Source organism: Homarus americanus, unplaced genomic scaffold (genome assembly GCF_018991925.1).
Source record: "Homarus americanus isolate GMGI-L3 unplaced genomic scaffold, GMGI_Hamer_2.0 scaffold13381, whole genome shotgun sequence".
Taxonomy (NCBI): domain Eukaryota; kingdom Metazoa; phylum Arthropoda; class Malacostraca; order Decapoda; family Nephropidae; genus Homarus; species Homarus americanus.
The window spans coordinates 337,348-409,436 of NW_024739802.1; the positions used below are offsets into that span (position 1 = coordinate 337,348).

At 40.0% G+C, this 72,089-nt stretch overlaps 2 protein-coding genes across 2 annotated transcripts in view; one reads left to right on the plus strand and one right to left on the minus strand.

Annotated features, from left to right (window-relative positions):
- LOC121874996 overlaps nt 1–2,396 on the plus strand; it is a 37,408-nt gene extending 35,012 nt beyond the window's left edge. The window contains exon 4 of the mRNA XM_042379352.1: nt 1,012–2,396. Within this exon, the coding sequence (XP_042235286.1) occupies nt 1,012–1,474 (463 nt within the window). The 3' untranslated portion in view covers nt 1,475–2,396. The remainder of the gene's footprint in view (nt 1–1,011) is intronic.
- A 10,877-nt stretch (nt 2,397–13,273) lies between these two features.
- LOC121874997 (integrator complex subunit 3-like) lies at nt 13,274–45,814 on the minus strand. Its single transcript, XM_042379354.1, has 14 exons — nt 45,627–45,814; nt 39,977–40,141; nt 38,856–39,124; nt 38,519–38,666; nt 37,860–37,983; nt 36,919–37,064; nt 34,217–34,448; nt 31,652–31,731; nt 30,148–30,746; nt 23,834–23,983; nt 20,690–21,177; nt 18,605–18,791; nt 17,670–18,147; nt 13,274–14,256 (listed from the first exon to the last, which is right to left on the minus strand). Exons 1-14 carry the CDS (start codon nt 45,699–45,701, stop codon nt 14,188–14,190), a joined length of 3,210 nt encoding a protein of 1,069 aa, XP_042235288.1. The 5' UTR covers nt 45,702–45,814; the 3' UTR covers nt 13,274–14,187.
- Nucleotides 45,815–72,089: the final 26,275 nt, after the last annotated feature.

Below are 72,089 nucleotides of genomic sequence, written 5' to 3' on the forward strand. Positions count from 1 at the left end.
TTTTGTCAATGATAGATTCCAAGTTCATTGTCTAATTGGTGGTTTCTTCTTACCTATCAGTTGCTCATAGTTCTTGTCTGTCAAGTGGTTATGTCTACCAAATAAGGTCAGGATAGGTTACTTTATGTTGGGTTAGAATATGTTAGCTTTGGGTAAGTAGGGTGAGTTTAGGTTAGGCTGGCTTAGGTTTGGATATTATAGGATAGATTGGGTTAAGTATGGTTAGGTTAAGTTGTGTATGGTTGTTTTAGGTTAGTTTACATGATTAGATTAGGTTGGTTGGGCTAGGTTGGTTAGGGCTTTTTAGTACTGAGGTTCATTTAAATCATTATCCAAAAATAAAGCAAAGATAAAATTAAAATAATACCCCGGAGAGACTCTGATTATTGTTGTGACATTTTTTCATGTTTTTCCTGCTTAAATTTCCTGCCATTTCGTGATATCTCTCGTTTATGATAGCTGAGAAGGTTGTGTTCCAAATACATTACACATTACGAACTAATACTGTACATGCAGAGATTTCATAACACACATGGTTACTACACATTAATTTTAAATGAGCTGTTGCAAATAATCAGACACGAGGAACCCCAGCACTTAATAAACTACCATTCTGATCTTAGTGTTCCTGATCAGAGGTAAAACATACACGGACACAGTTTGTTGAGTCGACAGACAACGATAACTTGAGGAAACCTAAAATAAAACTAGCTTACAGGACAACAAATTATATATATATATATATATATATATATATATATATATATATATATATATATATATATATATATATATATATATATATATATATATTGATTGTAGGTAAACGATACAGTACTGTATACATAGAAAGGTCAAGTATACAAACTCTGTATCAACGTAATTAAATAATTCAGTGTAAGTTAGGGGATATATTCAGCCATTTACTCTTAAACTTATTAGTTTTGGACAACACGTTATGAGTTTTGTTTACATTTACAGATAACTATATATTTTTCTCTTTTTTACCAGATATGAGGACATTGCCGCTGGGATTATCAACCTCACTACATTTTCTGTCGCAACATCAAGTAGTATAGATCCAAACACCAGTGATTCAATTACTGTTATATCTGAGGCAGCACCTGCTGTAGACGCTTCGTCAGTCCCCCGCGTTGGAATAGACAGCTTACCTCAAGTGTTCCAGCCAAAGACCATCACCATAGATGTTACTGTTAACTCGGTAGAACAAGTAGAAAGCAACTACAAGGATGAGAGAAGACCTGAAGTAGAGGAGGATAGAAGTAATGAGATGGAAGAAGAAAGAAAACAACAAACACAAAGTGAAAGAATTCAAGAAACCGAAGATATTAAGGAAGAAACTGATGGTGATAAAATCCTACACACAAAATATATTAGCCAGTGTGACAAAAACACTTCCATTAGACAAGACTCACAGGTAGCCTTAGGCAGTATGAATGAGTCTGAGTTATGATAATTTATTTTTTAATTAAGGAGATTTGTGCCATGTCACTGACGCTTTTTACATGATGAAAAGCTTTTATCTGTGTTAAATACCTCCAATGTATTTTTGAGTAAACTCACCATACATTTATAGGACAACACACTGTAAATATACGGTGACTCTCGAGTACTGTCAAGCAAGCATAGAAAAACTAGTCTTATGTGATTTGGATTTTAATGGAGAAAGGATTAATCCATCATTAGAATATATGACAAGTGTACAAAACACATTGGTTATCAGTGTATCGGCTAAAGTATTTATGTTCATATTTGTCTGATCTGTTGTATTGTACCTGTAAAGTATGATGTGTTAAACTTATTATTCTTTTTTATGTTATGTTTTCTTTGCCCTATTAAGGTGTCTAGCGACACTGGTGGCTTGTGATACTGTTTAAGAAACATAAATACAGTAATTATAATCTTGAGAATACTGTAGTTCTTGATGAAGGCAAGATAACTCTACCCTGGCCTATAATATATTTAAATTAATATTAATTTGGGTTTGTTAAGTTGTCAAGTGTGTGGAAATTAATTGCAATACACATAAAGTTTATCTTTTCTTACATTTATACAATTACTGTAGTTTGGTTCAAATGTAACAACAAACCCAAGTTGTTGTTTTCCCCATAAGGTCCTGTAAATGCCAAGCATTCATTGATACAACTCAAGATGCATTTTGTACATTAAAATACTGTATGTGTAAATATGGGCTTCAATGGTTGATTAATAATTATCTCAAACTGCAACACCTGGGTAGGGGACACATCATCCCCGGGATAATAAGTATTAAGGACTGTGCCTACACATCTCTGTAGGTTGTGATACTCGCACTAGGTTAAGGATTTTGCTCTATTTGTGATATTCATTTTATAATAAAATAAATAATTTTTTAATCTTACTTTTATAATCCCAATATTTGTATGTAGTTGAGGCCTTTTTTGTCAGAAAACTTTCTCTGTTGGAAAGCAAAGTACTGTAAGAGGTGGAATATACTTAACAATGACAAAATAAAACGTACACGAATTGATTAATTGGTTTAATTATAATGGGTTAAATTATTTTAAGGGTTATTAATTGTCACCAATTATTCGAATTTATATATTTTAAACTCAGATCCTTAATCAGCATCACCAAAACTACCTTAGGTGAAATTTCGAAGTTCAATAAATGACTCCAAAGCTCGAGTATAACTTGAAAATACATAAAAATTACAGAACAAATGCACGCAAGTCAAAGACTAAGAGCTACTAATAGTGTGAACAAGTTTAAAAACATCTATGAAAAAGCCAGGTAAGTTCATAACTTCACTATTTCCTAAGGTTTTAAGACTGATTTTGACTTGGATATCTACATCACCTGAGTCATTGAAAATGTAGTGGGGGATTGGTGATAGCTCACACGAGAAAACTATTACTGTACTCTTTGTACTCTTTGAGTAAATTAATTTGGTATCAAAGACCTTGCATTTTCCTACATGACAGGCATCCTGAAAATCATTATATAACGTGAAACCATTTCTAATTTATTTCCTGCCTGTGCAGTCACCAAAAGCATGAACAAAAATCAATCTTTATTCCCTCGAATAACAGAACACTGCAAACAGGGTTATTGAAAGCCTTGGTCCCTTTACTGTCGGCGACGTTAAGGGAGAGGTCGGCTTCAGAGTCAGTGGGTTAAGTAACGATCGTAATAGCTAAGGTGAAGCGCATGGTCGTTGTTCCACCCTACACCAAAGCAATGATAAAGTGTGGTGCGGCTGTACAGGCACCAGGTGAGCAGCACCTAGTAGAACCACTGCGTCCCGAGGGGGCTGCTGTGGTGCCTGCTCGTTGCTGTGTCACCGGGTCTACCAGTGGTGACGTGTTCCTACGGGTGGCCAACGCGACGAGCACACAGGAACTACTTCACGAAGGAGAGATACTAGGTGTGTTTGAACCGGGGATCGAGGTATCTAGCCCGAAGTCACCGACGGCAATAGGCCATGGGAAAGGAGACCCGTTGGCTGACATAACAATAGGACAAGAATTGACAGAGGAGCAGTGGGAGGATATTAAGTGGATCCTTCAGGAATTTCAGGGCGTCTTCGATGTTGGAGGGCCATTACCATTAGTAAGGGTTGGAGTAGAGCACTCTATCAGAGTAGACCCTCGGGCTCTACCGTTGACATCACGGCCGCGGAGGCTTTCCCCACGGGCTGAGGCTGAGGTACGTAAAGAGATAGACAAGCTTCGGGAGATGGGTGTCATAAGAAAGTCCTGCAATCCTTGGGCTGCGCCCATAGCTTGTGCCCACGGCCGGATTCAGGAGTGGGCAAAGTAGGCAGCTGCCCAGGGGCCTCCACAATCTGGGGGCCTCCACATGTTACATCTGACCTTGGACTTAAAGAAGCCTATATATGCATTCTTGGACAGAACCATTATTTGAGTAGAGGTTTATCTGATTAATAATGCAAAGAATCATCTCTCTGTAATAATTAATAATATATTTTTTCTGTGAAGTCTCTTGAAAATTTTTGACATTTGCGGTAGTAGCTATATCAGGACTGGTCGACTTGAAACCACATGAATGACTCCAGTCATGTCTCACTGTTGTGTGTATGTGTGTGTTGGGAATTTGTACACTATCAATAAATATACAGTTAATTAAAAATTTCTCAATGTTCTAATTTCCTCAATATAACTGCATATGGCTTCAAAATTCTCCAAAGAAGAGTTCAAATTTCAACATTTTCCCGGGGGGCTTACAGCGCCCCCCGGAACTCCCAGATGTTTAGGCTCGCTTCACTCGCCACCCCACCCTCTTGGGTAGTTATAATGAGGTGGGCCTCCATAAAGAGGCTGCCCATGGGCTTCCACAGGTCTAAATCCGGTACTGCTTGTGCCCGACGTCAGGATGGAAGCCTACGTTTGGCGATCGACTACAGGGGCGTTAACAGCGTGTCTCAACCGGCAACACTTCATCCTATTCCCATAATTGAAGATCTTCTTGACAGACTAGGGGCAGCCCGATTCTTCTCAGTAGGGATACCATCAGTTGCCCCTGAACGAGGATGACAGTGCGGTGTAAGCATTTGTAGTGCCGTGAGGACACTATGAGTGGGATGGCAGGACACCATTTGGACTGAAGGGCGCTGGATACTCGTTTCAGAGCATGATGTCCACCAAACTGGGGGAGAACAACTAGACCGGACGCCCTATGTACTGCGGGCAGTACTGGGGAAGATAAAGGATACTGGGCGCGCCTTGGCACCAGGAAAATGCAGGTTCGGTGTCTGTAGAGTGGAATATCTCGGTGCGGTGGTCAGCAACGGGATGTTGAGTATGAGTGAACAGGGGGTGAGACAACTGCGGACGATCCCAAGACCATCTACAGTGCTTCAGCTGAGGAGGGCTCTTGGTGCATTTTCTTACATCCAACGTTGGTTGCCGGGTGAGGCGGAGATCGCTAAGCCTCTGTAAGAAGCACTAGATCGAGACCCATACCGGAAGCAGCACTGAACTAAGAGGATGTGTAGATTCTTTGACGCCCTCAAGACACAGGTGGCAAATGCTGCGGCACTAAACCTTCCGGATTACAAAAAACGCTTTGTGCTGGTGACTGATGCAAATGATGTCGGGACGGGAGCCATGCTAGCGAACAGATCTGGTGACGAAAAGTTACCCCCGATTGCATTCTTTCACCATTGTTACGAGTTGGGGATTTAGAATATAGTTATACGTCTACCCAGATCCCAACAGGTAACAAAAAAAAAAAAACAAAGACAATCGGACTATAAAAGGGTAGACAAAGGATGCGAGTTTTCGTTGTGTATAATAAAGTACCATAAATCCCTAAACAAAATATTCAGCTTATAAATTACCCTTAACCAAACTTAACCTAAACATTAACAGTATATACATATTAATACAACATAAACAATTTTGAAGCAAGTGGACGTGGGGGAGGCAATACAAGATTACAAATACTTAAGTGAGGAGCTGAGATGGCTGACGAGTAAGGCTGAGTATTGTAGAAGACGGTAGGTAGTCACTGTCCATAGGTTTAGAGGATAGATGATCCTGTGGTCACTTCCCAGAGCCAAGTGCTCTCTCCTCGAATTGGAGCTCACAAAGAAGACTTGGAGGAAGTGACGCAACAACCAGGATATGGAGAAGGGAAACCCCGGAGTGTTAACTAAGACGAGTCATACTCGTGTCTCGTCCCTAGATGGCGTTGCTCGTGGTGATGGGTAGGTAGATCAAGACAATAGATGGCGTGGTTCGTAGTGCTGGGTGGAGGGGTTCGTAACACCATACATTGACCACAGCTGAATAGCGCTTCTCAGCGACGGAGAAAGAGCTGTTGGTGGTGGTGACAGCGGTGAAGAGATTCAGGATGTATCTGTCAGCCTCTCAGTTCGACCTGATTACGGATCATCGCGCCCTTCGCTGGCTCAACTCGCTCGGCATAAGTGGGGAACGGGGCAGGAGGGGGAGGTGGATGGATCTCCTGCAGCAATTCGACATCTATCTTATACACAAGGCAGGTCGCAGTCCGACGATGTCCATGGCGGATTATCTCTCACGAATCGTAACTGATGTTGGACAAATGAGGACAACCTCAGCAGGTGCAATTAACGCTACTACGCATCTCGCTAACACCTTCTGGGACATGCCGACCTTCATCAAGGAACAACTGGACGACGAAGAAATAGTTGTCATGGTCAAAATCCTTGGGGGTAATGCGGGGAACAGTTTAGCTCCGGAGGTGCTCTGTTAGATACAACACGGTGGACGTCGAAGCAGAGTGCATCCATGGAGTTAAGGAAATATAGATTCCAGTGGTCCCAGAAACGTTGTGGGTACAGGCCCTGCGGCTGGTGCATGATGCTCCCCTGAGTGGCCACATGGGACAGAATCGCGCCTGGGAGAGGGCAACGAACAGCTTTTGGTGCCCGGGGATGAATAATGATGTAGCGGCACACACCAGTAAGTATCAGGCATGTAGGACGAACAAAAGAGCTAAAGTGACAGGGAGAGCACCGTTGCAATACACGGAAATTTCTGACTACACAAATGATCTAGTGCAAGTGGACTTCGTGGGACCGTTTCCTGTTTCTGGCAAGCATCAATTTCGGTACAGGACGTACTGACGCGCTATATTGTGATGGTGTCCACGTGTGATGCTACATTAGACACTGCAGCCAGGACTCTTTGATCGTTGGGTGTGCACATTCGGAGTGCTTCAGTCACTCTCATCGGACCGGGGGCCTCATTCTATGTCTGAGATGTTCCAAGCAGTATATCGGGTGACGGGCAATCATCAGAAACTTGGAACGCCCGATCATCCCCGCAGCCAGGCCCAGGTGGAGAGACAAAATCAGTTGATGGACAACCTGCGGTGACGCGGTGTCTATGTGATAACAACATCGATTTGTGGCCGGAGATGGTGCCGCATCTGCAATTTAGCACAATACATCAAGGAATACAACAACAGGATATACTCAGCACAAATTGGTGTATGGTGCTCCTGCAAGATGTCCGGAACAGGTGGTGTCGGAAAAGACATCATGTGATGATCCTGACTTCTGTCCACCAGACCTGAGTAATGCGGAGGTAGCTGGTCGTTTGGTACGGGAGAAGTTGGGAAGCATCGAAAAAGCACTACGTTCGGCAAAAGAGAGGGTAGCAGTGGCGCAAGAAAAGAGGAACAAGAAATATTGCAGTCGAGAGGAGCGTTCTGTGTCGTCGACCTGGCGCGGCTCAAAATATCACCAGTTGATTGGCACAAGAAAGGGGGTAAGAAGATGGCCCCTATCAGTCACACTGCTACCGCGTCCTCACAGTTTCTAAATGGGGATGATGATGTTCGCTTTCTTTGTCCTGACGCTCCTACTCGCCTCCCCCATAGTTTCCTTGATGTTGACTTATTATTGAACGGTCATACCTCCTTTCATCCTACCGACTGCATCGTGTCTGCTCTGTATAGTGACCATCTTGCCGTTACTACCCATCTCGGGCTCTCCTTCTCTGCCCCTACGTCAGCTCCTTATCGATCCCCTCGCCTTCGTCTCACACAAGATGCTGTTCCTTCTTTTATCCAATACCTTTCTACCTGGACGGATTCCTGTTGTCCCTCAGTCCCTTGACTCTTAAAGCGCTGATTTTGTTGATGCCGTGTATGACTCTGTCAATCGCGCTGCCCCTCCAGGCCCTCCCCCATCACCCCAGAAGTGCCACCAACTACTGGTATCGTATCCCTGCCATGAGACATATCCGGCAGGTAACCCGTGATCTCCACTCTGCCATACGGAGGTCTCGCTCTCCAGAGGACTGGGAAGACTTAAAAAACTGGTGCTCCTTTGCAACTCAGGAGCGTCGTCGGATTCGAGGCGGACTGGCTATCCTTCACAGGGTCTCTATCGTTCCAGTCGTCACCCACTTATGTATGGAATCGGATTAATGCTATACGGGGTACTCGACGGAGGCCTCCTCCCCACCCTGACCTCGCCTCCCTTACCTGCTCTTTAATGGAGGACTAGGCACGAGCTTCCTCCTCTGAGGCACTTCCAGATCCGATGCAGGAGGCAGTGCAGGCTCGCATCGATGCGTCTGAGCCTGTTGTTCGTGCTGCTCTTACCTCCCCTGCCCCCACTGATCATCCCATCACACAGTTCGAGCTTGACAGTGCTCGTCGCTCTAGAAAAGACACCTCTCCTGGGGATGATCAGATAACCTACTCCGTCCTCAACGCCTGTACTAATATTCCTAACGGCCCCTTGCTTGCTTTCTACAATATGTCTTAGAACATGGGGTTCTCCCGTCTAACTGGAAAAATGCCACTATTATCCCCATCCCTAAGCCGGGAGATCCTGGGAAATATCGACCCATTAGTCTTACCTCCTGTGTTTGCAAGATGATGGAGAGGATACTCCATCGTCGCCTTCTTCACACCATAGGCGGCTTCCACAACTCAATGGTTTCATACAAAATCGCAGCGCAGCACACTCCATCGCTTCCTTTTATTGCAATCAGACTGCCCACGTCTCCGTCTTCCTTGATATCAAGGGAGCCTTTGATACGGCTCAGCCTGCCCTCATTTTAGCTGAACTTGCGCGGTTAGGGTTAAAGGGAGACTTCTTCGATGGATCGCCTCTTACCTAACTTGACGTCGGGCCCGAGTTCGCATTGAAGGCTCTATAAGTCTATATCACCTGTTCAAAAAATGAACCTCGGCACCCCTCAAGGTGGAGTCCTGAGTCCCACCTTATTTAACACTCTCATGCACTCCATTGCATCTCTCCCGTGGCCGACAGAAGTTGTCCTCTTAGGATATGCCGACGATGTCCTCCTCCAAGCCCCCGACTACCTCAGCATGCAGGAAGCCCTTGATCTGTCCCCAGAGAGTGTGATTAACTTGGTTTCCGTCTTTCAACTGCGAAAACAAAAGCCATGTGGCACGGTGGTGTTCTACCTCCCCCCTTCTCTTATCAGGAACGCCCTTGGACTGGGTTAATGAGACAAAATACCTGGGTGTGTATATAACTCGCACACATTGTCAGATCCCTGAAGTCCGCTATCTTCGAGGTGTATGCTTTCGGCGTCTCGCTCCACCCCTCTACCATGTGCAGGGGTTCCCTCGGTGCCACCATCCCTGTACTTTTCACCATGTACAAGTCCTTTGTCCGTTCCTGTGTTGACTACGCCGCCCCTGTCCTCGTCAACATTAGTCGGACTGCTGTCAACCGTCTAGAAGTTATCCAGAGGAAAGCTGCTCGTATCATCCTTGGGGCTCCTCAGTGGACACGCTCTACTTCTCTATATACCGAACTTGGTCTTTCTCCCTTACAGGATCGTGTCCAGGAGTTTTACCTAAAAACTATCGTTTCCATTCTACGGGATCCTCGGGGCAACTATGTCCAAGCCAACTTGACTCCTGCTGTCCGAGGCCAACTTCCATCTAGAAGACAGTGGCGAGGGTCACTCATCCGAGCTCTTCAGGAACACGACCTCCTGCCTGATATTGTTGTCACCCCTGCTGTTGGTTCGTCTCCTTCTCCCTGGCTAGATTTTCAACCTGAAGTGATTGCCCTCGGTGGACCGCTCCCGAAATCCCACGTGAACCCTGATATTCTCTACAAATACCACCTCTCTAGGATCGCCCACTAGTCCCCAGGTAGGGTCGTCTTCTACACTGACGGCTCTGTCGACCCCGCTACAGGTAGGGCTGGGGCTGGTGTCTACATCTCCCGTCCTGACTCCCGAGCCTATCAAACTTGCTCTCAAAGTTTCTGACGGGGCATCCTCCACTCAGTCTGAACTGATCGCCCTCCTTGCTGCCCTTCTCGCTGAGGAAGAAGCCGATGGTTTCTGCCCCTTGCTTGTCAGCTGCGATTCCTTGTCTGCTCTCAACGGGACCGCATTTGGATCAGGGGAAAATGAGGACCTCATCCTCCGAATACAAGGGTTAACATCCACACTTCAGGATGCAGACCGTCCTGTGACATTCCTACGGATACCCAGTCATGTCGGTACCTTGGGGAATGAGGCAGCAGATGGCCTTGCCAAGACTGGCTGTAACAAGGCCACACATGACTACGTTATTCCTCGAATACTTTTACAGCTAAGGACCCATCTTAGATGCAAACAGAGAATAGCTCAGGAAGCAGCCATGATCCTGGACTCCCTGCCCACCTGGTACGATGTCCTCCGTAAACTTCCTGACCTCTCTTATGTCTACGGGAAAGGGTACCGGAAAAGGGACGTGATTGCTGCCCGTATCATCATTGGGTATGACTTTGCTTGGGAGATTGGTATCCCCGCATCACCTGAGCAATGCTCTTGTGCATTGCACAGAAAACCCGACAGCCGCACCCTTATCCACTACCTCCTAAGATGTCCCCACACACAACGCCTCCGTGACGCCTGCTGGACCACCACTCCACGACCCCCTGACGGAGACACGATGCTCCTCCCCATACTGGCCAGATATTATGTAAATAATATTGATGATGTGTTAAAGGAATATCCTTCCTTCCTTAGGCTTTAGTAAGCACCTTTATAATATTTATATATACTCGTGACACTTGCCAGATGCTTCTGGTGTTATTGTACAGGGGTACCTAGTGACAGCACTAGGATCCCGCTTCCTCTATCAAGGAATATATAATTAAATTGAAATTGAGTTGATACCCAGTTCCCCTATCATCGGATCGCCCCCCCCCCTCCACATGGCATGTAGTGAGGGCATACCTAACCACTTGGAGATCTTAAAATGGCTGCTGGAGAGAGGCGCAAACCCCAATCTGGTTATTGTAGGGGTGAACAATGCTTCCATCAAGCCAGCCCTTGGGGAGTACCTCTCCTCCAATGAAACTCCTGACATAGAGGTTGTCAATCTCTTCCTGAGGTAAGATAGTGTTGGTGGAGGTGCTGAGGTAAGATAGTGTTGGAGGTGCTGAGGTAAGATAGTGTTGGTGGAGGTGCTGAGGTAAGATAGTGTTGGTGAAGGTGCTGAGGTAAGATAGTGTTGTTGAAGGTGCTGAGGTAAGATAGTGTTGGTGAAGGTGCTGAGGTAAGATAGTGTTGGTGGAGGTGCTGAGCTAAGATAGTGTTGGTGGAGGTGCTGAGGTAAGATAGTGTTGGTTAAGGTGCTGAGGTAAGATAGTGTTGGTGGAGGTGCTGAGGTAAGATAGTGTTGGTGAAGGTGCTGAGGTAAGATAGTGTTGTTGAAGGTGCTGAGGTAAGTGTGTTGAAATTTTTGGGAAATTTGATCAGAGAAAACAGGATTTTTTATTAAATTGGGAAATTTTATCAGGATTTTTTTTAATACTCATACAGTACCGAGACCTTACTGTATTTATTATAAACCTGTATTAATATAATAAAATAATCTATACAATATACGAGTTTAACTTTTTTTATTAATAAAAGTTAATGAATTACCCTTTTTGGGTGAAAAAACTTCATAAGGAATGCATCTCCATTTAAATAATAGAAGTCACTGGGAAAATGGGGTCCACTTTATGGTCAACTTTTCAAGGACACGTCCCTTCAGTAACCCAGGGCATTACCTTATTGATTAATTATCAAAAATATAATGAATGATACAGCATATAAATTCCTATACCTGTATACATGATAAAGTACATATTACTTCATTAGCTATACACTACTCTTTAACAATAATTAAAGTTGTCTTAAAAACCAGTTATGGTAATGGTTTACACTGAGGGTACTGACAGAGGTAAATTTTTTAAATTTTATTAATAATCTTATATAAATCTGTTTTAGCACATCTAAAACTGGTTGAAGTTTGGCTATCTTAACAAAGAATAGAGTGTTTGTTGTATAAACAGACAGCAGTAAGGCATTGTCTACACGTCTTGAAATCTTCAGTCTAGTTCTTGCACTTTCATTCATCAATATGTTTTGGGTTATTCAACTTTCATAATTTTGACATCTGTGGCTCAAATGGTCAAACTGTAACTGCACTTATTAAAATCCTTTTTTCAACATCCCATTATTTATCAGTTTCATTTGAAATAACATCAACAATGAATAATCTGATGGGCTAAAAAACTTCGATCTTAGTGGTATTTCAGTCTCATTTCCTACACACTTACAGGAAGGGAGAGACTGCCTGAAATGACACCAAGTCAAAATTGCTCTTGTAATTGTATTTTCAGATAACAAAGAGATGCAGATTTACAATGGCACAATGGTATACTTTCATATGGAATGAAATATTGAAATGTGTGGTAGTGTCATCCATCAGGATTGCTGGTGAACACAAGAACAGAACATGAATAATTATTAAGAAAGTAGATACTATTGATTGGTTCTAATTCATTAGTGTTTTAGGTCATATTTTCTTACCTCCACAAATTATAAAACAATTAATGGCAGCCAAATAAATATTCTGAAGATACACTGAATCCTGAAAATCCAAACGTCCAATCTTACCATCTTTTTAATTACTGACTGTTCTTATGGCATCTATCCATCTCTTTCTTTTTCCCTACTGTTTGAAGAAAATTACTGAACTATAAATGCACTGATGTAAAACTAATTTTATGCTTCATTACTGAACATATTTCATATTTGGTAATAAATTACTGATTAAAAATTCAAAATTATTTTTCGAGTTTGCTATGTAATATAGCATTACAATATGAATGCCATACTTACCTGACAATTTGAGCAATCTTGTAGATAGTTGACATCAACCTTATAATGCTTACAATGCTCAGAGCTCACAATTTTTGTACACTATGACCATAGCCATTATAAGTGAAATAATGAATACATCATAGGTTGTGTTGAACGACATCTTCTGCATGTTACATAATTAAAAATTCATTTGTTAAAAATATTATTAAGCCAATTATATTGAAATGGATAATTATTATTCACAATAACAATTCAATCTATGACAGCTGAGTGGTGGTAGCGGATTCTTTAGGAATTTCTTTTACTGTGTTTCTCTTTAAGAGAAATGTGTTTCAAAAAATGGTCACAACTGATTTGACATTTCCAATCTCCTTAGTCCTGTTTTCAACACACTGATGTGACTTGGCAGCTGAATACACCTTGAGGGAGACATAAGCCTTGATTATCTAAGATCATCATCAATACTTTTGCATCAGACATCTTTGGCTGGAGAGGTAATGTATCTATTGGTTTGTTATTTTTTCAATTGGCTTTTCAGTATCACTCTTGATATGCAGATTCCTTAATGTGCTTTTTTCCCCTAGTAATCCCCATAATCACTTTCGTAAACAAAGCAACGGTCATTCATCACACACACATGCCGATACTGTCTCACAAACTAGAGTACATTCATGAGGAAATTGTTTAACAATATCCTTAAAATCTGTCTACTTTGCCTGAGGAAAGTTTTCCGGAGTCCACAGCTCAGTTAAGGGGAAATTAACACTGGAGACAACAAATGAGTCTCTCAACGAAGAAATTAATGCATCGCCTCTCACTTGACGCATTGTAAAAAGAAAACAAAATTAAAAGAAAATTAAGGCTACCACTATATCACATCACAGATGAAGAGTGCTGGGTTTTGTTCCCGGAGGCTTTAGTCCCGTAATGACCTTAGCTCTTACCACAGTGACTTAGCCAGTACCAGTGACTTAAGCCAGTACCAGTGACTCTGTCAGTACCAGTGACATGGCCAGTACCACAGTGACTCAGCCAATGTCAGTGCCTTAGCCAGTATCACAGTGACTTGGTCAGTACCAGTGACATGGCCAGTAACACAGTGACTTAGTATATACCAGTGACTTAGCTAGTACCACAGTGACTTAACCAGTACCACAATGACTCAGTCAGTACCAATGACATGGCCAGTCCCACAGTAATTTGGCCAGTGCTAGAAACTTAGCCAGTACCACAGTGACATGGCCAGTACCATAATGCTTCAGCCAGGACAACAGTGACTTGACCAGCACCAGCAATTTAGCCAGTAATATAGTGACTTACTAGTACAAAAAGTCACTGAGTCAGTATCAAAGTGTTTTGGCCAATGCCACAATGACTTGGCAGTGCACAGTAACTTAAGTCAGTACCACAGTGACTTAGCCGATGACTGAGCCAATATCACAGTGACTTAGCCAGTCCTGCATCAACTTTGCTGGTCCTGTTAGGACTTTAATCAGTCCTATACTGATTTCAGCTAAAACCATGGTGGCCATGGCTAGTCGCTGTCTGACCCAACCTGGTTATTTTTTTTCCGCTTTCTGGATGGCTTCTTCACATCTTCTTCCTAAAAGTAGAATAAAAAGAAAAGTATTAACACATAATAATTCAATCTTCTATTAGTTACACCAATTTAAACTTGCTATCTTTAAAAGCTACAAGGAGTTTAATTATACTTATATTTTCAGGAAACAGAAAAGATGTATTCTGAAAAAAAAGGAGTGGCATGACCATTCTTACATTGTGTTTAAAATCATTTGAACATTTCTGTTTCCACAATGGCTTTCACTATGCCCACATTATCTGTGGAACCAGTGTACAGTACTCAAGTATTATATAAAACACCTGTTCCAAAATCTGATCAATAACCTAGACTTTTGATGTTTAGAACAGAAATTGTGATATGTGATTTCCAGGTAACAAGACGACTCTCAAACTCAGAAATATCCCACCTCTCCAGAATATTTCCGGGTATACAGTACAGTATATTACGAAAAAGTTCCGAGTCTAAACTACACTTCTTGCACAGAAAGACACTAGCCACATCCCCAGAGACATTCTGGGTGCTGGGGAAAGTTTTCCGAGTTTAGGAGAGTCTAAACTGCGCATCTCATCTTGCAGCAAACAAACACTCTCCCATTACATTTAGACCGAGAGCACGAGCTAAAATATTTACGGTTAGCAAAAAAGTGAATAAAATTTTATTCACATCATCCACACATCCATCACATCATTTGTCTAATAGAGATGAATTTTATACCAATAAACGATCCTTATACAAAATATTTTGACACGATATAATGATGGGGACTCGACTCTTTTATGAAAACCGTAAGAAATGTTGATACCAGAGTAAAAAAATCAGTTGTAATTAGTTAGATATAATATTTTTTACCCAAATAATCCTTAATAGTTTATCTAAAAGTTTGGTTAAAAAAAAAAAAAAATTCTATATGATCAGGCGTACAAGGTGTGAATGGAGCTGTCACGGCGATAACAATGGAATTTTCAACTCTGCACTGGGGAAAATTTTCCAGTCTAAATGAGGTACCTCGCACTGAGCTTCATTTATTTACACAAACACCACTGTACACCTACAATATATTGTAAATACTGTCAACAAAATAATGTATACTTCTACTGTACTATACTGTCCACTCTGCTGAATGTGATACATAACTGTAATTACTTTTTACCATCTTAACACTTGAAAAGGAGGTGGGTAGATGATTAGTGGGTCATGTTACTGACCTGACCTGATGCAATGTCAGGTCACCAATTGTATATATACGCTTCTCTCATTTGCAGCGGAGGTGAGGTCAGGGATTAGTGATTTCATATTACAGTACTGACTTTCTGATGCAATGTCAGGTCACCCATTGTCAGGGTTTGAAGTTTTGGAGGTGGTGAGTGGTGGTGGTGGTAAGTGTTAGTGGTGGTGAGTGTTGGTGGTGGTGAGTGTTGGTGGTGGTGAGTGTTGGTGGTGGTGAGTGTTGGTGGTGGTGAGTGTTGGTGGTGGTGAGTGGTGGTGGTGGTGAGTGGTTAGTGGTGGTGAGTGTGGTGGTGAGTGTTGGTGGTGGTGGGAGTGTTGGTGGTGGGGAGTGTTGGTGGTGGTAAGTGTTAGTGGTGGTGAGTGTTAATGGTGGTGAGTGTTGGTGGTAAGAGTTGGTGGTGGTGGTGAGTGTTGGTGGTAAGTGGTGGTGAGTGTTGGTGGTGGTGAGGTGGTGGTGGTGGTGGTGGTGGTGGTGGTGTGGTGGTGGTGGTGGTGGTGTTGGTGGTGGTGAGTGTTGGTGGTGGTGGTGAGTGTTGGTGGTGGTGGTGGTGGTGGTGGTGGTGGTGGTGGTGGTGGTGGTGAGTGGTGGTGAGTGTTGGTGGTGGTGAGTGTTGGTGGTGGTGAGTGTTGGTGGTAAGTGTTGGTGGTGGTTGGTGGTGGTGGTGTGGTGGTGGAGTGGTGTTGGTGGTGGTGGTGTGAGTGTTGGTGGTGTTGGTGGTGGTGGTGAGTGTGGTGGTGGTGAGTGTTGGTGGTGTGGTGGTGGTGAGTGTTGGTGGTAAGTGGTGGTGGTGAGTGGTGGTGGTGGTGAGGTTGGTGGTGGTGGTGGTGTTGGTGGTGGTGAGTGTGGTGGTGGTGGTGTTGGTGGTGGTGGTGGTGGTGGTGGTGTTGGTGGTGGTGGTGTTGGGGTGGTGGTGAGTGGTGGTGGTGGGTGGTGGTGTGAGTGTTGGTGGTGGTGGTGGGAGGTTGGTGGTGGTGGTGAGTGTTGGTGGTGGTGAGTGTTGGTGGTGGTGGAGTGTTGGTGGTGGTGGTGAGTGTTGGTGGTGGTGGGAGTGTTAGTGGTGGTGAGTGTTAGTGGTGAGTGTTGGTGGTGGTGGAGGTTGGTTGGTGGTGGTGGTGTGGTGGTGGTGGTGAGTGTTGGTGGTGGTGAGTGTTGGTGGTGAGTGTTGGTGGTGGTGAGTGGTGGTGGTGAGTGTTGGTGGTGTGGTGGTGATGGTGGTGTTAGTGGTGGTGAGTGTTAGTGGTGGTGAGTGTGGTGGTGGTGAGTGTTGGTGGTGGTGGTGAGTGGTGGTGGTGGTGGTGGTGGTTGGTGGTGGTGGTGGGTGGTGGTGAGTGTTGGTGGGTGTTGGTGTGGTGGTGGAGTGTTGGTGGTGGTGAGTGTTAGTGGTGGTGAGTGTTAGTGGTGGTGAGTGTGGTGGTGGTGGGTGTGGTGGTGGTGAGTGTTAGTGGTGGTGAGTGGTGGTGGTGGAGTGGTGGTGGTGGTTGGTGGTGGTAGTGGTGGTGGTGGAGTGTTGGTGGTGGGTGGTGTTGGTGGTGGTGTTAGTGGTGGTGAGTGTTAGTGGTGGTGAGGTTGTGGTGGTTAGTGGTGGTGAGTGTTAGTGGTGGTGAGTGTTAGGTGGTGGTGGTGAGTGGTGGTGAGTGTTAGTGGTGTGTGAGTGTTAGTGGTGGTGAGTGGTGGTGGTGAGTGCTAGTGGTGGTGGTGGTAAGTATTGGTGAGTGTTGGTGGTAAGTATTGGTGAGTGTTGGTAAGTGTTGGTAAGTGGTGGTGATGAGTGTTGGTGGTAAGTGGTTGTGGTGAGTGTTGGTGGTTGTGGTGAGTGTTGGTGGTGGTGATGAGTGTTGGTGGTGGTGGTAAGTGTTACTGGTGGTGGTAAGTGTTGGTGATGAGTGTTGGTGGTGGTGATGAGTGTTGGTGGTGGTGATGAGTGTTGTTGGTGGTGATGGTGAATGTTGGTGGTGGTAGTGACTGGTGATGGTGAATGTTGGTGGTAAAAAGTGACCCAAGTGGTCACTTTGGACTATGTTGGTAAATAACAGACCGAGTCCCTTATAATTCTGGACCCGGATATAATGGACTGTCCTTACCCCCAATTAGCCCATTACACCGGGGCGTACTGTATATACAACTGATTTGGAATATACTCTTTCACATTATATTAAATATCTGATTCCTTTAATTTAATAAAAATTCTCGTCCAGTTCTTACTCACCTCACTACTCTCTTCTTCACTTTCTGATTCCTGTTTTTTCCGACCCTTTGGTTTTCTGCCTCGATTGGACTTGGTTTTTCTTTGAGGTTCAGGTGCTGGTTCTTCTTCCTCTTCTTCCTCAATGAGGGCAAAGAGGTCACAATATTTTTTCTTCTGAGTTTCACTGCACTGATTTTGAGCAGTTTGTAGAGCGTCTTGCATTGTTTCTAATGCAAAAAATGTTATTTGACCACAAGCTGTCCTCAAGTGGTTAAGGTGTGACAACACTTGGTCCAATGGCACTGCACTGGTTTTTGTAGTTGTGTTCCGTTTACGTTTATTTGGTGATGGCTGTGGTTTGTTGTTGACTACGTCGTTGATGAGCTTGGCCATCTTATCCTCATATCGCTGCACCCAATACTGCAAGATGGTGGCTACCGTTGGATCCTCCACTCTAAACTCTCGTAGAAGCAACGTTCTCAGAAGAATTTCGGATGGGCTGGAGAGATAAAACTGTTATGGCAATATCTTTCTCACTTCCAGAAAATTTTCAAATTCTATGAAACAATACAACCTAATTTTTCACTATGGTTCTTATCCTCTACCAACCTTAATGCTCTTATTTTTCCCTCTCACGGTGACCTGCATCTGTTAATTTTGAGTTGCTGTGTTATATTTCATGAGAATACTCTACCTAAAAGACATGAACAGTAAGAGCCATGGAATAAACCCATGGCAGTACCTAAGCCTTAGCTATCAAAAAAAAACTTCAGCGATTCATGTTCTACTTCTATATTTATAAGAATTTAAGATATGAATTGTACTACTGCTGACATCTTACACTACATCAATTTCTACAAGCAGAATAAAATTAAAGTACAATGTAGATATCAAACATAAAGCAATGATTTTTGTATTCTCTAAAATATTAATTACCAAACTGACATTCCACTTACGATTCTCTCCGGAGCATCATTAGGATGTTGGAAAGAGCCTCTCCATGAGTGTTGGTTACAGTGGCAGAATGTGAGGTAAACTTGAGCTTGGGCATCACAGACAAACAACAATCCACAGGAATCTCATGGGCTTTTGCAAGTTGCCAAAGAAATAGCTGTTCTACTGTCTCCCATTGCAAGCTCTTTTCTGAAAAATCACATTACAATCTTCATTCCTTTAATCATTAAAATGAATAGTGTCTGTGATAAAGCTATCTAAGTTACAAACAAAAACGGTGATGCACACAAGATACAAAAGTAGTCTCCAACATAATTCCTCACATATATCATATTATTCTGGTTGAAGTCTGATTGATATTGGTAAAGTTATGGCATTAAAAAAGACTATGTCATAGACAAATGAATGGACATCATGGCTATCTAATATACAACTATGAGAGTGAAGGGATAAAATTATATATATTTCCTGTTCATTAGTATGAAAACACAACACCACAAAATTCACAAATCAATGCTAACATGCCTCCTAACAACATATAATATACCCCAATGTACTGCAGCTATGAAAAAAGAAACATAGTTTGGTACTGCACAGCAAATTAATTAGGTAGTATTTTTATACTGGAGAGATGCTCAAAATATCATGGTCTGTGGCAAGCTGGCGAGGCCAGCACAGTCATTTACTAAGTTTTTCATGAGTCAGCCTTAACTAACTGAGGATGTTAGGCTGAGTGCTCAGCATTGCACAACCCCTCCTCTACACCAAGACACTAATGACAGTTTCAATTAAAAAAGAATGGAAATAGTGGATACACCTGATGAATTAGTGCTTAGTGGTACAGTACAGATGAGGGTTGGGGATAACATCAGTTTCACACCAATGTGCAAGACCCCAGCCAACTCCAAGTGGGAGCTAGAACTGTCACATGCACCATGTGGAACTAAACTGCCACCAACACCATGTGGGACTAAACTGCATCCAACACCATGTGGGACTAGGGTCGTCAACAACACATGACGGGTGTGAAGTTAGTGTGAATCAGGTACAGCCAAGGATTGCTATTAAAGTCACACATCATTATTTTAATGATCCCAACTGCACCCTTGAGTGCTATGAAGCAAGACAATTGATCCCTGAACAACAGTGCTGTAGCACTACTAAAATCTACCTATCAAGAGGCACTCAGTACAATGGCCCTCTCAACTCCCTCTGATCAAGGCTCCCAGCTATCAGTACGAGAAAGTGATGTTGCACCATTCTCACTAACATATCCTCTTCCATGTGCAGCTGTCTGACACCATAGCTGAAGGTATCAGGGCTACAAAACTTGCCCCTTCCCAACCACTGTGAAAATAACAAGAGCCTAGTTAACTTATATGATCACCTATGTTCCCTCCCTTTTTGCACTAAAAGCTCTTATTAAAAAAATCTATTCCCCAATTTCACCTTATGTAATTTATATTATTTCTGATCACTGTGTATTTTCAGCCTTTGGCTCTCAATAGAATACAGGGGGTCCCCGGGTTACAAATGGGTTCCGTTCGTGAGGAAGTTCTTAAGTCGGATTAATACGTAAGTAGGAACACATGCTATATGCATACTGCACTTACAAAACAATGTTCAAAATCCCACTATATCATAGTCTAAGTCCTTATATACATCTAAAATAATTTAAGACAAAAGAAGAAATAGAATGACAAGATACAGAAAAATAAATGTAAGCAAAAAATAAGTGATCAGGTAAATAAAATACTGTTAATTCCAAGTTTAACCCCATTTGTATCGGCGAATGTTCGTAAGTCGGGGTTCCTCCTGTATTAATTATTATTACAATGACACACACACATATGCTATGCAGCATTCATCTCTTGGAACCATATATCTATGAGCTAGTCTCATATGGGATGATGGAAAAAGCACACCCAGTTGACATGTAGAGATTTGCAATGTTCAGCCTAATTCCAACAATGTTTGAGTATCAGGAAAATTTCAAACTTTATGATTTTGTTTATATAATTTTAAATCTAAATTAGAGGTTTTGCTGTAATATGAGTTTCACAGAGTCAAAAAGACTGAAAACTTACCCAATATCGCTGCGAAGGAGCTGTTGTCAAACATTTGCAAAGACCCCTGGAGTACCATGCAAACCAAATCATGTAGTTGGGATGAATCTAATCGTTCTAACACCAATTGTAATAGTTCTGCATTACCCCTTGTCTGTTTGGGAAAACTGTTGTATATATCGGGAATAATCCAACTTAACACTCGAGGGTCATCTTCACTACACAGCCGCAAATCCTTAATGATAAAACCAGAAAAATCCTTCTGTCCTGCAGCCTTGCACAAGTCACGGTAGGTAAGGATGGAGCACTCATTATTTTCTTGAACTTTCTCTGTCTTAATGTTAGAAGCCTTGAGAAAATATAAAAAGTGGTAGCCCACATGAAGGGTGATCTTGTGCATCTCCACTAAAAGTAGTAGCAGAGGTTGTCTCCGGCGATCGTCCTCCGGTAGGGTGATGAGGTTGTCAAAGAGGACGTACAGAGGACGCCCTAAGCTCTCTTGAATACTCCTGTAATGTTTGCAAATACTATTATATGTACTTTTAATGCAAAGCCCTGCCTTAAGCCTGAGAAAATCATATACCCTTCTGGTATATCTGGTATATCAGTATTGACAAATAAATTACTGTAATGATAAATAAACCTGCACAAAAATTATCTACACCATTTTTTATAGCTTACTTCAAGATTAATGACATTTCAATGTTAGCTCACAAAACACTGCTTAACTTACTGTTATGATATACAGTAAAGTATTAAGAAAAGTTCTGTACACAAACCTACACAATTCATTTACATCACACACTTCAAAAACAAGTAAATTGGTAAGAAAAAAATGTAAATAGGGAATTTTAAAGGGTTATTTTAAAGGTGAAATATGACTGTCCACTGGTAGATCAGTTACATAGACTTAAGTCCTAATTGGCTGCAATACTAGCAACAAGTTAAATAAATTTCAATTTCAGTTAATTCAATGGAATTTTTCAATTCATATTGACCTCAAGCAGACACACCTCTATAGATGGTCAAAGATATTAAAACATACAGTACATAAAAACATGACCTGGTCATTTCTATACTCAAAACTAGCAATGCAAAAAGTCAAATTAGTAAGGCAATACGTTATCTAAATTTGAATGGTAAATGACCTCCAGTCTTTCCTAAATTCTAAATACAGGTACTCCTTACGACCTACTCGACTTACAACAACCCGGACATACGACCGCCGTAGCTGTATAAAATATTTTTCAAATTACGTATTTTCTAGTACCAAAACGTTTCCGTCCCATACGACAGCGTAGGCTGGGCTGCCTCGTGATGTAAAGCATCCACGCAGTAGCCCGCTCAGTTGGTGTTTGGCCGTCGTTGTTGTTAGTGATCGCACTGTGTACTGACAAAATTTTTGTTTCTAATTCCCTTTAAAATGGCTGGCAAGCATAAAAGTGAGAGTTCTCGTGGTGCTGATAAGAAAAGGAGACAGTTAACTACTTTTGAGATGAAAATTAAAATAATAATGCATACTATTTACAAAATTTTCTACTAATAAAATCATTTTATCTATAAATACAAAGATTATCAACATTTTTAGATACAACTACTTTATTGTTAGGGAGTTAATTAGCACTTCTAACAAACTTCATAACAATTTTCAATTTTGTCGGGGTTTCTTTTAAAGCTGCATGAAATGGTGTTTTACCTTCATAATTTTTTAGCTTGATTTGGGCGTGGGACAGATGTTTTTTGGTAATAAATAACTGATATAATTTGTTTAATTATTTATGCTTATAATCATATTTATATTGTTAATTTTAACGTTGATAACAAATTTCTTTAATTTTAGTACGTTTATTTAATCGTCAAAAATTAATAAAATACTATTTGGACACTCATGGAAGTTTGATTCTTGCTTGATACTTTTACGTTATAGCTGGTAAATACATGTAAATAATTGTGGGGAACAAAAAATAAGTAAATTTATATGAAAATGGAAAAATGGTAGCAAACATTTCACGCAACCTTGGCTTCTTGCACTCGATGATATCAACAATTTTGAAGGACAAGGCAGAGGCATTTGCTACTATTAATAAGGGGATGCAAATGTTTGAAGAAATAGATCAAAATGTTGAGCGTTTTGCAAAAGTTGACAGACAGATCCAAGATGCACTTGTTTCCTACAGGGAGATTTACAATGAAAAGAAAAGGCAAACTGTGCAGTCTAAATTGGACATATATTTTAAGAAGTCCCCCACTGTTAGCCTGCCTGAAGAAAGCAAAATTGAAGACTCACCCAGCCCTGTCTCCTCCTCTGCTTCATCCAATTAATGTAGTCTCCATGTTTAATTAAAAAATTATTGAGGCCCCGTGTGCATTCAGCTGACTACATTAAAGTTAAGTGCACAGTAACACTTTATTAATTTTTCATTATTGATTACTTTTACTGTACAGTATTTCATTTTAGAATTTCTATGTATTATTTTTGCATTTTCGACTTATGACCAATTCGACTTGCGACCTGGTCGTCGGTTCGGAACCCCGTCATAAGTCGAGGAGAGACTGTACTTCTGTTCAATTCCTATTTCTAAGATTCTTTAACAAGTTCTTCCCACTAGGTACAAGATGGTAAGAAATGATCAGCATACTTGTACTGTACAAACTCCCGTTCAAGATGCATCTTAATTGATGAAATTCCCATTATTTACCGAAAAACGTATCAAATAGAAACAATGTCTTTGTATTCTGTTGATCACAGCATAGGCTGCTAGATTTCATTCTTGATCTGATAAAGGTAACAAACTGGCATGGAAAAACCTGCAGTTGTTTAATGTCTTGTAAAAATTATCTTAGACATTTGAGAATTGAATTTTAACACCTGATCACATTTCCTCGTTGAACTAAAATGATAATGCTGTACTCTCCTATTAAAAACATAAAACACAAAGGTTTAATTTTGCATACTGTATGTTTAAGTTATAGATATGAGGAGCAAGGATGTGTAGAGGTTTATTATTCATCTTCTAAATCATATCCTGTTGCTTTCTATTTTTATTTTTTTTAATAACTTCTCTCTTAACGTTTCACCCTTTTCCTTCAGGCTTGTTTCGCTTCATCCATCCCACACAATAATGGGAGATGACTGGGGGTAGAAGACAGATAAACAGAACTTACTCGGCAGAAATATCCTGAGGCAGAAGAGAGGTACCCGGTGTTAAGTCATCAGCCAAAAGGTGACAGAGGCAAGTTGCCAAGTTGAGTGCCTCCTCCTGATGTAGGTCATCACTAAATATCAAATCACATAACTTTTGTAGGAAGTCACATCTGAAACAAGAATAAAAAATAAATAATTAAAAATTAATTGAACAGACAGGCTTGTTTGTCACTACAGGTACTGTAGTAAATTTTACCACCATAGTGAATCCATGATTTCTGCTGGTTCCAAGTTCACAGTCATGAAATATATACTGTATACAGTATTGAACTTCCATTTCTGCTTTGCTATTCTGTGGATGGTGCCAGGAGTTAAGGGCAAGGAAAATGTATTACTGTACAGCATAGTAATTTAGAATTTCCCTCCCGAAAATTACTGTTCCCCAAACATTATCAGAAAAAACCCTAAATTATTGTACAAAAATGAGAAAGCAATAAATCTAATGAGAACCAGATTCCAAGTAAAGCATCAGTACCTCCTTTGTGTGTGTGTGTGTGTGTGTGTGTGTGTGTGTGTGTGTACAGGGTATGTTCATCTTTTATTTCCCAACATAAGTAAGACTTGCTACAATGTTTTCTTAACAAATTAAAACACCTTGTACATCTATTTCAGGGACAAAGAGAGAATAAAGTGCCTACATTTTTTAAGAAAATTTTTATTTTCTACTGAAGGTGGGCAGCGTGGCTCAGTCCAACACAGCTGATGAAAGGCTCTTTAATGGGGCATGTGTAAAAGTGAGGGATTCCCTCCACCTCTCAGGTTACAAGTAATTTCTGGCTTCACTACTTCCCATGCCACTATAATGATACCAAAGCAATAATTAAGGAAATTTAAGAGAAAATATTATGAGAGCTTTTGAGAGCAACAAAATTTTAAATAAAAGACATTCAGATTTACAAATTTTCAAAAAAAGAGAAAATATTATCCTGTACAAAATCTTCAGTTATGATTTTTCTTGTACTGCATCATTTGAAACTACTGCAATACTGACACAGGCATCTGAGAGTGTCCTGTACTGATTCTGGTCAATACTGTATACTGTACAATGTATTCTAAACCCTTCATGTGTGACGCTACAATCCTGAAAAGTTTGACCTGTATATTTAGAACATCCACACTTACACAAATATCATAACAAAATTCAAGCAACATGTGAGAACTTTCTACATATGACAGTCAGTTGTTGCACAGCTTTGAGACAGTGAACATGCACACACCTCTCAATAAATAAATCATTACCTCGACTTACATAATTATACGAGTATGTGCACTTTTATCTTTATTAAATGCTTATCGTTTTAATTTCATAAGAGTGGTAAAAATGGGTGTAGATGATCATGGTGGCTAGCTGTTGTGGGCGGTCAGCTGAGGAATGACTCTAAATAACATGGAGAGAGTTTGTAAGAAATGAGCTCATAGTTAAGAACCTGATGAGAGTGGCTGCAAGAGACCACACAGCACACACAGCTGTGTGGAAATTGGCTGTCAAATAACAATGATATATTTCATGTCCTTAAACGAGGATATTTTTCCGCGGAATCGCATCTCTCATTATTTAATGGAAGTCAATGGGAAAATATGCCTTTATTTACATTTTTTATTTACAAATGGTTTTTCAGAACACAGCTCTTTCAGAATCTGCAGTGTGCCTGTATTGCTAACATGACTGATTAATAATCCAAACACAGCCTGTTGGCAATAATTCCAGAGTTCTGGGCCTATCTATTTGATCTAAGTTCAATATATTGTACACATAGTCCAGACATTCAATATCCTTAATATAAAGGGGTAGTTAGGCTTTTTAGCTGTTAAATTAAGTGGCTCAAAAGACAGAAAACCAGGGCCTAAAAAAAAAAACAAATTTCCCAATAAATTATTCACATTAATTTCCGTGGGATCAATATCCACACATTTCTGAAATGTAAAGGATGCATAAAGAATCCAATTAACAAAAGATTTCTCTCAAAATTGGTATGTAAACCAATGCTCTAATCTAAATATAATTGAAACCCATTCAAGTGCAAAATTAATTATCACATCCTCAGACAATTCATATTACTGTGTAATAAATCCATAAATTTTACAATGCACAATAAATTCAAAGTAAACACACTACAAAAAGACATCAAAGAAACACGATTTTCAGTGAACAGTTCAACATATTCATACTAAAAGGAGCGGAAGCATTATTCCCTTATTTCTAAAAAATTCCTGTTAAACTGAATAATAAATATAAACCACATATTATATCAATGTACAGTATGCATAATAACTATGAGCATTTTGATTATAAACACATTACTGTATTGAGATAAGAGGCTTCTGAGTCAGTGAGTGCATTTTCTAATACACAGGCAAGGCTTACGTCTCCTGGTGACAAACAGGCTGTAGCTGTTAATGGTATTATGGTCCCACAAACAAAATAATACGAATTTATGGGTGGGAAACTCTGAGTTACAACTAGGTTAGGGGTGTAATTAAGACCAATTGAAAAATAACTTCATTAATCACCCTTTAAGTTATACAAGCAAGCTAAAAGGCAAACTTAATTATGAAAATTGAACTTCAGCAAACCAAATGCCCATAAACAATTATGGGGACATATAACATGTTTATCTGCTTTCCATCCAGGCCTGGACATCCAACAAGCCCCTTAAACCAGCTTATTATTTTCCTGAGTCCATAAGTCAGTCCATCCCAGGGTCTACCACCACTGAGGTCAGGCCAATAAATAGTATCAACAAACCTTATGAAATGATGAGTGAAAGACCTAGTAACAGTCTTACTTAAATGATAACACCAACAACTGTGGAAGATCCTACCAGTAATCCCTGATGTGTTGTAACATGGGTATGTAGGACACTTATCTTTTTGCTATAAATAAGCAGTCCTGGGTAGAGCCAACCTATGGCTGTCCACTTCAATGGGATCTGGGTAGAAACTGAAGTAATGATGGTGGGCTGGTCCTAAACAAGATGGCAGACCCACAGCTTTTTTTAATTTAGTGTGCTAATTGGTCAGAAATGGCTATTATAAGGTGTAAAATTTTCACAAACAATGGATGCAAGTGGCCTATGAATCCGCATCATTCAGCTGGGTGTCAAAAACTAATTTTGGGCTCAAAGTTAAAAAGGAACCATCCATAGAATAAACAATATTTTACAAAGTTTGCCAAAAGTTTCAGACAAGAAATTTTTTTATTTATTTTTTTTTACATAATAATGGCAACTTACTTGGGTGCCACAATAACTAATATAAGACATACCTTTGAAAGTTTTAGCAAACTGAACATGTAGTCATTGAGATATACAGTAGCTAAAACAACTATCTGTGCATACTTTGTGGGAAACAATATGAGACCATGGACAATAAATTTTGGTATATGAGGGCTATCACTAGTCACACGTAAAATTTTGGAGCATATCGACCCCCACCTGCACAGATACTTGTTTTAGCTACTGTACCTCATAACCCTCAGGTTTTTATGTTTGAACAGTACAATGGTGACGCTCAATGGCACTTTGCCGACTTCATTTGGAAATTGCTGTAGGCATTTTGAAAAATTCATGTCTCAAATTTTGACCACCTCTACTGTAATAGAGAAGGTAAAAAAATAAGCAATTCTATTACATAAAGCACAATATGCCAAAGTTGATGAGTCAAAGGAAGATTAACCTTAACTGAGTACTGTACTGTGGTTCTTCAAGTAAATTTTACCTTATTGCTGGGATATAACTCCAATGAACTGGAGAATTCTAAGATTAAGCTCTGCTCAAGACCCAAGGTTACCAGATTAGAGAGGTTCAACCTGTATTTTACTATATTCCCAATAAAACATTAACCATAAGTGAGCAAAAGGTGAGTGGATGTGGCGACAGTGTATATACATCTGGCAGGGTGTAAGAAATGAAAAAGGGAAGCACATCACACATACGTACATCACACTCCAGTACAGCCATACATACTTCCAACAGAACACACCAAAACTCCCTCTCTCTCTCAAACACATGCATATTACACCCTGATTGACCAACACCTTACTTCACTTTTATTTACAACAATTACCATTAAATATATTGACAGTGAGGGAACAAAAGTGGTGGCAAGAGAGGGTGAGTAAATGTCTGGCACCAAAAGGAGAGAAGAAGAGGGGTGCAGGGAAGACCTCACATACAAACACCATCCCACACTGTTCTAAACATATATCTCTCTCCACCAGCAGTGAGCATCTGTTTATATAATAAGTGACTTCTATGACAATCACTGCTCCCTCCCTTCCAAACACATCACAATGATGGCACCATTTCAGTTTGTTTTACTACCAATTTCTTACTGAAACATTAACACTGAAAAAAATATATAAATGACTACGTAGTTATATAGGGCATGAGGAAGAAGGGAAGGGAGTGAGGCATATCATCCCACACAGGTACACTTACACCCTCCCATACACAAACAAATTCTCTCTCTATGAACTATATGTCTGTCCAGTATAGTATAACCAGTGACAACATCTGTCATGCCACCCCCTCCCTTCATCCCCATTACAAAAGCAACTTTTGCACCAATTCCATCAGATTTGGTAATAGTGACTTGTACAGTACAGTACACTTATACCCAGTACAGTATTATGGTGCATATCTTATCACCACTTCAATTTTTTCTGCATACTCTTATTTTCCAAATGTGTATAGTACTGTATTACAGTATAATACTATATACAGTTTTTTATTTAATATCATACAGTACAGTATATATGCAGTTGCTATTTTCACTGGTTTACTATAAGGATTTATCTACTGCTACGCTGGAGTGATTGGCAGCCAAGCTGGGAAAAGGTAACACTGCCTTGTGGGTATCTACTCAAGAGGGAATGGGTAGGGAAAGGAAAACCAGTAGACAAACCTACTAGCTACATGGGTCAGCTGAGGCAGCTCCATGTAAGATGATATTAGTATAAGCCCCGATACTTCACTATGTAAAAGCTAAACACTCTGCATGCAGGAGATTAGGAGGAGAGAAATCCAGGAAATTAATCCCACACCAGAAGGGAAACAACAGGTGATGTTGACGATGTACTGACATAATAGCTACTTAATTATGTCTATAGCTACAGTATTTGTATTTTCATAATGGCAAAATGTATTTTGTTCCATTGTAGTGCATTTCATATTTGTGGCGTTGTACTGTATTTGAGAGATTATGAAGCTTCAGTAACATCCAGGGGGACATCAAAACAATAATTCTAAATTTTTGGCAGTGCGTGGCTAAATGATCCATATTGCTAAGACACTGCTGTTATATACTGTACTAATGAACAAAGATAAACAACATACAAGTACTGTATTATTTTGTTCATGTTTAACTTGTGATAAAAAAATATTCTCTACTGTACATAATGATCATATACCGTACAGCCTCTTGCCTTTGTAGTGCTGAAGAAATACTGTACGTACTATGACACTGCCCAATCAAATGTTTTATTGTAGACCAGCTCAAGCCTGGTCGAGTTATGCCTCTACTTGTCAATTTGCCATTTTGAACTGGGATGGGCATGTAGTGTCACATTAAAGTAAAGTTTGCACGATGAAAACCAACAATGTGTCATAGGGCAGCATTTCAGTCATTTCAGGTACTAATATTTTGTGTGATGTCATCAGCTCTACAAGTAATGTACAGAAGTTTCTATTTTTATATTCTGTGTGGTTTATTTTCAAAAAGTAGCTAGGTGATTCATAAAGGTACATAAATGTGTTATTACTATCTACCAGACTTGCAACATGTGGTCATGAATATAAGAAGTGCTTTTCCTCTGGAACCATCTCTATATTCCACATGATTAATGTCACCCCTTTCACCTATGTCTTAACACTTTCTTGGTTGGTTTTTAGTTACCTTTGCTAAAACTATTTAACACCACTGTTCAATTGCTATCATCCCTCATTTCTTTCACATTCCAACTTGTGGACTAAAGGTATGCTCTCCAATATAAATTACATCCACCAATGGTTGGTTTTCAATCTCAACCCACAATTATAGTTGCCACCTGCAGCAGGCAGGATTTAAAGAACACTTCTTCTGACCATACATTTAAAAACAATATCGTATTTGTCTGATTTATACACAGCACAATGAGCATAACTCTTTTATAGTAATGATTACTTTGACTACAGATAATAATCAGCAAATGGTAAACAGTACCCGGTACTGTACCTAGTATCTTCTGAAGCCCTACTAAAAGACTACCCAGTCATACACAATAAGTTTTTCCTACCTTTGTTTGGTGTCCTTTTCATTTTGAAAATCCAGCAGTATAGTCTTCATATCACTCTCCAGATAGTCTAAGTGTTTACTCAGGTCCACTTTTTCCTCCACACTACTCACATCATTCACTTTGGTTTTCACCTCCACCACTTCTGTCACTGGAGTGGAGGCAGTATTTGAGATTTCCTCCACTTTAACCTTATGAGGTGCAGGTGGAGGAGTAGCCTTTGTGGTCGGTGGCTCCTCCTCCTCATCACTAAACATGGCATCGTCCTCACCAATATGGTTACTATTATTTACATCACTGTCATTATTGACTGGTGAGGTTCCAAAGTCAAGACCTGTTTCAACTATGAGGTCCATTCTGGTAACAGAGGCAGAAGATACTGGGGCAACAAAGTCTTCAGGTTTCACATCCCCAGGCCCAGAGTTTGAACAGAATTCAGGGAATGTATCACGAATGAGCTTCCGCAATTCTGCATCCATATGGCGGTTGTCAAAGAGTGGATCAAGTGACTGCACTACTCTCTTTTCAAGAATTTGTTTAAGAGAGTTGTGTACTCCAGATCGAACCTTATCCAACAATGGAGGATGGAAATTTGGAATTATCTGAAAGGAATAAAATGAGGTGAAAAGGGAATACTTTTTTTCAGTACAGTAGAGATGATGTGTTGGGGAGCAAAACAAAAGGGGTATGAAACAATGAATGTCATATCCTCATTTGGAAAAGAGAATATATACTGAAAATAAGTTTACTCTATGAAGATAACATACAGTACTTCAAGAATACAAAATTTTTAATAACTCATACTGAACACATTGGCCTACATTGAAATTTCAAAGATGTTGCTACTATGATATTTCCTTCATTCACTCTCGCAAGTTCCTTTCTGTCATGATGTTGGATGAACAAACTTTCTCTCATCTACTGTAATACACACTATAGACTCTGTAACAGATCACATCACATCCATCTTCATAACCAACTTGATGTAATGTTTGCCAGCCACTCATGCATACAGCTGCTTCCTGGATGACCATTCCCTCTCACCTACAGGTAGTGTCTCCCTCAGCCTTTCCTCCCATTTCCTTGAGCTCCACCCCCTCTCTCCTACCATTCAATTATAAATTATATACTGTACAGTAGTATATGCTTTTTAGCAATCTAAAATTTCCCAAACACTGTCTGACACCCCTTTTCATTGCCTTCTAATATCTGTAATCCTTCTTTACATTCAAATCACCCTTGTATTGATCACTTCTGTCTCATGCATATCATGTGCATCACTTTCAATTTGCTTCTTCCTCTTGTATCCAAAATAAATGCTTTTCATCTGTACAACAATGAAGGATAAACCTTTCTCCAACATATCCTCATCTTGGTACATTCTGATTCAGTTCTCTCTAGATATATATATATATATATATATATATATATATATATATATATATATATATATATATATATATATATATATATATATATATATATATATATATATATATAAACTCACCCTGCAGATGAAGTCCAAGAGGGAGGTGGTAAGAACTGGGTGTGGCCGCATGGAGTGGTACATTACGAGAATGCCAGGTTCTGTGAGAATAAATACGTTGTTAACATTCCTATTTAGTAGAATTTTTCACATCTAATCTGAGTAGGTAGTGCAAAGTTGCTTACTTGGTTACCTATGTAAACTATAGGGATGTGTCCCTTCAGTTAAAGGTCAAACATCTCAGAAGAGAAACTGATTACAGTAATTACATTCTAGCCTTAAAATAATGATATGTACCAAAAGAGCTAATCTAGCATGTTTTATATTGATTTTAAACAATAATCAAACCATTAGAGTCATCACAAAGGGCTGAAGATTTGTGTTAGTTTATCTATCACATAAGGGAAGCAACAGTTGCTTGCACTAAGAATTGAGTATCCATCAACAGAATAAGGGATGCCTCAGCAATATTCACCAGAGGAAAATAAAACATAAGAAGCAGGGAAAAACAGAATGGGAAACAATAACATAAAAAGTAAAGTGGAAGTAAGGAAAATTTTGAAAATGATCAAGTAAAGCTGAACAAGATATGTGCTTTAGAAAAACCATTTACCCTCTCAGCCACAGAGCCTGAGACACATACGTGCATGAAAACTTACGCTCAGCCTCGGAGGTTTTTGCCGAAAAATCTTTGAAAAATACATATTTCTTTTTAGGGCTCATTTCACTGCCATGGAATTGCTTTATTAAATGTAGTGGGGTCTCTTCTAGTGTAAAATTGTCTGAAACCAAACAAAATTTTAAATTCTTGAAATTTAAGCCAATTTTTTCGAGTACAAGTTGAAAAAGTAGGAAACGTTTAGAAATATCTTGATTTCCTTTCACATTTTCCTTGTATTATGGTGTTCATTGATATGTACTATATACCAAAATAAAAAATAAAGCATGCAGAATATTGCGGTATAAGGAAAAATAATACAGTAAGATCTTGTATTTCGTGAGTACTATAAACTGGAAAAACTGCGCCAAATTCAAATTTGCCAAATGCAAATACATAAATTAATGGGAAAAATAACAATATAGACTGGCCACTCTGCATCAATCTCTGATTTTTCCATTTATAACCTCCAAATGATACAAATTCTGCCTTTATTGACTTGATTGTGCTTTCCAGAAACTAGTTTTTAGGCCTTCCTCAAGTAATTTAATCACACGCTGCTTATCCTGCATCGAGTACTTGGCAAACTTAACTCCCTTATGATAGTCCCGCTTCTCCTTTTCCTTATTTGGCCGCTTAGGTGGGTCTGTCCTACCCCCACCAGCAGGACCCCCAGTAGAGGTAGAGGCCATTATCTTGACTCGACGGGTGGTAGCACCACCCAAAAAAGCACACCATAACAGCCCAGGCAGTCACGAGGCTGGAGCAGGCTACAATGCGATAGTTGTGTTCTTGTAAACCTCTTTTACGTTCACCACCGGCAATTCGATCACCAAAACTCTTCTTGGAAACATTCTTCTTACCTTGTCTTTCCGTATTCATCGATAACACAACAAAATTGGAGAAAATAGCGAAAAATCACGGAGTAATTGACAGAAACCACGCGATTCAACTGATCATGTGATGTAAATAGAGAGCGTTAGTGTAAGCCGTTATTAGTCCTCACTGCGAAACATTCTTTTTGCTTATTCTTTTCATACAGTATTTATGGGTAACAGCTAAATCCCCCCCCCCCAAAAAATTAAAAATAAAAGCTTTATAGAGTACCACTCAAAATACACTTCGCAAAAGACACGAATCAACTGAACATGTGATGTCGAACATGAACTGTAAACATTGCATAACCTCACGCCGCGCTTAAAACGTTGAGGATGGAATCACGCTACAGCCAACATTCGTATGCAAAGTTCGCGTTTTACAAGCAGTGTTCTCCTATTCATCAACCGCGGTGGAACCAATTCGCGTTGACAAAACACGCATTGTAGCAAAAATGACTGTAACTGGTATGAGGGCTGTGATGTCATTCAAGACGGTGGCAAGCATTCAGCTTGCTGAATCTCACGTTCAGCTGGCTGGATCTCGCGAAATTCACGATAACGCCAAATATAAGACTTAGGTAGTGCCCGCGAAATTCAAAAATGCGAAATGAAATTGCAAGAAATATGAGATCTTACTGTATAACACAAAAACTCATGGAATAATTAAAGGGCCAAACGGCACACCTTCCTCTCACTCTAATAGCCAGAGCGACACTGACTTCATGCTGCGCTGCCACGCACACTATGACCAAGACCATCTCAGGGAAAGTGAAAAGGCCCACACAAAAAACGACGTCTGTCAAATGGTGTCCAAAGTTCAGTCAGTTTCACTGAATAGTTCTGAGTTATTTGAAATTTAGCCCATTGGACGCTGGCATCGCAAGGCTGAGCGTAAGTTTTTTTGCCTTTTATGTTCAACGCTATTGTGCGAGGCCGATAGGGTTAATATGTAAAGAAAGACCTTTCCTTCCCCTACTATGGTGTTTTCAGGAACAGCTAATGAAACAATCTAGCTAAACCATACTACTAAAACAATGACATTAAACTCACCAATATTCATGATGTTGTCTGTCTCTGTGTTGTATAGTAGCCAGTCATAAAAAAGTGCCAGCTTAGAGTTAGCAGTTGCAACAGGAGATGTACAAGAAGAAAGAAGCCACCCAATCACAGCCCAACGTGGAATAATATCTGAACACAGAACCTCATTGGGTGGGTGGATACAGCCGATAATAAAACGAATGAGGTCACATCTCAACGTCTGGCTCTCAGGTGTGTTCAGGTACTGTAAAAAAATAAATTATCTCAACCATACACAATATTTACTTATTATATACAGTATTGCACATATGCACGATAATTTTTTCATGCATATTTAACTTGGGATCAACTTATTATTCTTTATGTGGTGCTGTGCCTAATGCTATGTAAGAAATAACTCAATGAAAAAACACTTAATAAAATTATGCCAAAGATAAATTTCTCTCTAAAACCAGGATCATGAAATAGATCCATTAAAAGCACATTTTGATAAACAAGCAAAGCAAATTATTCCAGAAAATCGGGTTTGGGGTTCTGAGTTATGATTGTAACAGGTTTTTTTTACTGATGGACACTTCAAAGAGGTACATTTATCAGGTACAATATTCATACTTAAAACTTATTAGATGTGAAAACAATCCATACAACTATTAAGTGCATGTGTTCTCATCTGTGTGGGATAGAATATACTTTTAATGCAGGCAAAAAACATTGCTTAACCACAATCAAGCCATGAACTATTAATACAATCTCATCAGGGTATTGAGATCAGAGATGGTCTGCTATTTTGCATATTAACTTTTCATCATTAGCTCTTATGGCCATTTTCCATGCTTATGTAGGTTAGCCATAATTACTGTAGGGGTAGCAACTCTCCTTGCTGTAGTCTCTCATCATATTTAATGTATGTACAAGATAATTTTGCAAAAGGCAGGTTAAATGTTAAGTGCATATTCCTAAATATAATTTTTTTTCATATACTGTACAAGTAATTACATTCATATCTGGGTGTTGGTCACAGAATATGGCTTTATAGCAAACATTCCATAAACAAAAGTAACGTTAATCTTTCTGTTAGCTGGAATCTTTAATCCCGGAACTCTCCAAAGGGCTGGAAAATTTTTGGAGCATTCTGAGAAATTCTGAGGAAAATATCTCCGTTCCAAGTATTCAAATGAATTTCCGAGAAATTACATCATGTTTCTGACACATGGATGCATGACCAGGCGCAGGGGTGGGTAGGTTCAGAAAGCTTGTGATTACGATTGGCTACTACTGTCATGTGAGTGCATAGGATGCTCATGATTAGCATGTATCATGCAGACCATCTCCTCAAACTCTAGCATCATGACAGTCTTAGTTCATTGTCTGCTGCCACTGTACAAGCTTGTTCACTCACTCCTGTTTTCGTTTATGATTTGTTTTGTACAGTCCCGTACATTACTGTACCAGCAAACAATCAGCAAAGAAAACTGTAAGGCAGTATAAAGAAGGAAAAAGTGATTCCAGTTATGTACAGTATACTGTACAGTACTGTAGTACTCTACTGTACATTCAAGTAAAGGTGAAAGTACTGTACATCACAAAGTGGACAGCTGGAGGGTATGCCTACTGTAGGGTAGTGTGCAGAGGGTGTATGTGAAATATACGGTGCATGTAAAATCCCTGCTTCATGGAGACAGGAGTGACTGATAGCAACATCTGCTACAGGAGATAGTACAGGAAAAAGGCAGGCCATCCTGTATCATCATATTACCATTTAGCCTGCCTGCATCACAAGTCAAGACAAAAGCATCTGCTAATGATTATCGTAGTGTATATACAGCTGCTCCTCGACTTACAACGGGGTTAGGGACCCAAATCCAGGTCGTAAGTCGAATTGGTCCCAAGTCGAAAATGCTTAAATAATACATAGAAAATCTAAAATGGGTGTCTCTTTTTCTTCTCAGCACCACAAAACTCTCACTTTTAAGCTTGCCAGCCACTTTAAAGTGAATTACAAACGAAAATTTTGTCGGTACACAGCGCAATCACTAACGTCAGGACTCGAAAATACATAATTTGCCAAATTTTGGTACGACTGAGGCGGTCGTATGTGCGGATGGTCTTAAGTCGAGGAGTAGCTGTAGTAGTATATTTTGTTTATCTATAATATATATAGTATGTGTACATAAGTGTTTGCATAAATAAATACAGCTCTGAGTCTGTCCAACTGAAGTCTCATGTAGAAACATTCAACAATGCCCGAAAATTCTGGGGATGAGAAAATTCGTCTCAGTACCCGGAACCACTCTGCACCAATTATTATGGCTAAAGGGGATATTACTGTGCTGTGCTGTATTTCAAATCCACCTAATTATGGATTAAAATTGAGGAATTGATAAAACCCTTTTGATTCCTGAAGCGAGACAGTCCTTCAACATATATTATATTTTACATCAGATTCAGATTTGCCTCATGGCTGGGCTAGCATATACAGGCATGAGACCTGTAGTGCAGTACATGTTAAATGGAGTTATTATAGAGGCTTTCACAACTTTACTTTTTTGCAAAACAATCACCTTTATCTGAAAGCTTCATTATCCTTAATATTAGTAAATTATAATTGATGATAACAACAACAAAACTTATAACAAGAATCTGAGGTTGTTTTCTTACTGCTTTTGGAAACTAAAGAAAGACCTGAAATATATGAAATATGTTACTGTATTCACCTGTCTTTGGAACCATTCTTGGTATCTCTTCTGCATACCAAATTTAACATCTGAACATAAGAACAGTATCTTCTTTTCCATTTCTGGGGTTAGCCTCACCACAAAGAATCTTCTTGATGTTCGTGTTTGAAGGAGTTGGAGAATTCCTGTAAATGAGAATTACACATTACAGTGTACTGTATTACCGACACTAAAATCTCTGGATACTTATAAAAATTTGAGCAACGTGATTCTCTCCTTGCTCTCATTCAGATAAAAGTAAGACTTAATAACTTGTATAAAGATATTACAAGAAAAGCTATTAATTAACTTTCAGGCTTTAAGAATGACTAACAAAAGCATAATTCTCAAGTTGTCAGAAAGCAAAAAGCAAAGGTCAGGTGCTACCCATATAAAACACAGGTACTGTATATATACCAAGGCCCTCCCCTATAACTACCTGTACTATAAAAAAGTTGCAGGGTCCACCTATTAAGATGAAAATTTCAGGTAACTTTTAAGAGTTTATCCAGACAGAAAATATTATTCAATGCACTCGAGATTTCTTCAGCACACGATGTATTACTTCCTTAACCCTTAAGCCCCGGGTTAGGGTGCTGCTGGCAGTACCCCCCTTGTGGGGTTAAATCGTGAAAAAAAAAAAACTTAAAAAAAAAAAATTGGGGAAAATAGGCTGACGTTCTGGAACGTCACCCAGGGCGCGCTAGTCGGAAGTTCTGGAACGTCACCCGGGGCCTAAGGGTTAAAGGGTAATGAATAATTCATATTGCAAGATGAACAAATGTCAGCTAAATCTTGTAGTAAAGTTAAGATTTCTCACACTGACTTCCATCAAATGATAAGGGCTTTTAATCTGATAATGGTGAAGTTGTTATTCAATATTTTTTTAACTAAAAATTTCAACTGAAAATAACATTTGAGAACAAAAATAAATAACATACCAGTAAAACTTGAACAGAGAGAAGTGGGGTTATGGATCATGTCTCTCCAAAAGGCCTCAATCTCCTGGATCTTGGCAATGTTTTGAAGAAGCCGCACCAAGTCCCGTCCAATCATTAAACAATCCTGAGGGTGAAATTGCTTGGTTAATTAAAAATGAAGATCTACTGTACAATATTGTATATGCTGTACTAATAAAATTAACTTTGATGAAAACTTTAGTGTTGTAAGTTTATGATATTAAAAAAAGGGAGACAACAATAAGTGAAATTTAGAGCAGGTTGGCCAGGGGTGAGCACTTATAACCAATGTCGACAAAAGAAAGGGTCAAAATGTCTTGAATTACACTCGTAGCACAACTCTAGCCTCCTCCCTTTTCTTGGCTACCTTCTTATTACCATGTAAGTGGATATTCTTTGAAACCTTGGTTTGAAGAGAAAAATAATCTAATTACCATTTCAATTTAACTTTTAGATCCCAGTCACAAGTTAGGGTTCCTGGTCTATGGGTTTTCACTAATAAGACCTATTGCTAAATTAACTACATTACTGAATCTACTTGGAGGTCTCCTGCCACTAAGCTTGCATCATAATTATGAAATCTTAAACTAAAATTTTCTTTTTAACCACACTTTTAGGTTACACAAACAAGCAACACCCACCTGAAAACGTTCTCTCAAGAGGCCCACCACAAAATTAACCTCCTTCTGTCTAAGGCTTGCAAACTGAGGTGCATGGTGATCTTCAAGGATGCGTAAGTATGTGTAGGAAACTGATGCGACAATCACTGGGAACTTGTCTAGCCATGGTCTGAAAGTATTTAGAACCATCATAAATATTAGAAGAATTATGCATAAACTGATGACCTGTGAAAATCTTTCACCAAATGAAAAATGCTGAATTCCCTCTTTTTCAAAAGCTATTATATCAGCTGGCTTCATTCTCTCCAACTTTTACTATAGCCATCACAAATTTTCATTTGTACCATACATCACTCACCTATTTTCTCTTAGTATATCTACTAAACTTTCAGCCAACCATATATTCTTCTGTGAAACGTCCCCACCGGCAATTTGTCTGAGGAGGCACCATACAACTCCCTCCACATTGTTTATGCCCGTCTTGACAAGTTCTCGCACCAGCCACAAGAGCTGTCTTCTTGTGCTCTCTGACAACCGGGAAAATCGCTCACCAATAATCTGGTGTATTAGCGTCTCAGTCACCACTTTTAGTGAATCACGAGACACAAGAGTCAGGTCATGGTAGTGCTGGAATGTTAATACTGCAGGTCAGAGTTTATACCCAAATTAAAAGTCAATGACAATATTGTTGCATTTTCTTCAGGATATCAATCCAACTGAGACAACCCGTTACAAATCAGGTTTAAACACAAGGCCAATTTATAACTACAAAATATGACAATCCTGAAGTATGTGAATCAAATTCTTAAAACCTTTAATTTCTACTCATGCATAAACAACTTCAAAGCTAAATGAAATAGAAAAGCTGAGGAAACAACTCTGCTATGACTGTACAGAACTTCAAGTAAAGACACTATAAAAAAAAAAGGTTTTGATTATTAACCCCTTCAATACAGGGGTGCCACTTTTGATATTTCATTTGGCTAACACCAGACAATATTATTCAGCACAGAGAGGATCCCATACATTAGTGGTTAGTATACCATCTCCCCCCAAACCCTTCACTAAAGGAATGACAGACGCCAAATAATTTTATTCACGACTGAGGAGATCCCATACACATGCTGTTAATGTTCTAAGTTCAATAAAACAGTAATGACCAACTATGAGGCATAAGGGTTTGAGTCACCACTTTACAGAGACCTAAAATATTCTACTCTACACCTGTAAATGGATCTGGATACAGGAAAGTCATATGAGCTGAGAAACAGGAACAGGTTTGCCTTGATGCATAAATGAAAAATATAAATGCAGTGAGTGATAACTAGACTGCTTTTCTAAATTTCCTGGAACAAAAAATGCAAATTTTTTTACATACAGTACACTAAAATAATCATGCAGAATAGGAGCACAAATATTTAGAGGCCCACACCACCAGAGATACACGGTTCCCATCATTACTTAAATCAATAATCTTACTCTTGAGGCTATGGATGGGTCGGCAAGGATGCTCACTAGTAGACCCAGACAGAGCTCGTCGTGAACTTTGCGGTCATCTAAGGATTTGTTCAATGCGTGATGTGACTCTTCTTCGGTTAGGCCACGGGTTAAGTTGATCACTGTGTTGTACGCTTTATCATATTTCTGGAAATGAAGCATAACTTAAGAAATGCAATAAATATACAGTAGGTATCTAAAAAAAAGGAAGACGTATTTACACTTTGAGATCAAAATCTAGGTACAGTACAGTACTCTACTGTAATTGACAATACCTGGATTTTTTTTGTCCTAAAGTGCTGTACCAGTCAATTAAAAAAGTAAAACCAACCAATATTCATTTTTAGCAGTACAATAATAACAGTAATAATGAATAACCAGATATATCTTGTTTAGTGAGATTTTTCTTTGGTTAAGATAAAACACACACAGGGGTGGACAGTAATGAAGTTCGGTATCATTACTTAGTTACTGTCTACCTCTGATTTAGCTCTTTAATTGCATAACAGATGAATCAAAGGAGTGGAATTTCAAAGATTAGGCATTACTGTACTTGTATACACATACAGTGCACCAGTTAGACATTGTATTAGAAATTAAATTTGATTTGGATGCAATAAACATATACATGTATTAATTTCTATTACATACAAGGTCTAACAACTTAATAAGTCAATTAGAGCTGTTGTTTGGCAATGAATACGGTATCTGCTTATTGTTAATGTATTGGCAATAGGGAACCAGTTTTTGGATTGAACTACAAACTGCCATTCACTTCCTCAGTTACTGTCTGGTTGGTGACAATCAAAAAGATTAAATGCAAATAAAACACAAGGAACATGACTCTAATTTCCTATTTCCTCTATGTGACCTTTAACGATATGTTTACTTAAACGAATAGAATATATATCTGGCAACAAAAAATGATAAAGTACGCATGAGCTTATGAAAATAATGTTTTAATTCTCCACATGAAACATCAAGGTCTTGTCAATAAAGATAGTTCAGGGATGTTACAACAGTGATTCATTAATTCCTAATGGCAGCTAAGAAATCACTAATCCACTCCATGTGCAAAAAATGGGACACGAGGAACAAGAAACGTCAATTCTTGTTGGCTGCTGTCCCTTTCACTAACATCAATTGATGACAGTCACCAATTAAGGGCTAATGATGACGTACACTATGAACCTATTAAATTAAATAATTACGATTGGTTGGTTGGTGTCATATGCTGTCGTAAATGATTAGATAATAACTATTCTCTGACTTAGTTTTGTTGACAATATTGCAGCATCTCATAAAAGGATTTAAAATATATGTAAAGTATTCACACTAATTTTTCCTAGCTCCTGTTGGAGTTGCAGTGTAAACATATCAAGAATTTTTATCAAATAATTTCAAATACAAAAGCAAACGTACCCTTAACCTTTACCAAAATACTGTTATGAACGGTACAGTAAATCCCCATAAAATATACTGTGGCTAATCGCCTACATGAATTCTGTATTGTTATCACTCGTGATATCTGAGAAAAGAAATTGCACTCATCAGGTTATCTCTTGTTCAAAGTTAGCCTCAACTAAAAAATAATACCCATTACTGCACAATACAGTATATAAAATTAAAATATTAAACTTTAGAATTACACAATCTATTACAGGTATCACAATTTAGGAAAGGTAAATACAGTCTCTCCTCGACTTATGGCATATTCAACTTACGACAACCCGGACATACGACGACCATGGTCGTATAAAATATTTTTCACATTACGTATTTTCGAGTCCCGACGTTAGTGATCACGTTGTGTCCTGGCAAAATTTTTGTTTGTAATTTCCTTTAAAATGGCTGGCAAGCATAAAAGTGAGAGTTCTCGTGGTGCTGAGAAGAAAAAGAGACACCCATTTTAGATATTCTATGTATTATTTTCGCCTTTTCGACTTACGACCTGGTAGTCGGGACGGAACCCCGTCGTAACCCACTCCAAGGAAACAGTTCCTGTGAATCTATAGATATCATCATTCTCAAAACTTACATTAAATAAAGGCCCATCACATCTGATTATGTAGAATCAAAGAGAAAAAGTCATGTCGCGGTTTTGTCCGAAGATTAAATATAACTCGTGAAACATTATGAGAGCCCCCTACCAAGAGTGCACCAAAAGTTTAGCCCTTCGGCACTACGTTTTCACAAAATTTCATGACACGACTTTTGTCTTTCATTGCACCTAAACATGTTATAAAGTTTGGCAGCTAAATAATCATAATTGGACTATCCAGTGATTGATGGTAAATAATACACATGGTAGGTACCCACTCGGTTTTAGATATAAACCGGCAAGTAGGCTGCTGCCTTAGCGGTGTGGCTTGCAGATGCTCCATAATGAAAGCAAGCTATCACCGAACTAGTCTAATTTATTATGAACAATCCACCATGTTACTATAGTATGCAGTCTACTGAGCTGGAGTTGGTCTATTGGGATATTTAGGGGGCTACCTAGCATCCATTAACTGGAAAATATTTGGGATAATCCTACCCACCAGGGTAACAGGTGATGAAGTCACTAATAACTGACCTGATCTGATGTAGAATATAAAACTGGAATCATGAAGAGAAAAATTAGTATCATTCTAGAGTTCAAATGAAGAACATCAGTGTTGAAAAAATTTGGGTGCTACTGACAATGTTGCTGAAAGATTTCTACAAATGTATTCCTAACCTAATAACAAATACAATTGTAGCAGTGTACAGTATACTGTACATGAATAGTAGACCACACACTTTAGTGTTAACAGCCCGGTAGCCCTCATACATAGCAGTACCCAATGCACTAAGTAATATAGCTACTATACACTCAAGTAAAGCACAGCTCAGTGGTTTGTTCCTCCTAAAACCTGACACAATTCAGTAATGGTCTGTTTCTATTTGTTTTTAAGTATGAGTAGGCAGTTTGAGTAATAGTTCAGGACAGCTCATTTTATCATGAGCCACTTTAGGAAAAATTACATTTAAGAAAATTTGTTCCTTACTTTTTGAGCATCAATAAAAAATTTGGAGGAAATGCATCTTTCCTACTTTCGTTTTTATATCGCATTTCTACACGTTTCGGGTTAAATTGCTGATGTGCTCACCAGTGAAAGAATCTTAACACTAAGCAACCTTCCCAACAAACTTTGCATAACAAAACAATACCCTCAACACCCGACCAAACATAACCTAAAATAATGCACTTTCATCCTTGGGCGGGTAATATTAGTCTTATTAATTTTATGGTAAATCATCGGTGGTATATCGGTGGCCACTGGTGAGTGTTCACGGGTAAGAAATTAATAATAGAACCTCATCATTTTTTGGTATTTATTAATTTAAGCCAATTTATAATCATCTCTACAAAAATAGGGTATGTACTCAAAAGCTACTGAGGGTTATTCATGTGTATAAAATGAAAGCATTAATGCCTATGAGACGTTTACCTTATAGTGCTTGTGTGAACAGCTGATAATCGGTGAACGCTTGAGATGAAAAGGTTACAATTGCAAAAATGTGTTCCTACACCCACATGACCCACTGTGGTAACCTGCGTCTCCAAACGGCAACAGATATGATTAGTGGATAGTATGCTATAAGTTATATAGGCTGGCCATTTGGAGACACGGGTTACCAAATGGGGAGTAGGAACAAATTTCCACAAGTGTACCAACATTTGTCTTCATGAAGATAAAGTAGGAAAGTTGCAATGACACATGTACTGTACTCCAAATTTTTATAAGCAGTGGGTAAATGATATAATAGTATTTATTGCATTATCAACCATGTATTGCTAATTAACTTAAGCAAACCAACCAACCCTACCAAACCTTGATTGTAAAGATAAATTTCTGAGATTCAGTTGACGGTAACAAATGGTGATCAAATGCAATACAGTACTGTACTGTAACATCTTTTCTAGTAGTTTTCTGATTTTCAACTCACGATATCTCGGTTATGGGTAAAATGTGAGAAAAGTGTCAAAGAAGAAAATCGTCTTATTTTTGTCTAAAATTATTAAACACAAAAAAATCCCACCATTTATTGCCACCGCTTAGAATTTTCTAATTTTCAATTCACGAGATGTCGATTATGGATAAATTGCACTAAAAATTGTCATAGACCGGCATGTGGTCTACTATAAATTGATCCACAGATGAGCCACACCTACACAATTACATGTCATCTCAGCAGATATTATTCCTCATTTACAATGTTTAAATCTAACAAAAAAAAAATTTGTGTATATAAATATCATGCCATGTTTTTCTTCACATAATTAAATAAAAAACTATTATATCATTCCATCTAATACATAAACAATGCACCAGCAAAATCGCCCAGACTATTTTGCTGTGACCGATAATGTAGACTATTCATTTTTACTTATATTGTAAAGAGGTAAGAAATAAGTTTTCTTCCTGCAAATTTTTTCCTAAGTGGCTCATAATAACATGCACTGTTGTAAGGCACAGTATTACTTATGTTTTATCAGTAAAGATTTGAAAAAAAAATGCAATTAGTCTTCATTTAATGTTTCTAAAAGTGATAAAATCTACTGAATCAAAGGTTCTGAGCTGAAGTACGGAATATACAATCCATAAAACATGTATTTTAACACAATTCAGTCTTTATGTTTACTGGTACTCATGGCTAAATTTCGACAGGTGTGTTAGGCTGCAATCATTTCCTCTCACACTCCTTTTTGTTGTCAGCATATAAAGACAACAACTAACCATACAGTATCAAACAATACTTCAATAAACTATATCATTCCAAACTTTATACATTAAGGTAAAACATATTAACAGTAGCAGCAGGTAAAATCAGCTGATATAAACAACACACCAGGGTGGGCTGACACACCCAGTCCTCAGTCATCTACCACATGGTGTTTTTAACTACAGTATGTTATAATAAAACCTTGTAATGTATCATATATATATATTATCAATTTCTCTTTATATATAACCCTCTGGAGCTTATAGTCATAGTTGGGTTAAGACTCCTGATAAACAACATCAACACTAACCCCATTCTCCTAATTTGGGATGAGTTAAAAGTTTCCACACTAGATATATACAAGATACAAAATTATATATGAATTTTAGTTTAGAGTGAACATAGGATATTCACAAATATTTCCTCTATGAAGCCAGTACATGTGTTACACTGGGGGGGCAGCTACATGTCTTGCTCGGTGTTACACGTTTTTCCATTCATCTTATCTATTCACGTGGCTGTCTACAAGTTCATTTCCAAACACATCTTTAACAATGCATGTCAATATATTTCTTATGGTAATTATTTAACACTCATTCGTTGCTAAGTTACCCTTCCCTTATCTTACGAGTTTACAATTATAAACAACACATCTTAGGGTAGTGCCACTGACTCCACGGTTCTTGGAGGCTTCATATTCCCATTTAATAGATTGAAAAAGTCCATAATAAGCTAGAAGAATGTGATAGAGTTAGTCAAAGGTCAGTGTTGACACGATCAGCTGTTTGGAGGACAGCACCCGGGTGCGCCATGATCATGTGTGTGCATCTCCTCCGTCACCACAGCCTCGACACCCTTCAAACAAAACACACAAAATTACCTCATCTAGGTCGATGCGGCCTTCGATGACCGACGTGGTAAATAACCGGGATGTTACGGGTCTCTCGGTGGTCATTTTGACTGCATAATCGTCCTAATTCCGTAAGAAAATCCAATTTATATGTCACACGGAAGCTTGCACAGCCTTCACAACAGCCGCGCAGCCATGGCGCGGTGGAATACACAGTCGGCGGAGTGAGGCGTTGTGCGGCTCACGGACCCGTAAGTACAGGGATCATAACACACAAGTTCATTATTGCTTTTATCCATGAGGTTCTGTTGGAAATTTTTAGAGATAAATATAATTATTTTTATATCGTAAATATTTTGTATTTATTTTAAGATAAATTTAGCTAATAATATATAAGATATCTACTAAAAAACGTCAACTCGGCACATGACTGTACCTGCAAGACCACTACTTCAACCTTCCTTTTTCTCTCTCCTCTTTACCGTGCCAGTTACCCAGTGTTGGAGGGAGGGGTGATGCGTGTCCGTCTTTTCCTCCTTCTCTTGTTGGTTATTTGAATATTTACCTTGTTAACAGTGTTTTGAAGGATGTTGGGGGGTATTCAGTATCTAATACGTTCATTAGCATATATTCATGGGAGATATCAGAGATAATCTAAACATTGAAAAGAAAAATAAACATTCAAAACACTTAGATTTCCAGCGTTATACTGCTGCATGCTAGGTAACTCCCGCAACGTTACCCGGGGCACATAGCAATCGTCCACATTCGTTTGTTGTTTACTTGCTCACTCTTATAATGCCCCTATCAGCCGGCTATTTTTGAGCATAATGGCCTCTAGGGAGGAAGTTAATCCTTTGTACTAAAGCCCGTGTGTCACGCAGACCACGCGGTGGTACACCCTAATGCTAGCTTTATAGTGTACAGAATCTACTGTACTTGCTGGAGAGGAAGTGTCGCCAAGCTCTAAATCCTAATCCTTACCAAGTCTTGTAGAGTAGTGTTACTAATAACTTTTACCTTGTACGGGAATACACTGCAGGTAATTTGTAAAGGACCTAAACTAGCCCACCTTTACTCCTTTAGGATCTATAGAGGTATAGAGGGGGCTACTAAGAGTGTCCGCTGGCCGAGTGGTGGCCTTATGGTTACCTTTGGTGACTGGGGACAGTCTGAACAATTGAAGTTACAAGCATCAATGACGTCCCCGTTTAGGTGGAAGTCAATATCGTCGACAACACGGTATGGGGAGTCATCTCCCACGCTGAGATACAACACTTGAAAAAGAACGAAATATACCACTTTCTGGAAGACGTATTCGTCGATCGCAAAATGAAGAGACCAGGCGGAAAATTCACCTCAGCCCTGGTTGATATTTTCCACAAATTACCAGAGACAATATACTAGGATGGGACACCGTCCCAGTGAAACCTTACATACCGACAAGATGCTACAGGTGTCAGAGGTACGGACACCCAGCAAAGAAATGCAAGGCCCCAGAGGACGTATGCTCCAGGTGCGTGTCCTCTGGACACCAGAGCAAAGACTGCAAGACTGAAGAAGACAAGAAATGCGCTGCCCGTGGCAATCCCCACTCCTCCTACCAGGGATGTCCCAAATGGAGGGAAGAGTGTAGCAACGCCAAGGTGAAACACACAAAGAACCTTAACTACAGGGATCCGCTTCTCCAAGTGAGAAGAAACAAGAAAGAGGAACAAGAACAAGAAAAACAACGAGAACAAGAACCAGAAGAACAACAAGCACAAGAAGTGTGGGAGGTGCAAAGGAAAAAAGAAATCCAACAAGTCTACGGCCATAGTAACCGATGCATTTTTTTGGGGGGGGGGGGAGGATTAGTCCACCCGAACACAGGTCACTGATCCACATCGGGGCCTGGGGGCGAAAATGTAATAATAATACTAATAATAAATTGACGGCCGGGCAATTAAACATACAACAGCACTGTTTAGAACCTTCACTGCTGAACAAGAGCACCTCCAAATAACATAATCTAGTCTCTGCTATATGGCAGTGAATCTTGCCTGATATCTTTATCTCTTGGAAGGGACCTCTCGACTTAGACAAGTCCTTGTAATGTGGCCGGGCAGGGCGTCCTGCCAATCTTTCTTTTTCGCATGACTTCCCAAACTTCTACCTGTACAAACTCCAAAAGGTTTATGTGTAAATCATATAAGCTGGGCTACTTCCCTCCCCCCATTGGCCCCCACAAGACTGGTCTACTCATTGTAACTTCATTCCCTTAGATCTTGTGATAACATCTCACTCTCTTGTTGGAAATCACTCATTTGTGTTTATTCCTGTGAGGAGATGTTTTGCTGAGCGTGTATCATCCCATACTTCTTTATTTGGTCATGTTAAATCAATCGTCATTTTTCTCTTACGCAAACACACATTATGTATACGAGTATATAGGGAGAGAGAGAGAGAGTACACAACTACACATCATGGTCTAACTGGAAGAGATATACAGATGTATAAGATAAAAAACTTGTAAGGTGTGGTACGAACAGTCTCGTGGATACATTTTGTACACACTCATGGTTACACCAGCCAGTGATGATAGAGTTAAGCATCCCGGGTACCGCCGAGGTGCTTGAACTTCAGGTGGGCTCTTGGGGTGCCAAATCCTCATGGGATCCATATTAGACACTGACTGATGGACACATACACGTACGGTGCTTACTATACATACATATAGTTTGGATAGCCATATATATATATATATATATATATATATATATATATGATTTAAACAGAAAATCCTGGAATGACTTGAGGTCTTCATCCATTAGAGAAATGGCAGAAAAAATATATACCCTACAATAGTGGGTGTACTGTATGTGATCATTAAACTTAGGTTACACTCTGTTAAGTCTTCCCTTCATACACGTCACACACCCCCACAACAGTGTAATAGAAAGCTGTGTCGTGGTGGAGGTAACACAGAAAATGGGATGCCAGCACCACCAGCAGCCCGCACCCGTGAAGCCAAACCTTTACACTCGCTAAGGCCGAGCTGTCACGAACTATCAGGGGTCATATGACAGTGTACTGTAGACCTACGAACTTTACCAAGTGTAAGGAGGAAGTACAATAAGGTACATGTGCACTTGTAAACGCCCTTATTAAGTATGTTTTTGGTTTCATTTAACTTAAATGAACACTTGGAAATCCTTTGCGTAACTTACCGGTAATTCAAGATGGCTTCATCAGGTCCACTGATATTTATAAAGTATGTACATGGATTATCAATTACTTCATTTGTTTTCATACATATATTATCTTTTATACAATACTTCAACTCTCCAGGCGTTTAAGTAATTTTTTGTTGTACATTAGTTGGTATTTGTTATACAGTAATTCTCTACATTTATAAATTACTTAACCATTCTAATCATTTATTTTGTCCATACTTTTATATCTTTTATTTGTTAAATTATCGTCTTCACTAAAAAAAAAATCATACTCTATACCAGTTATTTTTTCAAACAAAATTATTTTCTTACATTAATTAACCTCTATTATTTATTAATATTTTCCATACATTCATAAGTACATTTCTTAACTGGGGTGTTTCACGTCAACGATCTGTTTACACATTCAAATAAATAATTTTTTCCACCCAAGTACATTAATTGCCATTGTTTTTGTTGATATTGTCCATATTTCTTTATCCATTTTCTACATATTCCTCTGTTATTCTTCATCACCATCCAGCACTTCTTTTTCTTTTCTTTTTCTTCTTTATCATCCTTCATCTTCTTTTCCTTTTTATTCACTATTTCTTCATATAATCTTGTTCCCATGCTGGACCGCTAGTATCATTATCACCACTCACGTACAAAACTGCTTCGCCTCCACGCTAAAATAAAAATAAAAATAAATTTAATACTTTTTCCTCATAGGATAAGTGAATTCATCGTGTGCAAATAGCGTCCCCCTCTCCCCCTTCATCACTGGGATTGATCACCAATCTGACTAATAAAAATTGTTCAACTAAATGTTTTTACCGTCAGCCACGTCTACGATTAGAGCCTGATATTTCCTGAGAGAATTTGGCATGGGCGACGAGAACGAAATTAAGAAGACTTCCTGTTGACTCGTTACGTTTAGGGAATGTTTTTACTTTTCGCGTTCTAATAATATTTCATTGGTATGTGACCCTACTATTGACTGTATTGAATAAGACTTATTAAAGCGTCTCGCCACATTAAGACTTATGACTTGCCAGTAAGATGTACCAATAACTCTCGTGGGTTTGCATTATTATTGTAGTTTGTGCGAGACATTATTTCCCCGCTTCCTGTTCCTTCTTGTATAGCATAACGTTCCTTAAGCTTTCTACAATTCCCGAGAAACGATAATATTTATTTTCTTGTTCGTTTTATATTATTATTATTATTATTATTATTATTATTATTATTATTATTATTATTATTTCTAAAATCGGCCATTTATATGGACGAAATAAAACATTGAGTATAATCTATAAACATTAGACGAAAGAAAGCCTTAAGAAATGTTGGCGAAACCTCAATAGCTTTTAAAACAATTGCTAAGATCCTGAGGACAGTGTGATGGCAGCTTAGTACACACTAAAGTAATTTTGAACATTGTATTTGAATCTACTCTCAAACATATAATTTACAGAGGTTTGTTTAAGTGCGTTAGTTTATCAGGTCAACTTGTGCATGTAGCCAGGAACTCTCGTGCAGTTATGAGGAAGTTTAATGCATGTGTCAGAAGGTGTCATATTCTCTCCGGGGTAACGTGTCTGTGTCAAGAGGTATCGTCCCTGTGTCAAGGGGTATCGTCCCTGGTGTCAAGAAATATTTTGCACTGTATCAAGAAGTATCATACGTGTCAAGAAAGATCGTCCCTGTATTAATAAGTTTCGTCCCTGTGTCAAGAAATATCGTCCCCTGTCAAAAAGTATCTCCTCGTGTCAAGAAGCATCGTCCATGTGTCAAGAAGCATCGTCCGTGTCAAAAAGTATCACCTCGTGTCAAGAAGCATCGTCCATGTGTCAAGAAGCATCGTCCATGTGTCAAGAAGCATCGTCCATGTGTCAAGAAGCATCGTCCATGTGTCAAGAAGCATCGTCCATGTGTCAAGAAGCATCGTCCATGTGTCAAGAAGCATCATCGTCCATCGTGTCAAGAAGCATCGTCCATGTGTCAAGAAGCATCGTCCATGTGTCAAGAAGCATCGTCCGTGTCAAAAGTATCACCTCGTGTTAAGAAGCATCGTCCATGTGTCAAGCATCGTCCGTGTCAAAAGTATCACCTCGTGTTAGAAGCATCGTCCATGTGTCAAGAAGCATCGTCCATGTGTCAAGAAGCATCGTCCGTGTCAAAAGTATCACCTCGTGAAGCATCGTCCATGTGTCAAAAGCATCGTCCGTGTATCACCTCCATCGTGTTAAGAAGCATCGTCCATGTGTCAAGCCAGCAGTCCGTCAAGAAGCATCGTCCGTGTCAAAAGTATCGCCTCGTGTCAAGCATCGTCCATGTGTCAAGAAGCATCGTCCGTGTCAAAAGTATCACCTCGTGTCAAAGCATCGTCCATGTGTCAAGAAGCATCGTCCATGTGTCAAAAGTATCACCTCGTGTTAGAAGCATCGTCCATGTGTCAAGAAGCATCGTCCATATGTCAAGAAGCATCGTCCGTGTCAAAAAGTATCACCTCGTGTCAAGAAGCATCGTCCATGTGTCAAGAAGCATCGTCCATGTGTCAAGAAGCATCGTCCGTGTCAAAAAGTATCACCTCGTGTTAAGAAGCATCGTCCATGTGTCAAGAAGCATCGTCCGTGTCAAAAAGTATCACCTCGTGTTAAGAAGCATCGTCCATGTGTCAAGAAGCATCGTCCATATGTCAAGAAGCATCGTCCGTGTCAAAAAGTATCACCTCGTGTCAAGAAGCATCGTCCATGCGTCAAGAAGCATCGTCCATGTGTCAAGGAGCATCGTCCATGTGTCAAGAAGCATCGTCCATATGTCAAGAAACATTGTCCGTGTCAAAAAGTATCGCCTCGTGTCAAGAAGCATCGTACATATTGGATACGTGTTACGAGAGCGAGAGCAAGGCAAAACAGTCTGTATAGCCCCGTGTCATAATGTCTCGTTTCTGTGTCCTATAGATTGCGTCGTGTTTGACTACGTGGTTGTTGAGTTGAATTGCCGTTTATGTCTGGGTTGAATCTTGCAACGTCTCACGGCTTATCCGAAAGTACTTCACCTGAAAACAAAATAATACAATTAGAATTTGAAGACTGAAGTACACATAACCAAGTGAAAATGTCATCCATCCACTTGTAACGTCTAGTGGTTGAGGGTAGTGGTGGTGGATGGGTAGTGGTTATGGTGGGGTAGTAGTTATGGTGGTAAGGGTCAGTAGTAATGGTGGAGGTGTAGTGGTTATAAATATAGAGGGTATGGGTGACGATGATGGTTGTAACAAGGATAATGGTAGTGGTTGTAATAACATGTGTTGTAATGGTATGGTGGGGTAGTGGTGCAGGTTACTAGTAGCGGTGACGGTGGCATTGACAAGGGTGGTGGTGGTTATACTGGTAGTGAATACATAAATACATACATACATACATACATACATACATACAATATTATCACTTCAACATGTACAGTACGTATACACAGTGGCAGGTGCACAAACAACAATTAGATAATTCACAGATGGATAGGTGAAGAAAATGTTGAGGCTGTGATGGTGGCGGTGTTGCCTCACTAAGTAGCAAAGGTAGTAGTGGTGGTGGTGGTGGTGGCGGTGTTGACTCGTAAGTAGCAAAGGTAGTAGTGGTGGTGGTGGTGGTGGTAAGGGTAGTGGTCATATGATTGGAAATAATGATAGTAGCTTTGTTTAGTGGTAAGTGAAGTGGTGATGACGTTAGTAGTGGTGCGGGCGGTGGGTGCGTCAGAACACTGTAGGGTCGGAGGTCAAGGCCACTGAGCGCCATTGTCCAAAAAGCAAGTGGCGCAACGTCGACTCCCTCACAGTCTCGAGTTCCAACAATACTTTCGTAATTTTTACAACAGTCTCCAGTGTTGTTCTAAGTAATCCTTAAAACTTTCCCCAAGTCTCGTAGATACTCGTAAACTTATTTCATGTTCTAAACTTCTCACTGTTTTGTAAAAAAAATTCCTTCAGGCTTTCCTAAATTACCTTAAACTTAAGCAAATTCTTCAAAACTATTCAGATTGTTACAGATTCGTCGTGTACATTAGGTCTACACGGTAAATAAGTCACTCATTGAATATTCTCTTTCAACTAAACTAACCATCTTTCGAGTATACAGGTATTTCCACACTCATTAAAAGTTCAATTTTTTTTATTTGTCCAACGATCAGATGAGTTTCTAGTATAACTTACGTAAAAAAAATCTATTGAGAGAATTACGAAAGGATATTCTCATTGTTATACTAAGTGCTCTCGTCTTTCTCCCTCTATGAAACCTAAATAATCTCTAAGAGTCCTGTCTCTATGATAAGGAAGACAATGATAGGGTTGGGAGATCGCTTGTACAACGTTAAAACACAGCACCAAGGGCAAGGATAAGTTTGGGAGGTCGCTTTTATAACTTTACCAGAATACAATAGAAACAATGGCTAGTCTTAAAATGTTTCTCCATATAATGTCAATGTTTGAGTCATATTGTTCAGTGAATCGTGTACCATAATTTTCTTTCGTTGGGACAAAATCTCCCTGAACGCATTTACTGATTAATTAACTGATTGCTTTTTTTTCATAATTTGGATTGAGCCTCAGTTCAGAAGACTAGATTAGGTTAAATTAAAGTCTTGTTAGGATTGAGTTGATAAAATGTTTAATATCTCTTGATTCAATTCGTCATCCATTGTTCCATCCACTGTAAAAAAAATAAATTATCCACTCCTGGGTAGCTGAAACACATCCACTATTCTATCTATGTCTTGTATTCTATTACTCACTTCCCTTCTTCGTCTCCTTTATTTCCTAACTTCTATTACCTTACTCTTCCTCACACTCGCTTTTGTATTGAGATGCACAGTATGTTGTAGTTTACTCCCATTAAAAATATAACACTACATAAGGATTGTTCCCCTATGGTTTATTTCACCTGAAGATTAACCACCCTAACGCTATACCTGAAGGGGTTAGGTTAGGTTAGCACTAGGGTGGTTGGGTGGTTAGCGTTAGGTGAAGTAAGCCTGGGGGGGGGGGGAGTCTTCATGGATCCGAAATATAATAACTTGGATTACTTAATTTAAGATCTATTTTAGCTGGATGGGGTTACTGGGATGGGACTCGTAGTGCCACTGTATGTCCTCAGAGTAGGGACTAGTAAAGCCATTTATGTACTCAGAGGGAGGGGGGGGAGGTGGACTCATGGCGCCACTAAATGTACTCAGATCTCAGTAACCGTAAACAACATCTTGATCTGCCAGATGTCCGTCCAGTCGTCTCTTGAAGATCAACACGCATGGGTACCTGCCCCCTCCCTCTCCCTCCGTTTAGGTAAGGTGTTCCATATGTGCACAATACGTAACGAGAAGTCTTGTTTTAATCTCAGTCTGGTCATGTGGTTTAACGCAGCTGTTGAATGTAAACGATGAAGTCACTTTCCACTAAATCTGCACTACTGGTGAATTATATGTATTTAATGTAATACTATAGTTTCTTTTACGATCTGCATATGTTGCGAGAGAGAGAGAGAGAGAGAGAGAGAGAGAGGGGATCATTAGTGTGCGTGTGTGTTAGTGACGTCATGGGCTCTACTCGGCTGCAGTTAGACGAGTTAGCTCGGGGTATGTCGGTTCGAGCCTCCTACACCACTACCACAGAACGCCCGAAGCGAAGAGTGAACTTTCGGCTGCAGATAAAAAAAAATAAATAATGGATTCTAAGTCTAATCTAACCATTAGGATTTAGGGCCCATTAGAACTAGGGACCATTAGGACTTGACCCCAATCCCATAATGGTTAGGTGAGCTTATGTTAAATTATTTTATCGGGGATATTAAAACTGGGGGCCAATAAAATGAAAACACACACACACACACACACACACACACACACACACACACACACAAGTAAGTGGCAAACTTTTTAAAACACGGACCTTGAATTTCTCTTGTCAACATGTAGGGGGTGAAAAGTTTTGTCTGTACGCGGGGAACCTTTGTGTGGTCTTATCTCTCGACTGTCTCTGATGGGCAACAAAGGCAGACTCTGAGTGGCAAGTGAGTCTAGCTACGTCTGATTTCCGTCGTCACTTGAGTTTGATAATGAAACGAAGGCAGATTCTGACTGGAAATGTAAGTGGAAAGTGTGTGTGTGTGTGTGTGTGTGTGTGTGTGTAATAATAATCAAATGTAGACTGAAAGTAACATACATACTAAAAGCTAGAACTACACTAAGGATATGCATATTATATTCAGGAGGCTGTCCACGTCTAGTACCAGGCACCAGAGCTCACCAGACCACTGAACACTCGTCCTGCAGACTAAGGTACTGACAAGGGCAATGGATAAACAATAAACAAATACCATGTTGTGAAATAAAGGAGAGAAGGTCGAACATATGGAAGATCAATACAAAAAGAAAATAAATAAACTGAATAACGATGGTATTCACAATGGTTGAGATGGTTTGGTCTTGTTGGTGTCTGTACGAGGTTGCAGTTTTATTGTCCAACTTTTGGGTGAGGAACCACAGATGGTCGAAGGTGCTGGTGGTGGTGGTGGTGGTGGTGGCAAAGATTATGGAGCAGGTTTATCCTACACTGACAGATAAAGTATGATGATAATTAGAGAATGTAAAGAGAATTAATATATCCAGCGCCACATTCTGCACCATGTTTAGAAGTCTTTGTTGTTTTGTAGATAAGAAAACAAGACCAGGCAGAGGAGGTTAAGGTAAGTAGGTAGGAGGAAAAGTATGAAGATTGTGTATAATGTTCTTGAGCTCAAATGCAGTCGGTCAGTTCTAGAGTCCTGAGGTGACAAAGGGTGTGGAGACGATGGCTAGGAAATTAATGGGTGTGGCACTGACATGTTCTTCCAGTTAAGGTTGTCAATTAAAATTATATCAAGGAATTAAGGAAGATTTAACACCCATGGGAATGTTAGGGCCTGATATAAAAATAGTCGGAGGAGAGGTTAATGTGTTTAGCCTTGATCTTGGTATTATAGATGGTAACATGGCTGGCGGCGGTCCAACTGTGGAAACTGATGAGAGGTGTCCTGGTGAGCGCTGTGGCTACGAGACTGATGGTAGAGTTGTCAATATATGTCCAGCGAGAAGAAGTATCATTCAGGACATCGTTGATAAGGATGAGAGAGAGAGAGAGAGAGTTCCTATCCTCGCGCCCTCCTCAAGGGTGTACAGCTTAACGAAATAAACAGAGGAAATGCGAATATATCAACCATGAAATGAATCAATCCGGACTACATGATTGATGACTTTGTTGATAATTATGTCGTCGATGAGTAAGTTAAAAGTAAAGGTCTTGTGGTTCTTTAGGTTTTCATTTATAAAGTCCAGGAAGCTGACAAGGCAGTGAGTGGTGGTAGTGGTCATACTGTCAACATACTGAGGGTCAATGTGGAGTCTGCAGTGTCCTGTAAACCGAATCAAACTGCAAACCCTCGCAGATTAGGTTGGAAATTGAGGTTCTGTGTGTGTGTGTGTGTGTGTGTGTGTGTAGAGGATAATCTATAATCACATATAATCCCATAGACTTAGAGGGTTCGGATTCACAGACTCATTCGTCAACTTTGCCTCGAAACTGATAGGTGAACGTGAACCGTCTAGTGGATCTTCGACCTATTGTTTACGTCAACCTTCTACATGGATTCTTATAATTGCGAGACAAAATTATAACCTTTTGAGAATCCCATCCTTAGGTCTTCAGTTGCATTCAGTTTGGAGAGAATTTTAGTAAAGAAGGATTTATTTTATGATACATGAACCAGTTAAGTCAGTTACGTTCTCCCATTACCAGTTAAGAGAGAGAGAATAAAAACTGAGCGCATGAACTTCTGAACATCCAACCCTGGAATCTGGGCCGAGCTGAAAAGGCAGTAACCCTTGGTATAAAACTTTCAACTACGAACGTGTGTTTGACATTTTCCTTTTTTTTCCAAAACTAAAACTTTTCGTGAATGTTTATTCCCCTGAAATTATTTGCCAGCGATTTTATTTACAGCAAATTGTTTAAACTTTTTTCTTTTGCTCCACAATAAATTCTTTAAACTTTGTTGATTAAATAATTCTACTTCATATATTTACCGTTGTTGAAAAGTTCCTTATTTTAGAGTTCTTTCGCGTGGTGAGAAGCTAGATAAAGTAATATAACTGATAAGATATGATGGTAGCTGTCCTCTCTGGTGGGTAGCTGGGGAGTGTGGGGAGGAAAGTGTGGGGAGGAAAGTGTGGGGAGGAAAGTGTGGGGAGGAAAGTGTGGGGAGGAAAGTGTTGGGGGGAAAGTGTGGGGAGGAGAGTCTGAGGAGGAAAGTGTGGGGAGGAAAGTGTTGGGAGGAAAGCGTGGGGAGGAGGGTGTGTGAGAGGAGTGTGGGGAGGAGAGCGCGGGGAGGAGTGGGGAAGGGGAGAAATCACGACAGTAATGAGAGGAAGAATGAATGCCTGAGGGAGGGAGGGAGAGGTAAAGAGTGCGAGTAAAGGAGGAGGGGAGAGGTAAAGAGTGCGAGTAAAGGAGGAGGGGAGAGGTAAAGAGTGTGAGGAGGGGAGGGGGGAGAGACATATAGAATGCGAGGGAGGGAGGGGGGGAGGGAGAGGTAAAGAGCAGGAGTGAAGGAGAGGAATAGAATGAGAGGAGAGTGAGTGAAGTGTGTTGAAAAATTATTGGGAGGATAATTAAAAGAGTAAACGTGAACTGAAGTGCGTGTTCGCTCGTATAGGTGTAAGTGTTTGTGTAAGTGTTTGTGTAAGTGTGTGTGTAAGTGTTTGTGTAAGTGTGTGTGTAAGTGTTTGTGTAAGTGTGTGTGTAAGTGTTTGTGTAAGTGTGTGTGTAAGTGTTTGTGTAAGTGTGTGTGTAAGTGTTTGTGTAAGTGTTTGTGTAAGTGTGTGTGGATTCGTGTGTGTCTTTATATCTATGCCCTAGAAAGAGTGAAACAAGTGCATCTCACGTGAGTCCTCGGGATTCAGCACGGGACCAGCATGTTGATGAGTCAAAGGGTGAGAATGAGCGAGTGTACAGACTTTTTACGTAACTTTCTATCGATTAGTACACTCGGCGGGTCCCTGAGAGTGTAGCCACCATCATCACCGGCCCCCAACCACTGATTGTGATCAATACAATCATGATCCTCTGTCACAACACACACACACACACACACACAAACAGGTATCGCTGACTTTTTATATACATTTAATACTCATATACTATTTCTTTTTATTTCTGTTGATCTTTGTGAACGGTCTATACTAACCCCGCCCCACCATAAAAATAAACCAATGTTTCCACGTGCTCTACGGAAACGTAAACAAACGCGTCCACGTGCTGGCGCAGAAGGTAAACACAAGTGAGACAACAAGTAGAGGAGCGCCCAGCCGCCAGCCCCGCTTGCCACCACCACCACTTCCGTCACGTATCGATTGACTCAAGTGTGAGTGTGTTTTTTAATACTCCTCCTCTGGTTACGGTCGGCGGTCTCATTGAGCTGAGAATGGCGCCTCTTGTAGGCTCTCAGCTCACCGGTGCCGCGTTGCCGCCTATGGTCAGTTTTTCCGGCGACCTGAGAGTGGCGAGAACCCCCCCACCCTTCATCCCCATTGTGTTTGAGGGTTTATGATCTAGTGACCTGGGAGTGGTGGCCGTTGTGTTACGGTCAAGGATCCTGGTAAGCTGAGAGTGGCGTTAGGTGACTGAACCGATAGTCCTACTGGGCCCCAAACAAACTTAACCTAGTCATTTAGTGTTGGGGCTCAGTTCCTAATGGTGGCTAATTCCAATGGGTTCCAATTTGAGTGGGTTCTAAACACAATGTGCTCCAATTCTAAAGGTTAGGTTAGGTTAGACTGGGGTCATCTCAGCTTGGTCTATTAGAACTGGGGCCTGTGCGTCTACAACACCTCTTCCTCAACACCTCGTCCTCGACCACTCATCCTCAACACCTCTTCCTCAACACCTCGTCCATAATACCTCTTCCTCAACACCTCGTCCTCGACCACTCATCCTCAACACCTCTTCCTCAACACCTCTTCCTCAGCACCTCTTCCTCAGCACCTCGTCCTCGACCACTCATCCACGACATCTCATCCTCAACACCTCGTCCTTAACACCTCGTCTTCCCCCCATAACTCTTCGTCCTCGATCTTTCGTTCTTAATTCCTCATTAGTGTGAAGTACGCTCTCACACTCGCACCATAAAGGACTGTAACTATAAGTCGAAGACGAACGAACGTTTGTCTTGGGTAGCTTCATATAAACGTTTACCTGGTATGACTTCAAATAAACGTTCGCTTGGTGTAGTTTCAAATAAACGTTCGCTTGGTGTAGTTTCAAATAAACGTTCGCTTGGTGTAGCTTCAAATAAACGTTCGCTTGGCGTAGCTTCATGTAAACATAACACTGACGGGTGGAAAGGGCGCCAGGTGTTGTTGGTTGCTCGTGTTGACAGTGTTTTGGTTACAGGTCAAATTAACCCTATTCCTGATTGGTCCTATAGAGTACTAATCGGGATTATGTTACCTTACCCTCAACACTGGTATAGGAACCCATTAGAATTAAGACCCATTGAGACAGGGGCCCCTACTCTTAATGGTTAAATGTATGTAGGGGCTTAATAGGTCTTAATTGGGGCCCATTAGGACAGGGATCCACTTCTATTAGTTATGGTTAGATTTGAGACCCATTAAACCAGGGGCCCCTCCTAATGTCAAAGCCTAATGTCTGTGTACCATTTAACCAATGATTGCTGCATTTACTAGTATGTAGCCTTAAAGACTACACATCGTCCCAGTAGAGAGAACTGTGTCTCCTGAGAGTCCTAGTTTGAGATAAATCCCCTGTGAGCTGAGAGGAGGACCGAAGTTACGAAGAAGAGTCTTGACTGACTTAGGTGAACGTTTTTGTGTGAATACTGACTCTAATCTGAGACTTGACGAAGGAGGCGGTTCGTGAGTTGAGAAAAAGGTTTCCTGCAATTAAGATCCCTTGTGAGATAAGAAGAGGGCCATTGTGAGCTGAGAAAGGAATATCATTATAATAAGTCCCCTTGTGAGCTGAGAGAAGCGGATATTAGGGGTTAAATAGACACTTTTTGAAACGATAAAAGAATTTGCTGTGAGTTGAGAAAAAACACCTCCTGAGACGACGGCCACAATGAGCTGAGAAAAGAAGGATTATTTAGATGAGACTATTAACCAAGCAAGAAAAATCCCCCTCTGTGACAAAGAAGATCCAAATGAGCTGAGAATAGAAGAGCATCTCCTGTAACAAGGGATACCCTGAGTGAGCTGGGAGAAGTGGGTGGGGTTCATTATAGTAGGCGAGGCCCCAGGGCAGAGGATGAATGGTACGGGTGACGGGGTGCACCTCTGCCCACCACCACCACCACCATTGCCATCACTATTGCCACCACCGCCACTACCACCACCACTACCACCACCGCTACCACCACCACCACCACCACCACCACACAGTCATTCATGTATACAAAAGCTTCGGTACGTTTAACCAACACCCCCCCCTCCCTCCTCCCTCACTCTCTATTAGTTACCCCTGCAGTTAGCTACCCACACACTGCTGCCTCTTCCCTACTTACGTCAAATTTATGTATAGACAGAGAGAGAGAGAGAGAGAGAGAGAGAGAGAGAGAGAGAGAGAGAGAGAGAGAGAGAGAGAGAGGATTAAAATTAAAAATGACGATAAATTTCAGTTTGTTTGTTTAAGTATACTGTACGTAACCAATTTTACACCTGTATCTATACACTACACTTACACTGATCCATCTGAATAAGGTCTTTGATTCTATTCTGTCTTCTTCTATCAATACAGTTTTAGGTTCTTATTAATTATTTTTATTCATAGTTTATTCAAGGGCAGATATAGATGATGTTAAATTAGAACCTGGTAGTGCAAACGTGAAGTGAAACATGTTAAATTAAATCTGGTGAGGTAAATTTTTAGGTTAGGTGTGGCAGGGTTAATATGAGCTTATGCTTGATGAATTAAGGTCAAGTTTGAGGTGAGGTTAGGTTAGGTTAGGATAGGTACGTGAGATTTGTGGTAGGTATAGATGGAGGTAGAGTGGCTGATGAGAACGAAGACCTGATGAAGTTTACACAAGGCTCAGTGTCTCCTCGACCCCTGATGTGGCAACACTGGATCTCTCTCTCTCTCGGTAAACTTTTGTTGTATCACATAAAAAAATAAAGAAGATAACTATATGTTGCTTAAGTGTTCATAAAACTCACGATATCACCTGTGTGGATAATGCCAAAAGTGGATTAAGGGATTTCTCGCATTCTCACGCGTACGTTGTCTAAATCCGGATTCACAAAAGCTTTACATCTTACGTTTACTAACTAAACACACATGACTTTATCTCCTATAGAGTCTCAGTGCCATTTAAACTCCATTTTTTGCCACCTTGTGAGAGCCAGATCTTAATGAGGCAGTTATGTAGTAAAATATATCGTAAAAATGTTTAGCTCGGTTTACCTGTAGTTATGTGCCACCAATTAAGTAAATACATTAAAGTACTGTATAGTTTTAGTGAAATATTTATTTGTTTTTTATTATTGTCGTGTTTAGCTTCAGTCAAGGTGTGTTATTACGGATTACCTCAAGATCAACCACTTTATCGCTATCTGGGGGGATTAGGTTAAGTTAGAGTTATGTTAGGTTAAGTTAGAGTTATGTTAGGTTAAGTTAGAGTTATGTTAGGTTAAGTTAGAGTATGTTAGGTTAAGTTAGAGTATGTTAGGTTAAGTTAGAGTATGTTAGGTTAAGTTAGAGTTATGTTAGGTTAAGTTAGAGTATGTTAGGTTAAGTAAGAGTTATGTTAGGTTAAGTTAGAGTATGTTAGGTTAAGTTAGAGTTATGTTAGGTTAAGTTAGAGTTATGTTAGGTTAAGTTAGAGTATGTTAGGTTAAGTTAGAGTATGTTAGGTTAAGTTAGGGTATGTTAGGTTAAGTTAGAGTTATGTTAGGTTAAGTTAGAGTATGTTAAGTTAAGTTAGAGTATGTTAGGTTAAGTTAAATCAAGTTTGGTTAGGTTATTGTGTTTAATCATCAGGTGATATAAACTAGGGTGTGTAATCTTCAGGTGACCCATTATTCAGTAACGAGAAACTCCCATCGTAGGAACCTTTGAAAATCTTGACCTTTGACGTATTTTTCACCATTTAGATTAACTTATTTTCCCTCTGTCTTTTTTTTTAATATAAATTCCAATATTCAGGAATTTTAATAGAATTCTTTCATTTTAGTTTTGAATTGTGAGAGATAAATGGTATTCCTCTGTCTTGTTATTTTTATACGTGTTATCGCTCTCCTTCCCTAGTGTAAAAAGAAAAAAATGAAAAGATAAATTTAATGAACATAAGTTAGCGTCAGTAGATCTGTGGATGCTTCAAGGACAAATTCCACGGTATCTTAAGTCAGGAAGAGATCGAGGGTTTGTGGTGTCGGGGTTCTAAAGTTAGGGGTCGAGGGTTTGTGGTGTCGGGGTTCTAAAGTTAGGGGTCGAGGGTTTGTGGTGTCGGGGTTCTAAAGTTAGGGGTCGAGGGGTTCTAAAGAATGAGTGGGCTCAGGTGTCGGGGTTCTGTGCTAGGGGTCGAGGGTTTGTGGTGTCGGGGTTCTAAAGTTAGGGGTCGAGGGTCTGTGCCAGGGGTGGTGTCGGGGTTCTAAAGTTAGAGGTCGAGGGTTTGTGGTGTCGGGGTTCTAAAGTTAGGGGTCGGGGTTCTAAAGTTAGGGGTCGAGGGTTTGTGGTGTCGGGGTTCTAAAGTTAGGGGTCGAGGGTTTGTGGTGTTGTGGGTTCTAAAGTTAGAGGTCGAGGTGGTGTCGGGTTCTAAGTAGGGTCGAGGTTGTGGTGTCAGGGTTCTAAAGTTAGGGTCGAGGTTTGTTGTCAGGGTTCTAAAGTTAGGGGTCGAGGTTTGTGGTGTCGGGTTCTAAAGTTAGGGAGGTTTGTGGTGTCAGGGTTCTAAAGTTAGAGGTCGAGGGTTTGTGGTGTGGGGTTCAAAGTTAGAGGTCGAGGTTTGTGGTGCAGGGGTTCTAAAGTTAGGGTCAGGTTTGTGGTCCAAAGGGGTCGTTCTAAGGGGCAGTGTCAGGTTCTAAAGTTAGGTCGAGGTTTGTGGTGTCAGGGTTCTAAAGTTATGGGCGAGGGTTTGTGGTGTTGTGGGTTTTTAGATCTGACGGAGACAAGCGAGATCCCCACAAGCCACCTCCGTGGCCTCTTCGTCCCCTGTGGTCCTCATCCTCTTCCTTACCTTCCTTCTCCATTTCATTATCTCTGGTTCCCCTCCTCCTCCTACTTTCTGCCTGTGGTCCTCCTCCTTCTCCCCCTTTATCACCTGTGGTCCTCCTCCTCCTCCTTTTCACCTGTTGTCCTCCTCCTTCTCCCCCATTCACCTGTTGTCCTCCTCCTTCTCCCCTTATCACCTGGTCCTCCTCCTTCTCCCCCTTATCACCTGTGGTCCTCTCCTTCTCCCCCTTTATCACCTGTTGTCCCTCCTCCTCCTCTCCCTTATCACCTGTTGTCCTCCTCCTTCTCACCTGTTGTCCTCCTCCTTCTCTCTGTGTTCCTCCTCATTACCTTCTACCACGTGTCTGTTCTCACTACTGTTGTTGTTTCTGTGAACGTTCTCCTGTTGCTCAGTCCATTTTGTTACCGTTGCTACTGAACAACACAGTGGCCAAGTTACTGCTGCTGTTACTGTTGTTTGGTGGTTTAGTTCAACGGTGATCTCCCCGCTGGTGTTATCCACGCCGCTGCTGGTGGTTGGCGCGGGAGACACACTGCCGTAACTGCAGCTGTTCCCGAGGCTGCTCCTCCTGTTTGCACCTGTCTGCTGTCTGATGCTTCCGTCTGCTACTGTCTTCTGCTGCTCCAGTCTTCTGTCAGGAGATACTGCTGTCTGCTCTTTACATCCACCACAATGACTGTGATTACTATTGTTTTTATCTAATTTCCACCGCCTCTGTTGCTCCTGCAATTGCAAATTAAACCAACCAGACTAAATTCTGCATCGTGTTCCCTCTCGCTGAGTTCAGTAATGCGAAACGCCATTGCTACGAGTATAAAAAAAACGAAAACTAATTTGATTAAAGTTCAGAGTTCGAATTCCCAGAGGCTCGTAGTCTTACATTTCACACATCTTAACTTGGACTAAGACGACAGATCTAGTTACAGTAGAGTCTCGGAGTAATTTTGACGTCGTTAAGTCTCTAATCTTCGTGTCATTACCCTGAGTGAACCAGTTAAGAGGCGCTCTCACCTCCCCTGTTGTTGTGGGGATAAAGAATTTAATCGTACGAACTTTAGAGAACGCGGACGGCAGGCAGTTAGCCGAGTGGCCTCCACCACCACCAGTTTAGAAAATAAACGCGAAAAGGAAAACGCAGTTGAAAGACTGTTTACGCTGAGTTTGGAGACTTTGGTGAACTAACCCAACAATCAGAATAACCCAGCCCCAGCGGTCTCTGCCTAAGGGGTGTTGGAGGCGTGCTAGCAGGAAGTTGGTCCCGAATAAAAAAAAAAGAGAAAAAAGTTTAAACATGTGGGTTACGAACCTAAACCAAAAAGTGGACCTCATACCGAGAAGAAAAATATAATAATAATAATAATAATAATAATAATAATAATAATAATAATAATTCTCTAAAACAAATTCACAACAGAATCTTGGATGCGGAAAATTGAGGTCAGATAATTACGAAGAAAAAAACGAGAGAGAGAGGGTTGGGTTAATATCATGAAGGCAAGAGAACACTGGTCCACATAAATAAAAAAAACTTGATATACAGTACAACAACAACAATTATTATTATTATTATTATTATTATTAATATTATTACTCCCAACTACCACAAAGCACAAGGCAAAGACCATATCCAAGAAAGGAGAATAAGATGAAAGATTTAATAAAAGTATTACGGCAGAAAATGAAAATAGGAAACGTAAAGATGCGTTTATGGTCGCGTTAAGACTATGAGGCGACATGGTTATCCAAGACACACTACAACACGGTGCTCCAAGACACACTACAACACGGTGCTCCAAGACACACTACAACACGGTGCTCCAAGACACACTACAACACGGTGCTCCAAGACACACTACAACACGGTGCTCCAAGACACACTACAACACGGTGCTCCAAGACACACTACAACACGGTGCTCCAAGACACACTACAACACGGTGCTCCAAGACACACTACAACACGGTGCTCCAAGACACACTACAACACGGTGCTCCAAGACACACTACAACACGGTGCTCCAAGACACACTACAACACGGTGCTCCAAGACACACTACAACGCGGTGCTCCAAGACACACTACAACGCGGTGCTCCAAGACACACTACAACACGGTGCTCCAAGACACACTACAACACGGTGATAAAGGAACCATGTTGAATTATGACAGAAGAAACGGAAAAAAACGAAAATATAAGGAGGAAGGAAAAAAACGGATAATAATGATAAATAAAAGAGAATGTATCGTAAAATATAATGAGAAATGAATGAAGACAGAATTATAATGAGGAAGAAGATATAAAGAAGTGGATTAGTAGAAGGAAGATGAGGTAGGAAGAAAGACTAATAATAATGGGGAATAAAAGAGAATGAGTCGTGATATATGATAGAAATAATGACGGCAGGAAATAGTAAAAACCGCGAAATAGGAAAACTTGAAATACTTAAGAGAAGATTGGAAGAAAACAAGAAAAACATACAGTATTCATAAAACAAGAGAAAAAGTGGAATAAGCGATAAGGGAATAAGAAAAATTGATAAAAACTAGAGATAGGAAAATATGAATGTAAAATATTAGGTAAGATAAAACAAGACAAAAATAATCTTGAAATCTCTTTAAAAAAAAGTAAGGGACGAGATATATAAGAAAGGAGGAGGAAAAAAGGTTAATAATGGAGAATAAGAGAGAAAACGCAATAATGTGGACTATAAATGGAAAAGATGAGGAGGGAAAAGTTGTGGGTATTGAAGTATGCGAACAGTTTTAAAATACTTTAGTGAAGGCGTTGAGAATAAAAAATATAGAAGACTCGCTCGAAGATGTTCCAATAATAAAACGACGTGCGGAGAAGAAGAAGAAGAAGAAGAAGAAGATAGAAGAAGAATGATGAAAGAAGATAGAAGAAGATGATGATGAAAGAAGATAGAAGAAGAAGAAGAATGGAGAGAAGATGAAAGAAGAAGATGAAAGAGAAGATGATTATGCAAAAGAAGAAAAGAAGAAGAAGAAATAAGAAGAAGATGAAGAAGATGAAAGAAGAAAGAAGAAAGAAGCAAGAAGAAAAAGATGAAAGAAGAAGAAGAAGAAATATGAAGATGAAAGAAGAAAAAACAAGAAAAACAACAAGAAAAACAAGGCTAAGCAATAATATGAAACAAAAGAGCGACAACTCATACTGTGAAATATAAAAGCAATAAAAAAAAAATCTCATGAATTTTTTTATACAATATGAAACAGCGGAAATCTATTTAATAGTCCAGAAAACAATGATAAGAGACCATTCTGAGATATTGTGAAAACAAGTAAAAATTCGACGTTGGAAAGAGAAAGGAGGAGGAAGAGAAAGAAAGGAGGAGGAGGAGGAGGAGGAAGGAGGAGGAGGAGGAGGAGGAGGAGGAGGAGGAGGAGAGAAAGAAAGGAGGAGGGGTAGGAGGAGGAGGAGGAGAGAGGAGGAGGAGGAGGAGGAGGAGGAGGAGGAGACTTTAGGTAAATCATTAACAGAGAAAAGAATGTTGAAGACTCTTGTGAGGTTAAGGAAGAAATGATATGAATTTGGGAAGATTTAAACGAAGAGGAAACACAAAATATACAAAGAATAAGGTGATGAAGAAGATGGATAAGAGAAAGAGAGTAATAATAAATAATAATAATAATAATAATTTACACAAACCACAACGATGATAAAATAAAAAAATAAAAACAAAAACAAAAGAGAGACGAATAGACCACACTTAGGCAGAGACCGCGAGGATAATCCTGGTTTAAAAGATTTGATATCTCTTTCTCTCCCCTCTCTTCTCCACTGTCTATTCCTATTTTTATTTCCTATTTTTGTTCTATGTCTATTTCTCTCTTTCTGACTGACCCTCTCTTATTCTTTTAATTTTTCTCATTTATAATTATTTTCCATGCTCCTTCCTTTACATCCTCTCTGACACTCTCCTTCCTTCTCTCCCTCCCTCCCTCTCCTATTTACACTTTATCTCTCTCTCCTTCCCCTCCCTTTCCCCTCTTCGTCCTCTCCCCACTTTTTCTCTTTCCCTCAAATTTTCGACTTTGCCTTTTTCCCCCTTTCTTTCCTTCTCTGTCTGTCTGTCTGTCTGTCTGTCTTACTCTTCCATTTTGAAGTAAAAAAAGGACAGGAAAGTCAACAGGTGGAGGTCAAGAGGTAGAGGTCAAGAGGTAGAGGTCAAGAGGTAGAGGTCGAGGTAGAGGTCGAGGTAGAGGTCAAGAGGAGGTGAGGTCAAAGAGGTAGAGGCCAAGAGGTAGAGGTCAAGAGGTAGAGGTCAAGAGGTAGAGGTCAACATGTAGAGGCCAACATGTACAGGATAAAAAAAATAAAAAAATAAAATAATAAAGGTAGAGATCTTAAGATAACGTAGAAGAAGGAGAGAGAGAGGAGAGAGAGAGAAAGAGAGAGAGAAGAAGAGAGAGAGAGAGAGAGAGAGAAAAGTGTGTTATCTCTAAATACTTGTGACATATCAACTCATGAATATATATTAAAGTCTTTGAAATACATAGAATATTTACCTTTAATACGCTCCTACTGTCACACACACACACACACACACACACACACACACACACGCACGCTAACAAATCAACTTTCCCGGTGCTAGAGAAAGTAAGTTTACAGGAAAAAAAAGAGAAAAGTGTTGAAGAAAGTGAAACAATACGACAAAAGATGATTAGGGGCAAGAGAAAGTGTCAAGAAAGTGCCAGAGTGAGATGTGTTTTTTTTGGGGGGGGGGAGGTGATGAAAGTGCCTGCTTGCCTCTCCTCCATAAGTGAAGAAAATGAGAGTGAATAAGAAAGGAAAAAATTTACTCTTAGCGACGAGTAACTGACAGAGAGAGACAGAGAGAGAGAGACAGACAGAAAACGAAAAGCTTCTCCTCGGAAATGAAAATGACTGTCAATTCCTCCCCCCATCAAGACTTAATAGGTAAATGGAACGTATTTATGTCAAGACGAGTAAGCACTTTAGTGAATGAGGCTGTGGTGGAGAGAACTTAATTCATGATCAATTAAATGCTTGTGGGAGAGTGTGTGAGACTACAAGGCTATAAAAATGGGCCCCCAGTTGGACTAATGGGCCCCAATGCAGATGTAATGGGTCTATATGTAAATAGTTCTTACGGACCCCAAAGCAGGCAAGTCCAAAGGAGCGCCAATCTGATTAGACCTCTAATTAGTCTAATATAAACATGAGGATTAAGACCTCGTCCAAATGGCCCCAATACTAATGAGATCGAACCCTAATACTGATGGCTTAGATTAGATCAAATCCCAACAAGACTAGAACCCCCCATTTGACCAGTTACCACAGCAACTATAACCAAGTGACAGGAGATATAGTACAAAGACCTCGTGTTTATACTGAGGAAAACTGAGGATGGCCTTACCGAAGTAGTGGTATATAGAGACCAAAGATCACCGGGAGCTTAACACACATCCTAGCGTATTTCACCTGAGGATTACACCGCTTTAACACTACATCTGGTGGGTGTGGGTGTGGTAGATTTGGTTAAGTTATTTTAGGTTATATTAGGTGGTTAAGTTAGATTCGATTAAGGTTAAGTTAGTCTAAGGCTATGTTAGATAACTTATATTTGGTTTAAGTTAGGTTATGTTAATGTTAGGGTGGTTTATCTTCATTAACTTGAGGTGTCTATTCTACCAGGTGATCCAAGACCCTTAATTAATCAACAAACACATACGAAGATCTTAATGATGGGGGTCACATGAGATGTTTTAAAAAGGTGATACGGTAAGTGTTTGAGATCTACAGTAAATAATAATAATAATAATAATAATAATAATAATAATAATAATAATAATAATAATAAAGGTAGCGCACCGTCTCTGAATTTCTTTAGTGACAGCTGTGACAACTAAGAAAGAAAACGGGAATATATGATGGATAGTAACAAAAAACGGAATAAGAATTGAGGCGAGCTTTAATATATGAGAGAGAGAGAGAGAGAGAGAGAGAGAGAGAGAGAGAGAGAGAGAGGATGTAAGATTATAAGGTAGACACGTCAAACAGTTGTAGCGGCTTCGACACGCTCCCGGAAACCAGTCGATAAGCGATAACAGTAATGAGATAACGAGGGGGGAGGAGAGCAGGGATAAAGAATGGACCATACGAGAGAGAGAGAGAGAGAGAGAGAGAGATGGGGGCAATAACTCACGGGATGGGGTAGAGGGAAGGATGGAGGAGGTAACACACGGTGAAGGAACAAGGAGCACATGGTGTGGATGAAGAAAATGAGTAAACGGCGACGAGTGAGAGAAAATGCAGCGGGACGGAGGGATTGTATACGGTGTGAAGAGGAGGGGAGAAAAAAAGGCAGGGAACATAGCGTGGAGGGTTGGTACACACCACGTGGAGGAGAAAGAAGGAAAATGGAACACCGCGTGGGGAGAGAGGGAAGGAGGGATGGAGCACACCGCGTGGAAGCATATGGGTGGGGGGTGGAGAGAGGAGCACAAGGTGGATGAGGGAAGGAGGGAGGGGAGGCGAGTACACGTGTGGAGGAATGGAGTATACGGTGTGGAGGAGGGAGGGAGGAGCACTGCGAGTGTGTAGTAGAGGAACAGAAATTCACAATGTTCCCACGCAGTTGACAAATTGATGAAGAAGTTGAAGTGGGCGGAGTAGAAGGTTGACTGTGTTCTGAGGAGGGCTTGCCGTGGGGGGTAGAGGGGGAGACTATTGAAGGGTTGAAGCAGAGGCTTAACGAGTTGATGAGGTTGAGAGGGGGGGGGGTTGAGGTGGAGTGAGGAACCATCACCAACATAATATCGAGTCAACTGCGTGCAGACTCGTGAGGTGTTGAATACTATATAAAAACACTGGCGTTTGGGGGAATAAATCGAGTCTCATTAAACGTTGTTTAAAGATGTTTTCGTGTTAAATAGGGCGTCGCTTGTAATGTCAGACTATTCTTCGGGAGCCACAAGACAATGCTGGAACCAACAGAACAAAGAAAACAAACAAACACGCAAGTACCGATGCGGAGTTACGTTCTGAAGTTGTGTTTAAGTACACATACCACTCAAACAACACGCTTTATTTGTTTCCTTTTCTGTCACATGGTGTGTATACAGTAGCGACTTTCAATAACGGCAGTGAGGATGTCTATTTTGGTTTAAATTTGGGGTGAAAGATCCGGGTAAATAATCGAGTTTCAGTGGCGGAAGTTGTGAGGGAACGGAGAGGAGTGGTGCTATCCTTCCTCTTCCGTGGCTGGTGGTCGACTGGTGGAGCGACTGAGCGAGTTCGCGAGGCGCGAGTCAGCGAGGCCCAGACGCTGCGCCGCAGCCAGCCCAGCCTTGTGTATAGCATAGTCTTACCCCGACTATCTGTCACATTATGCGTTACAATACTACTCTCTCTTCAGCCCTCTCACTCTCTATTTGTCTCTCTCTGACGTGATCTTTCTCTTTCTCTGCTGGTATTCTTGTCAGTGTATTTTTCTTGGGCTATCCTTGTTTACCATTGTTTGTGCATTATATACCCGCACTCTCTATATACGTTGTTTGTATACCTGCACTATCTATGTATATTGTTGTATACTTGCTTTGTTCATGTAAAATTTTTGCATACCTACTTCATAACATTGTTTGTATACCTGAACTGTACATGTATATATATATATATATATATATATATATATATATATATATATATATATATATATATATATATATATATATATATATATATATATATATATACATTATTTACATTGCATACCTACACTGTATATATACATTGTAAACCTGCACCACACACAAATAAAAAAAAAAAAAAAAAAAAAACACACACATACTCTGTTATTCACATGGAAATAATTAAACAAGTCAATTTGCATACATAAACAGACAGACATAAAAATTACCAAACAGATGTTATGAATTGTGGCAGCTAAGACCTGGTGAACTGTGCTTAACAACCCTGGAGGTAGTTCAAACACACAACAAACATTAAAAAACCTCCAGAATCAGCTGTTTTTTCTGTTGTTTGTTCAGTACCGCGACCTTGACCACGTGTAACTGGAAAAACAGAACACTAACAGATATCCAATGTTTCCAGAACCTGTAAGTGATGAGGAAAGTTAGATGTGCAATTGTCACCCTTCACGAGTTGGACACACATATACACACCACGTAAACACCACACCACCCGGTGTCTCTATGACCACGTGAGGTCCATATCAACACCTGAGGACGAGTTACACCACACGAACACCACACCACCCGATGTCTCCATGATCACGTGAGGTCCTTCACATCAACACCTGAGGACGAGTTACTACACCACGTGAACACCACACCACCGATGTCTCCATGACTAGCCCAGGCCCGCCATTAACTGTAAACTTTAATAATTTGTATGTTCAATTCATGTTCTTCTTTCAGTAATGAAAACTTTTGTTAAACGACCCACCACCCCATGTCTTTTGTATGTAATAAGTAATTTTGTCTAATGCATATTTTCAGCCTTCGGGCTGCAGAGTTTTTCAATAAACCGTTAATTATTATTACATATTAATATTATATTATTATATATACATATTATTATTATCATCACACACACACACACACACACACACTCACTGACCATCACCACGACCTCATCTGCAAATTTGGTAAGAAGTTCTACACCATCCTCGACACCGGCCCTACTACCACCTGAGATCCCTAGTCCGAGAATTGCTGTTCGACACCACAACCGCATCCAGCCCATACGTGCACGAACTGATCGCATAAGAACAGCCCAGTCCCAACCATTGTAAAAATTATCAATAACTTGTAATAAACCAGTGTATTCACTCCCAGTAAACACTACTCCTTGCACTGTCACTATGTTGAAATGAACTGTAGTTTGAACTTTTCCCTATCTAGTTATTATATGTCTTATTTGTCACTTTGTTACTTGTATATTATTTGTAATTGCCCATTCCAAATATGTAACTGTATATTTTCAGCCTTCTGGCTGCCTTTCTTTAATAAACCGTT

Bases quoted from the DNA above. Each gene is read 5' to 3' on its own strand.
- LOC121874997 (XM_042379354.1), bottom strand. From the start codon at position 45,701: ATGACCACCGAGAGACCCGTAACATCCCGGTTATTTACCACGTCGGTC. The intron at 18,792-20,689 runs GTAAGTTTTCAG...GTGATTTTTCAG, and splicing joins CTCCTTCGCAGCGATATTGG to AAAAGAGCTTGCAATGGGAG. The intron at 14,257-17,669 runs GTGAGTAAGAAC...TTCTACTTTTAG, and splicing joins GTGAAGAAGAGAGTAGTGAG to GAAGAAGATGTGAAGAAGCC.